General features: G+C 32.8%; 3 protein-coding genes across 14 annotated transcripts; 2 read left to right on the forward strand and 1 right to left on the reverse strand.

Annotated features, from left to right (window-relative positions):
• Nucleotides 1–7,950: 7,950 nt before the first annotated feature.
• Nucleotides 7,951–11,824, forward strand: LOC129312497 (DEAD-box ATP-dependent RNA helicase 47, mitochondrial). Of its 2 annotated transcripts, none has more exons than XM_054955141.1 (2): nt 7,951–8,060; nt 9,747–11,824. In XM_054955141.1, exon 2 carries the CDS (start codon nt 9,840–9,842, stop codon nt 11,526–11,528), a length of 1,689 nt encoding a protein of 562 aa, XP_054811116.1. In that variant the 5' UTR covers nt 7,951–8,060; nt 9,747–9,839; the 3' UTR covers nt 11,529–11,824. The 2 variants fall into 2 exon arrangements, with proteins under 2 accessions (XP_054811116.1, XP_054811118.1); XM_054955143.1 differs by having other exon boundaries at nt 7,959–8,060; nt 9,744–11,824.
• An 897-nt stretch (nt 11,825–12,721) lies between these two features.
• Nucleotides 12,722–18,218, reverse strand: LOC129312360 (uncharacterized). Of its 11 annotated transcripts, XM_054954922.1 has the most exons (5): nt 17,953–18,218; nt 15,641–15,769; nt 14,928–15,028; nt 14,462–14,788; nt 12,722–13,503 (listed from the first exon to the last, which is right to left on the reverse strand). In XM_054954922.1, the coding sequence occupies exons 4-5, from the start codon at nt 14,737–14,739 to the stop codon at nt 12,915–12,917; spliced, it is 867 nt and encodes a 288-aa protein (XP_054810897.1). In that variant the 5' UTR covers nt 14,740–14,788; nt 14,928–15,028; nt 15,641–15,769; nt 17,953–18,218; the 3' UTR covers nt 12,722–12,914. The 11 variants fall into 11 exon arrangements, with proteins under 11 accessions (XP_054810897.1, XP_054810900.1, XP_054810904.1 ...); XM_054954925.1 differs by lacking the exon at nt 15,641–15,769 and having other exon boundaries at nt 14,928–15,010; XM_054954929.1 differs by lacking the exon at nt 17,953–18,218 and having other exon boundaries at nt 14,928–14,966; nt 15,641–15,891.
• An 11,680-nt stretch (nt 18,219–29,898) lies between these two features.
• On the forward strand, nt 29,899–32,756 carry LOC129314660 (pentatricopeptide repeat-containing protein At2g37230). Its single transcript, XM_054958152.1, has one exon. The coding sequence runs from the start codon at nt 30,128–30,130 to the stop codon at nt 32,417–32,419; it is 2,292 nt and encodes a 763-aa protein (XP_054814127.1). The 5' UTR covers nt 29,899–30,127; the 3' UTR covers nt 32,420–32,756.
• Nucleotides 32,757–72,089: the final 39,333 nt, after the last annotated feature.

The following is a 72,089-nucleotide window of genomic DNA, read 5'->3' on the forward strand; positions in this document are numbered from 1 at the left end:
ATAGGCCCGAAAAAATTTAAGCCAAGCCCGAACAAGGGTTTAGGTTTGGCCCAAATACCCAAATAAAAAAATAAATCTTTTTAAAATATATAAAATATAATAAATATTAATTAATTTTTTAAGTTTTATGTCATTTTATATTAGAATACCATATATTTGAGTGTATTACTATAGTTATTTTTTTAAAAAATTAAATATATTTATATTTTCATATTTTTTATTATTTTTAATCAATAAAATATCTCAAAATAATATGTAAAATATATTTTAATATTAATTTTTATATTTTAAGACCCAATTTTTTTTAAAAAAAGTTGAATCCCATACATCATTTGTGTATCCAAAAAATATATTTTATAATTTTTATAAAATATGATAATTAATTCTAAAGTAAAAATAATTTTTAAAATAAAATTTAGGCATGTACGAATTTTTAATTCTACTATTAGATAAACATAACAGATAGAATAATATTCTTAGATAATTATTTAGTTATTGTCCACACCAGATTTAGTTAAAAATTAAGAATAAATTAGAATAAATACCTCATGTATGTAGGGGTTAAACAATAAAAAGTTTAAAAAAATAATTCTAAAAAATAGTATTTTACTCATAATTAAATAATTTTATTTTATATAATATAATAATGCTATTTTTCTCATATTATAATGGCTATTTTTCTCATATTCTTAAAAAAAGTACAATTTATCAAAAATTTATTAAAAACTTTAAACTAATTAGGGCAATAATTTTAAATTAATGGTTTAACTATGATTGAATTGAGATTAACATAATCATAATTAAAATAAATTAATTTAATTAAAATATATAAAATATTTATATATGACCATGATACGAGCAATATTTAAACAATTAAGATATTCATTTACAAACAATGAAAACATTTATGAATAAATTATACATAATACAATAAAATAATAACAGAGCTACTTAAGTACAAAGTTGATAAGTTACTAATTTTTATTTCATTCTTTTAAAGTTAAAAATATATTTTATACTTAACAGAATTATTTTAAAAATAAAATTAGTTCAAAAAATAAAATATATTTTTCAAAAGTTTCGGGTATTCGGGCCAGCCCGAATAAGCCTGAAGGTGTTAGGGTTGAGCTTGGTTATATGAACTTTTTAGAAGGGTTAGGATTGTTTAAGCTTGATCTGAATAAGCCCAGCTTGCCCGAATTACCGACTCTACCTTTAGCTCTAATACCAAGATAAATTTAAACAAAGAAGGCAATATCAAAAAAGAGGCACACAAAGCCTTAGAAATATTATTTCTCATATAGAGAGAATAGAAAACCCTAATCTCTCGAGTGTGTGACAATTGTACAAAAAAATTAATAAATTAGAAAATAATACACAGATGAAACAATAAAGCTATTTGGGCTTAGGGCTCTATAAATTTAAATGACTCTTTATAATGAGCTTTATATTATTGGGCCTAATGGATTGAGATGTTTTTACATGATCTTCTTGATATGGTACGACATTTCTGGAACTCTTGAGTTCTTGCTTAGAAGCATGAACAAAACTCACATCATCCTTATTCCCAAGGGATTAAATGTTCAAATTGTGAGTGACCTGAGACCCATTAGTCTCTGCAATGTTTCTTATAAAATAATCTCTAAATTAATCAGCCTTAGGATCAAAGATGCCATGTCTAATCTCATCTCTACTTTTCAAAGTGCTTTCTTGCCTAACTGCCATATACCCGACAACATTTTGCTTGTGGCGGAACTAATACACCAAATTCATACCTCTAATGTGAATAGAAAAAACATTACAGCTTTGAAAGTTGACTTCTCGAAAGCCTTGGACAGGCTATCCTGGAATTCTATTGAAGCGGTATTGATCAAGATGAATTTTCCAAGAAAGTAGATTATTCTCATCGTGCAATGCATCGCCACTGTTCAATATTATCTGAGGTTTAATGGCAATGTCTCTGCTCCAATTCTTCCTTGCTGTGGATTGAGACAGGGAGATCTGCTTTCTCCTCATTTATACATTTTGACAGCTAATGTTTTGTCTACTCTAATCTTCCATTATGAAGAATCTGGACTGTTGAAAGGAATTAAAATCTGCACTAATGCTTCCCCTGTATCACATTTATCATTTGCAGATGATTCCCTGTTTTCTTTGAAGTTAACTATTATTTGGGCCTTAAAGATGTACTTGACACATATTGCAGATGGTCTGGACAAGTGGTCAATACTAGGAAATCATCTGTCATTTGTAGTCCTAATGTGAAGTCTGATTTTGTCTCTGCTATGTCTGCTGATTTGGGTGTTGCTTCATCAAATGAACTTGGAAAATATCTTGGTACCTGGGTTGACATTAAGAGGAATAAATCTGTCATCTACTCCTATATTCTTAACTCTATCAGGAGTAAGATCAATTCTTGGAGATGTCGATTGTTGTCCCAAGCTTCACGGTCACTTTAATTAAATCAGTCTTGTCTGCCTCATGCATTTACATTCTCTCTTGCATTAAACTGCCAAAATACATTTGTAATGAAATTGACTCCATGTGTACTAATTTTTTTCTGGGGGGAATCGATTCAATCTAGGAGAATGCACTTAAAAAAATAAGAAAGTTCTTTTTCCTCCAATTGATCAAGGGGGCATAGTTCTTAGATCCACTACAAAAGTTAATAAATCTCTCTTGGCCAAGCAACTGTGGAGAATAATTTTTGCTGATGATTGCTCTTTACTTGGATCTGCTTTGAAAGCTAAACTTGTTGATTCTAACTCTCTGGTCATCATTAAGAAGCCATATAATGCTTCATGGATGTGACAAGGGATTTATGCTTCTGTAGATCTTATTATTCCTAAGTTATCTTGGCAAAAAGGCTCTGGTGCCTCAGTCTCTCCACATCATCATTTACGGTACAAGCCCAACTCCATGATTATGTTGTGGTATTTGTGTTTGTGTATCAAAAGAAGTCCCACATTGCCTAAATAAAGAGTGCTCCTAACGTATAAATACTAAGGAATGAAATGAGTTAGTAAAATGGGTTTGAAAGAGAAGTGAGCTTGTGCACATAAAATAAGTCAACTCAGGTTAATTGTAGTTGAAAACAATCAATTCACCCTTTATGTGTGAGTTCAAGAGGCATTAGAATTTATTTATTTTTATGAGCTTGCCGAAAAACCTCAAATTTTCGCTGCTTGAAGTTTGAATTTAAGCCTTGGCTGTTTTTGGGTGTTAAACCATTTTTCAAAACGGATTTTGTGTGTGTGACTGAGGCTTTAATCCAGTGATTATGAGCCCAACGTTCTTATCTTTGCCTTCGGCCTATATATAGCCATGGATGTAGATAGAATAGTGTACTTGCCTCTTGAGCTTTCGAGACTTTCTTTCCTCCTCTGCTATGTTCTTCTTCTTTTTCTAAGTTTGCTAGTGTTTACTGTTCCGTGCCCTTGCGTTTTGCAAGACGTGCTTGTTTAATTTTAGGAAACTGTTGGTCTGCCGTACCAGTGTACCAGAATAGTTTTTAAGGACAGTATCCTTTGGCATGACTCAAACAACTTCTGATTGCCTCCATACTACCAACGGATTATAAAGGAAAACTCAACCTCTCCAGATACATTATCATCTCTGAAGGCTAGTGATCTCATTGCTACTAGTTCTAATGGTTGGCTAAAGAAAAATTGGGATTCACATCGTGTTCACTCTCTATATGATCCTGAAAATTCCTCTATAATTCCTCCAATCTTGTGACAAGCTTGCATGGTCAGCTTGTAATAACTGTTCTGGTGAGTATTCGGTTAAGCAAGGATATGTAATCCTATCATCCAGACATGCTATTTATTCTCATATAGCAAATTTTCCTTTCTGGAAGTGTTTCTGGAAATTGAATTTGCCAGTGAACCACTTACTCCTACTGTGGAAACTTCTAAATAAAGTTCTCCCAACTGCTGATATCTTAAGAGAGCATCATCTTTTGGCTAATAATCTTTGTCCTTTCGAATTTGAGGAGGAGGAAACACTCGATCATGTTTTCTCTGGCTGTGACTTTTCTCGGGCTCTTTGGTTTGGATGTTTAAATATCCATACTTCTAGATTTGCAGGATCCTCTGTTGATAATTGGTTGTTGAACTTTTTTGTCATCTCTTTTTCGTGAACATTGTATAGAGGAATTAAGGAAAATCTGCATTCTGCTGAATATTCTTTGGAGCCAGCGTAACTCTTCCATTCATCATGGTTTTTAGCATAATGCTGCGCGGTTAATCTTTTAGCACATGTGTTAATGGCAAGAGTAGACAACATCATCAGTCATTCCCAGAATCTCTTCGGCCAACACTATCTTGGCTCAATGGTCAATCTTAATGCATAAGATCAAAGCAAAGAAACAAATTTTTTGCAAGGTCGCTGTGCTAAAAGATTCATCTGTTCTGAATGGTTTAACTTTTAAGAAGTCTTCTGAAGATACAAATATCTTTTCGAGTTTATGCCTGCGAGCTGGGCTTTGGTGGATCATTAATTATTGCTCAACCCATGATGCCACCAAGGAGAAGATTAACATCTACTGCGTCAAGAAAGACTTTGTTGGCTATGCATCAATCAAAAGGCAAACTCCTGATCCTATCATCCTATCACTAAAGATATTTATGGGGCTGCTCATGCAATTCCAACAATATAGTTTCAACATTATTGATGCAGACCTATTTTTTTATATTTGTAGTTTTTCACCATGGCTTTTTAACTCAGTTAAAAGGATATGACATTTGCTTGTAAATATTTAGACTTTGCTACTTTTCAATATATATTAGTTTGATTTTCCTCCAAAAAAAAATAAATAAATAAAAGTCTCTGGCTTGAGAATTTTTTTTGGGAGTATAAACAGGATAAACTAAATTAATCAGAAAATTAGAAACATAAATACTGGCATACAACACACGAGCTAACAATTTAGGATACACCATATCACTCATGCAACGTAGAAGTCAGCATTCTATTCTTTCTAATTTATATTATAATTACACGTGAAAAACCAAAACAACCAAAGAGCTAGTGTGTGCTTACTTTCCTCAATTCGCCCATGCAATACTGCAATTGATAGTACATGATCAATTTAAAAACCCAAAAGCTATGCCCATGCAATACTGCAATTGATAGTACATGATCAATTTCAAAACCCTAATCTGGTTTATAGAAGTTCCAGATTTGAATCTGGTGAGGAGAAAATATGCTACTTGAAGAGAGAACAATTCAATGGAAACACAAACTGATGGCAAGCGTACAATTGCCGAGACAAAAGCCACTTAAACTGCTTGTCATAAATTACAATGACCAAAAATGCTCCTATCAGCATAAAGAGGATCATTGAAAACATATTTGTTTTGTGAGTTCGAGTCTCTTTTAGTATACTCAAATTGAATATTCCAGCATATTATGGGATATTCAATTAGAGTCAATCTATTCCAAAACGATGCTTAATATAATGTAAAGATTATTTAATATTTTGGTTGGGGATTACAAATTAATTAATGCTAATTTACAAATATTCCAACAATGACTCATTATTGCGCTCCTTTATGCCAATTCTAAAAGCTGATTCAATGCATACTAGTTAAAATAAAGTTGACCTACAAAGGCAAGTGTCCAAAAATATTCTTCAAAGGAATATTGTTAAGATTGAGAAATGCCAAAATTCATGTTAAGATGTTGTAAAAACATTGCAGCAAAGCTTCCATATCTTTTCTCATCACTCCTGACCCTCTATTTCAATCCAAATTGATCCCTATTGTTTATTTAAATTAATTTTTAAATATTTTTAATATTATATTTATTAATATAAAAATATACAAAATTATAAAGTTTTTAAAAAAATCTATTTGTTACCAATCTAGCCAGTACAGATTTAATCTAGCAGTCTAATTTAATAATAAAAAATTTTACAACTTTATAGTTTGACTATCCAAATAGACTGTAAACAATTCAGATATAATCTAAATGATCTAATTTAGTATTAAAAAATTTATAAATTTTACAAATTAACTATTTACATGTACTCTAAATAGTCAAGATTTAATATTAATTTTTTATATTTTTTATTTTAACAAATATAATATTAAAAATATCTAAAAATTAATTTAAATGAACAAGAAGGATCAATTTGGATTAAAATAGAGGGCCAGGATTGCTCTTGGTCCTAATGAGCATTCGGTGCACAACACAATGATAAGCACCGAATGTGGATGCATATCTTTGAAACTCAATGCCTGAACCCAATTTGTTTCCAGACGTATTCTTACACATCTATCTATAATTTAGAAGATAAATCTTTAATTGTTGAAAAAGAGGTACCAGTGGTGGAGCCAAAACCTTGTATCATGGGGTGTTAATTAATTTTTTTTAAAAAAAGATTCATATATTTCATAATTGTCCCTCACTTATTGTCAAAATGTTATTAAAAATATTTCTTTCCATATAAGTCACTAAATTATGATATTACTTATATATAAAAAATTATAAATATATATAATAATTCAACATAAACTTAAAAAAAAAATACATGAGTATATTCTTTTATAAATATCATATCACAATTTCGGATTTAGTGGACTTAAAATAGGGCTTAAGATAAAATATTCACTGAAAAATAAAAGGATCTAGATCTTTAGGGGTACAAAATTTTGTGACTAGTGAGGATAAAATAACAAAATCTATATTACTTATTTGTAGTTTATTTCACCCAAGCATACGTGGCTCCATCATTGGGAAATACAAGCTCACCGTTTCCATTTCCATGACCTAACAACATTTGAGAAGGAAACTACGTCATGGACAAATGATAACAATTATGACTGATGAATTAACTTAAGACTTGTTTGATATAATTTTGAATTTTTATTTTTAAAAGCTAACTTATAAATAAATTATTAAAAATTATTTTTAAAAAAAATAAAGTAAAAATTTGATTGATATATTAATTTTAAAACTTTTAGACTTTAACAAATTAATTTAAAACCTCTTTTTAAAACATGTACTTTCCATTGATCATCACTGATCATTGTTGCCTTCCATTGCCCCATTATCATTGCCATCGACCACTATTAATCACTAAGCACCTATAGCTACCAATGCTTACCAACCACCACCATCAGCAATGATTGATGATAATTAGTGGTGATAGCAATGGCCAATTGTAACAAGTCAATAATAGTTAGAGACGGTTACCGAAAGTAGCTTGTAGTGATGGGATGGTAGTCAATAGTGATAATTAATCTCAATGATCAATGAGAATGGATGATGATCACTAATGGCAACTAGCGATGGAGGTTGGTGGTAGCAAGTGATAATAGACAATGACAACATGCATTTGGATATGATAATTTCTAATGGAAGAATATAATATATTTTTAAAATGAAAAATGAATCCCTTAACAATTTACATTTGATTTGTGGTGAATTGGAGCGAGGGTAGAGGAAATGCTCCATCTCATTTTGAATCCCTAATTGAGACATCTCAAAGTGGTGCTAAATTATTATTATTTTTTCCTGATTGAGATATCTTGAAGTGGAGCTAAATCTTTTTTTTTTTTGGGACTAATTTGCACTTATTGGTAATAATGGCATCTGTAGTCTGGCACATGAACACAATAAAAAGCAACTTGATTACATTAAACACTAAACAATGAGAGTAATATTAAGATAATATTAGTGTAAAAGTGAAAACTATAATTTTACTCCTTGTTATGTTGTTAAAAAATAATTAATTTTTTTATGTCAAATGTCATTTGTATGAGTGTATCTCATTAACATGACATGACAAATTTTCTTAATAAAATAACAAAATTATTAACTATAAGGGTCTTAAAAACAATAAAAAGTTAGAAATGTTAATTTAAAATGTTTGAAAGTAAGGGTTTTTTATGCAATTGCTTTAACGTTTAGGGTAATTTTGTATATTTGAGCTAAATAGATAAAACACCATTGGCTTCACTCTTTATCCATCCAGACTCTCCCTCGGTGTGCCCTCGCCGTGCGTCGTTTAGCCGTCCCCATCCTGCCATTGTGTTTCCGTCAAGCGTTCTCCGGTAAGTTTCCCCATGTTCCTCTCGCTGTCGTCATCGCTGAACCCTTGTTTTCTGTCAAGTGTCACCTGTTATTTTATTCACTGACCCATTTCTGTTCTTACTCGTTTTCCGCCAAGCTTGGTTATTTTCTTTATTTCTCAAGTGGATGCATATTTGTCTGATGTTAAGTATTGAATGGTGTCTATGGATATGATTATTTCTCAAGCTTGGCTATTTTCTTTTTTCTTTTTTCTTCCCCCCCCCCCCCCTGGTTAGAGGTTTCCTTTCCTGGCATGTTATTTATCTACCCTTTCCATTAGAAGTGCGCTGCTTTTGGTGTATCTGATTCTGAGGTAATATTATTAGCTTTCAGAATAGCAGGCATAGGCTAATCATCACTATGTTCTTGAATCCCTTCATTTGAATATTCCTTCTCTTTCCACTTCTCATTATCTAAGTGATTAAAGGTGTTTTTGTTTCAACAAATAAAACATCTGTTCTTGCTGGGGTATTCGCTGCTGTCTTGCTTGGTAAGATTAAAAATATAATAACAGGAAATAAAAGTATGAGTCAATACACCACAACAAATATTGCTTTTGGAAGGGTGCTTCATTTGAATAGGATATTTAAAAGCTCAGAGAATGGTCAACCCTGTTAAACATTTATCCGAGAAAGAAAGTCCCTTTGCTTGTGACATGATGGTACCGCATTTTGAAACCCCGATTTTGACATGCAGTATTGGATACACGATATTTATTCCTACTCTCAGAGCCACATTATGCACTTTGCAGGAATTCTAACAGAAATGTAACCAATTCTAGCCAACAGTCTAATTTACTATCAATTAATTGGCACTTAGTAGAATTCAGCATTAAAAAAATTCTAATTTGTGATTACTGTGTTCCTGCTATGCGTGTATATGTGCATATTTTTTTTTCTTTGTTTTATTGCACAAGTATATGTGCAGGTTTTTTGTATGGCATTGTGTTTATACTATGCGTGAATCTGTGATTAATTTGGCTCATTTATTGATATGCTTTATGCTTGTTCACTGGCTTTGTTAGATGGCCTTGGAAAATGAATATGTTTTAGCAGTGCATACGGTAAGAAACCAGTGCATGTTTCTTGTTGTTATTGTTGTTTTTTAACATTTTAGGATAAGGAATTTTTGTTCTTCAAGTTAAAATTGTCATGTGTTTATACTCTCTGACATGTATATATAGTTGCCAATGATTATATTAAATGATTAAACCACAATCTCTTAATTAATGAGTTTGATAAAAAAAAATCTTGAAAATAATCAACTAATGCAAGATATTGGGACATCAATAGTAATGATTAGTTTGAAGAAAACAATAACTAAGATATTCTTCTGATAGGAACTAGGGACTTGACATTATACTAGAGGATTAAGGTCCTACTATATATACCATTTGGGGAAGTTTGCCTTGTCTAAGGAAGATGTGACTTGGATTGTTGATTTACAATTTTTCCATTGTTGTTGGCTTGCAAAGGATTGATATTTTTAAATATATGGATACCAAAGTTCTTTGAGCTACTGATTTTCTTGAATTTTGATGATATATTACTTTTGTTTGTATAACTAGTGCCAATCAAAGGCATGGTTTGTCAATTTATGTCTTAGTCAGGAGTATTTTCTAAATGCAATGTCTGATTCTATCTTTTCATGCTCTCTTGATGTAGCAGCTTGACATGGGATTTTTCTTTTCAAGGCTTTTGGAAGTCATATTTTTGTTCTCCTATTAAAAGAAGAAAGAAGATATAATTTATGTAAAAGTGATGCCAGCGTTGTTCTCTGCACGGTTGGTTCTGCTAGTTGGAGAGACACTGCCCTTGCAAAGGTTCTTCTTGCCTGCTTCTAGGACAGCTTGTTTGCATAGTGGTGTCCGTCCTCTAAGTCAGATAGAGCCCCAACATGCTCTGCTTACTCCATTAAGCATCGGTTTGAATAATGAAAATGACACTAGGAAGAATAACAAAGCCAATAAACTGAAGCAATCGGGTTCCTCCTCTATATCCTCAAAGAGCAGAGCAAAGACCATTCGTATCAATGACATTAAAGCAGTTGGAGCCACAAAGAAGCAGCAGATAGAGTCTGCTCCGTTTGCGGCTAAGTCTTTTTCTGAACTTGGCCTCCCTCATTTGTTGCTTGAGAGATTAGAAAATGAAGGCTTCACGGTTCCAACTGAAGTGCAGTCTGCAGCAATTCCTACAATTTTGAATAATCATGATGTCATAATTCAATCTTACACAGGATCAGGGAAAACATTGGCTTATCTTCTCCCCATACTATCTAATGTTGGCCCATTGAGGAACAAGACTTCTGAAAGCAACAGTGATGGTGAGCCTGGAAGGAAAATGGGAATAGAAGCTGTAGTTGTTGCTCCTTCTAGGGAGCTGGGTATGCAAATAGTGAGGGAGTTTGAGAAGATACTTGGACTTGCTAACAAAAAGGCGGTTCAACAGCTTGTGGGAGGTGCAAATAGATCCAGGCAGGAAGAAGCTCTCAAGAAAAATAAACCTGCCATTGTTGTTGGCACACCTGGTAGAATAGCAGAGCTCAGTGCAGCCGGGAAACTTCACACTCATGGCTGTCGTTACCTGGTCCTAGATGAAGTTGATGAACTCTTGTCATTTAACTTTCGGGAGGATTTGCACCGGATACTAGAACATGTTGGGAGAAGATCAGGTGCTGACCCACGCGCACAAAATAGTACAGTTCCTAGACGATCAGAGCGTCAAACAATTATGGTGTCTGCAACGGTTCCATTTTCTGTTGTCAGGGCAGCCCGGAGCTGGGGGCATGAACCCCTTCTTGTCCAAGCCAATAAAGTTGGCCTGCTTGAAACCATTTCTCCTTCCAAACCTGTCAATTTATCAGGATCTGCGCCTAGCTCTAATTCTAACTCTACGACCCTTACGCAGGCAGCAGAGAGTCTACCTCCTGCATTAAAACACTATTATTGTGTCACAAAGTTACAGCATAAAGTTGATACCTTGAGAAGGTGTATTCATGCGCTAGATGCCAAATTTGTTATAGCTTTCATGAACCAAATCAAGCAACTTAAGGATGTTGTCTTCAAGCTAGAGGCACGTGGGATGAAAGCTGCAGAGTTACATGGGGATCTTGGGAAACTTGCTCGGTCAACAACTCTGAAAAAGTTCAAGAATGGTGAGGTGAGAGTGCTTGTGACCAATGAATTATCAGCACGGGGATTGGATGTGGCAGAGTGTGATCTCGTGGTTAATCTGGACTTACCCACAGACTCGATTCACTATGCACACCGAGCTGGCAGGACAGGGCGGCTCGGGAGGTCTGGTACAGTGCTTTCAATCTGTGAAGAGCCAGAAGTGTTTGTTGTGAAGAAACTGCAAAAGCAGCTTGGGATGCCAATAGCGTGCTGTGATTTTGTGGAGGGAAAGCTACTTGTTAAAGAAGAAGAAAAAATGTTAAATGCTATGAGATGAGGCTTTTTTTTTTTTTTTTAAATGTTTGTGACTTTGGTTGACAATATAATATAGTTCCAATGGCCGCCTCATTTTGTACCATCAGGTTTCTTTCTTTTGATAGCAATCTGGTGTCTATCTTTCTTTCTTTTTTGTTTTTTATGTCAGAGCTTCTGACATGGTGTGTTAACCTTGGACTGCTAGATGAGTACCCATTAGCGAAGCATCTTGTAGTTTGCAATTGTAAAGCGATATTAAGAAGTATGTGTAGACAGGCTAGCTCATGTCAATTGAAGATCCCTACAACTTGGATTCAATTAGCTAAAATGTTAGTGGATATTTCAATTCAAATTTAGGCCTGTAAGCTCTTTAGCTCTAGTGGCTGATATTGATAACTAGTTGCTACATGTAAAATGAAACGGAGGCAATAATTGGCATGAATTACCCTGTTTCCAGGACTGTCACTTTGCCTTTAGGACGTGTCATGGGAAATAATGTAATTTTTTGTGGGAGGCATTAGTTTTTCCACCCTTAAAAAAAGCTTGGAAGTTTCAAGAATATTTTTTTTTGGTTTTTTTTTAACAGGGTTATTTGTTGGTGTTTTTTCCCCCCACATAACCAGTGCATGAATGTTTACACCCACTAATGGTCTTTCTCTTCTACATTCAACAAGGAACAAATCTAAGCTGTTGGTCTAGGGTTAGCATAACCAGCCCAAAAAAAAATAAAATCATGCTTTATTCGTATGCATATTTGATACAGGTAAATATTTAAGTGCCTCCATCAATCTCAATCTCATACAGTCCTTGTGTCTAGTCTGTAAGAATATATTTTTCTTTTATTAAATTTAATTAAGCTAAGATATATTGCTTTATTTTTTATATAGATTAAACTATTAATATTACAATATAATATAATTTAAATTTCTATTATTAATCAATATATATGTTAAATAATTATATAAATATGAAATTGATCATTATTCTACATAATTTATTTGTTAGATAGTATTCAACTAATTGAATAATATTATACACACTTCAACTGTACTTGCATTATAAAAAACAACATCTTTTAAAATAATTTGCACATGTTAAATTAATTTTGATTAAAATCATCCCGACATCTTCAATTTTATTAAAATTAATTTCAGAAAATAATAGAAAAAGAAATTCACCTCATAACACAATTAATTATAATCAAAATCAATCATATTAAGTAACTTTTTTTTCAAAATCAATTTTATCCAACAGAAATCCACACAGTCCCTTGAACCTCTCTCTTCACGTTTAGAAGAAAGACATTGGAAAGACGTTCCGGCATAATCCATAGAAACGTCAAGAAAAAAAAAAAAAAGAAACAAATTTCAAATTGCTACCTGTTCCAATATAAGAAGCATTTTCCCATTTAAAAGATGAATGGAATAGATAAGTTAGCAATGCTGCTATTATGCTCACTGCTCTGAGCAATTTCTTTCAAACTAGTCCAAGATTTTCTTCTTCTTTTGCTTGATGTGTTTGTTGCTTTTCCGGCATCTTTTTGTGCAGACATGCTTGCAAGTTCAGACGCTTTATTAGACCCCAACCCATTTCTCTTTCTTTTACTTCCCTCCAATGCCGTAGTAAGACTTGGAACTGGTGGCGTTGCTGGACCATGTATTGTGGCAACATCTATGGCTGCAACTCGTGAAGCAGAGTGATTTGTGTCATTGGCTTCATCTTTGTTCATTATTTCTTCCTCTGATTTGCCAGATTCGTGTGACAGGGCTTGTCGAGGTTTTGATTGCTTCGGTGATTTCTCTTTTGGCGGGCATATCACCTTCATATGTCCTTTAAAGGTCCCTTTCTTCAGATTCTGATGTGAACAGTAATGGCACTTGTATGCCACACTATTTTGACTGTCATTACCAAACTTCTTACGTCCATGTTTGCCCTTGGTTCTTCTCTTCTCAATCCGTATGGTACAGTTAAAGCCTGGATGTAGAACAATTTCACATCTGTAAAAGCAGTCAAATGATGATCATGATGGCTATACACACTTTAAAGTGGCTATTATAAAATTCACAATTACCATTACAATTAGTGAGTGGACTTAACATAGCTTAAGTGGTAAGCACAATTAGATATTCCAACTAATTTAAAAATCATCCAAACTAGATTTTTGTCTAATATAGTTAGCAACGTAAACAATAACTGAAAGTTATTGTTAGCCTGCTGACACTTAAAAAGTGTACAGACTTCAAGATTATCTCAAGTTCCTTGGTTTGATAGGTATTAAATTACAGGGAAAACACAATAATCAATCCTTATAGTTTCATCAGATTTTATTCTTAGTTCTCGTAATTTTTTCAGTGTTTTCAATCCTTATAGTTTCAACAAAATTAGGTGTTATTTATTACTCAGATTTCTATAATTTCAGCATTTTTAGTCCCTATAAGGATTGAAAACACCAAAAAAAAAAAAATATAGGAACTAAAAACAAAATCCAATGAAACTATAAAAAACCATAATTGTGTCTTTCCTAAATTATATCTTTAACAAGAAAACAAAAAAACAAAAGCTTCCAGAATGCATCACATGGATGCCAAGCATCAATGTTTGATAAGAACAGAATGCAAAGGGAATAAATCATGGTTAAAGTTGAAATAACAGCTTTTTGCCAATACCACGTTTATTTTTATCAAATTATATCCAGGTACACACAGGGGACAGGAGAAATCTTAGTACAGTGACAACACTTTGCTTGACAAGATTACATAATTAACTTGAAAATTCAGACTTACAACAATACAACATATAATACATGGATCACATGTTGACATGTACTCATGTTACAATTTCCATTGATGTTTTCCGAAGCAAATAAAAGCATAAGAAACACAGTGATAATAAGGATCAGAGAGAAACAATTATGCAAGTAGAAAGAATATGGGAAAAACAAAGGGAAAAGCATACCTTTCACAAGTTACTAAAGAAGGATCAAGTGGTGGTACGCCCATGGCCTCCTCAGCACTAGCTAAACATTGCCCATAGAAGGCACCCAAAGATGGTATAGAAACCTCACGACTAGCCCATACGGCCAGGTTTTTCAAATGATCAAGCTTCAACATTGACTTGACATTTGAGCCTGTCTTCTTATGCAACTTCCCAGTGGCTTCTTCCCTCAATGATATCGGAGTATGAGGCCCAGATGTTGAATTCGGCAATCTTTTTGCTCCTCCCTTCTTTCCCATGTTTAGCTTAAGCTCTCACTTCGTTCTAATTAGGTATTTCACCAAGCACCTACCATGCGATCAAGAACCAATTTTAAAAAACAATTTTGGAGAGAAATGTTTAGGTCATATTAATACGACAGCTATTAAGCTAACGCTGCTAATAATAGAATCATCTCCATCAACTACGACAAGAAACAACAACTCACCTGGGATTGCCCACAATTTATGAAGACCTGAACCCCTCGCTACAATGAGAAGAGATGAAGAGTGAAGACCAGAGTAACAGTGGCTGAGGCAGACCAAGAGACTTGCAAATAAGATGCTTATACTAATTAACTTCTTGCTGCAATTCACTATTGAGATAACTATAGAGAAATACCTCAATCAAAATGAATATCCTAGTCTAATATTTTCAAGTAACGTGCTAATTCCTTTCTTTTCTCACAACCATCAGTAACCACAAAGGAAAAAAATAATTTGGGAATACCTCACACTAAACAAACAAGGAGGAAGTAAAAGAGAGTTGTTGAATCAAGAATCCCTCTCACAACAACGTCGAAGGGAGGAGGTTCAGTCCTCCATTCTTGCGGCAGAAGCGAGTGGACTTGGAAGGATCGAAGCTCTATTCACACACAGTGCGGCGTTGACAGAACAAGGAGGGAGAAGAGGAAATCGAGGCGAACAACAACCTCCAGCAGCGACGACCGGAAAACTCGCTCATCCACTCACATAACGGCGACGAAAGGGAAGGATGGCGGCGAGGAAGAAGTACTCGAAGTTCGAAATGAAGCACCGATGCGGGTACAAGCATCGGATACGGTACCGCATGATCGGTGGATACGGCAATTTTAAAAAATTATAGGATAAGGGTACCGCTATATAAATTTTAGGACACGCAGACGAGGGAGGAGAATATTACCTCGCTCGACGGAGGAGAGACAGAGCGACTGAAGACACGGCCGGGACTGATTATGGACGAGCGACAGTGACTGGGTCAGAGACAGCGATAGGCCGGAGCGGATGGAACGACGGCAGCAATGGAGTGTCACTGGCCCAGAGACAGAACGACGTGAGTCAAGCGAGGGATTTGGAAAAAGAATAAAAAATAAAAAAAATAATTAAAAAAGGCCAAAAACTCTCTCCCCCAGCAGCTGCAGAATACGGGAACGGGTGAGAGCTAAAAGCTGAAACTCACATGCTAACCTGTTTAACTGTCAATGTTAACCAGTTGGATTGAAAAAATTTGTCCGTTATTAAAACAAATTGAGTGTGCTCAATCTATAAAATTATTTTTCAATTATAATATATTTTCATATAAATTTATAATAATAATAATAATATTTTTAAATTTATTATAATTTTTAAATATGTTCATTACATTAAAAAAATATAAATTTTTCTTATAATTTATAAATAAAATTTTTATTATAATTTATAAATTGATAATTTATTAATTTCTATAAAAATATTTTAAATATATATTATTTATTAATTTCATAATATTTATTGATTGAAATCACAAATAATAATTCATTAAAAAAATAATATAAACTTATATTCAAATTTTCTTTCTCGATAAAACAGATAATACACCTAAATGAAAAGATAATTAATAATAAAAATTTAATAATTTTTTTAAATATTTTGCCTTCATTTTTCTATTTTATTCTAAATCCATAAAAAGTAAATATAAATAATATTAAAATTACATTTAAATTTTTTGTTATACCAAAAATATTTTTAATTCTAATTCTTTTTCTTTTATCAATTTTATAACCATTTCTATTAATCAAATTTACTTTTAGTGAAACATCTAAGTCAAAAAAAAAAAGTTTGGATTTTAAATTTTTTTGAAGTACCGTGACTTTCCTACAATGCACAAGAGGCCTTTTAGATGTAGATAAATGTTGGGAAAAATATTGTGTGAGATTTATCTAATTAGATTTAGATAGGGGTGATTTAATTTGTGTGTGTTATTTATTATAAATTTTAAATCATTTTTTTAAAAAATAATGTTGCATTTTACAGGCTGGGATTGGTTTTTTCAACCCATTTATCTTGATAAATTGGCCAACCCAATCCATTAAAATTCTAACCATTTGCACAAAGCTAAATATGATGTTTTATTTCTGAACAAGGGCATTATGGTAACTTTATAATGTGCAAAACAAAAATTACAAGAGTAATTTAAAATTAAAAAAAATGACAACAAAATCTTTCGATTAAACAAATGATAATGTAATTTCTCAAAATATTATAATTTCATTAAAATTCTCAAAAACTTTTGTATTAATAAATTTTACAATAAAAAGATTATTTTATTAAGGTTCTAAAAATCAAATCAGCCGAAATAATAGTTCACAGTTCCGAAGATCAAACCAATCAATAATAAATTAATATATTTTAAATAATATATGTTTAAAAATTATTAATTAAATTCTTATATAAGCATAAACATATTATTTAAAATGAAAAAAAAATTCACGAATATTAACATTAGCATTGTGAGCAAAGAAGCTATTTGAAATGGGCATGAGGGTCGGCGTAGGTGTAGGTGTGTCATTATTTTCAGAGCCACCATCCATCATCTTAAATTAAAAATTTAAATTTAAACAAATAAAAATTGAAATGATAAAATCACTATACATAACTAAGCAGACTCATAATAAGCAGGGAAATTAAATTGTAAATTATAGTTATATATGGGTAGATGGAGCAGTATGAAGAAACATATATAAATAAATTATAACTATATATAAATAAATTAAATTTTAACTAAAAATTGATGTTGAAAACTTTCACCAGGTAAAAGCTTGGAGCGATCAAGGAGTACTCATGGTAGATAAAAATACAAATATAAAAGTTGAAACAAAAACTGAACAGTGTAAAGAGATCAATTAAACACTGACAGATAATATACATGGCATAAGTGTATATTTTCAACTTACAGTAACAGAGATGCGAATCTATGCAATTTGAAGGTCTATAAATGAAAAGGAAAACAGGAAAACAACGTCAACAAGACAAGAAAGGAGTCCAACTCTAGGAAAATGAAAGCAGAGGGACGGGGGCACTGACAAATTGAAAGAGCAATTTTTTTTTTTTGGATTTTTAATTTTATCTCGAAGAAATATCAGAAAACAAGCAAAATAGAGGGCAGAAGTGAAGAAATACAAGCAACACAAAGGAGAATGCAAAAACGATGTTGAGAAATTAAGAAAGAGCGGATACCGCTTCTCGCCGTCGTAGTTAGACGGAGGTGCCTAGCCAAGCAGCCGACTTCAACAGTTCAATCTGAACTCTTGGAGAATGGAGAGCGCTCGCGAGCGCGGATGACGAGAGGGTGAGCTCGGGCCTCAGAGATGCGTTCGGTCGACTACAGAAGAAAGAAGAGAATCTGAGCGAGAGGGGTTTGGCAGGGGAGAGGGAGAGGGACGAGTGAATGAGTGATGGAGTAGAGGCTTTCGACAGGGGAGAGGTAGAGCGTTCACGTTCGATTGCTAGTGCTAGGGCAACTGGCAACATTTAGAATTTTAGGATTATAAATTTTTTTAAAAAAAATTAATTTTTTAATCCTCTAACTTTAAAGTTACTTATAACTCAATCTCTTAATTATGACTCATTATGATTTAATTCTTAATTATAACTTGCTTATGACTTAGTTTCTCAATTTTTGAATCACTTACAAATTAGTCCCTTAACTTTTATTAATTTTTTTCATGTTAGTTTATATCTCACGTCAATGAGTAAGAAGAGAGTATTTTAAAATAATATATAAACATTTTTTTATTCCTCTTATTTGATAAAAAAATTTAAAAAAAATTAAAAAATAAGGATCGAATTATAGGTGAATCAAAAGTAGAGGAATTGAGTCGCAGTGAATTATAGTTGAGAGATTGAGTCGCAGCGAGTCATAATTGAGGAATTGAGTTATATGTGAGTTAAAAGTTGAAAGATTAAAAAAATTAATTTTTCTATTTTTTAAAAAAATTTCTTTCGTGTAGTTATATAATAATAAGTAACTTATATTATAAGCCATAAATAAAGTAGTTTTTTATATATTGAATTAAAAATTTAAAATATTTAATATATTTCTTAAAATTAAGACCTTAACTTAATAAAATTTTAGTAAAAAATTAAGGTGTTACGAAAAATAGTTCACCACTGAACTACTAAAGCCACCTAAAAACATATTATGAAATATAATATATATATATATATATATATATGTTACAGTTTTTGTTTTCGAACATTAATATGAATTGCTGTTAATCATGAACATGTTAAGAGTTAATATGAGTTAAGGGTCTAACATGCCCTTCAAGTAAGTGAAGAGGATCACAATCATCCCTATAATTAAGAAAGGATCATTTATATCCTTCAATTACTAAGATTTCTGATTCCATCGCCCTACCGTCTATTCCATCAATCATCATTAGTGGGACCTATATTTAAATTAGTGGGTCCCACCATTGTTTATGGGTTAAGGGTCAAAAATGTTTCTCAAGTAAATGAAAGGGTTCAGGATCGTCCTTAAAGTCAAGAAAGAATAATTTAGTGTTTTTAATGGGTTCCACCATTTTTTATGGGTTAAGGGTCAAAAATGCTCCTTAAGTAAATAAAAAGAGTCAGGATCGTCTTTAAAGTCAAGAAAGGATAATCTATATTTTTCAACTACTAAGATTTTCAATTTCATCACTCTGTCATCTATTCTATTAAATTTCACCTTTAGTAGAGCTCTCATTTTAAATTTTTTAATATTTTTAGTTAGTCCCACCATTTTTTATATTTTTAGCAGGTCTCCTCAAGCTTGTAAAAATTTACTTTAAGCCATAGCTCCAAGCCCTGATTTTTCTATTGTAATTCCTAACCTTGCCCTCAAATCTACCATTGCTAAATGGTGCTAAAACTCTACCAACCATCACAGGACACATGTTTCAAGTACACTCTTCAGCTTGGCCATTCATAATGATAATAAGATTGTAATTAACGTGTTGGGTGCTCTACTACCACCATTCCACTTACTTAAATCCAAAAATGAGTGAATAAGAGATGGAATGAATGGGAGAGGGAGAGAAGAGAGAGAGAAGAGATAGGGGTATTTTTTAAAATTATAAAAAATATTAAAAAAATGATGGGAGTCACTAAAAATATTTAAAAATTTAAATGTGGGTCCCACTAATGATAAAATTTGACAAAATAGATAGCAAGATAATGGAATTGAAATTTTAACAGTTGAGGGATATAAATGATCCTTTATTGACTTTAGAAATAACTGACCCTTTTTCACTTAGTTGAGGGGCATTTTAGATCCTGAACTTTAAAAAATAAAGTGGGTCATACTATTATATTTTACAATTAAAAAATATTTAACCTAAAGTTAAGGGATAACTAACGCTACAATTAAATATAAAGTGGGTCACAACGGATAATTAATGCCAGGGGTACAGAGGGAGCAAAATTTTGAGATTGAGGGATGAAATTGACCCTAAATTGATTTTAAGATCATTTGTGAACTTTTGTATACAGTTTAAAGATAAAAATAATCCTTAACCCTACAAAATATAATATATACATGTGTGTGTGTTATAGTGTTTGTTTTAATTATGGACATGTTGTTCATATCCAAACAATCACTTATAAATAAGTGAACATGACTTTTTCATATATAAAAAAACTCAACTTGTTTAATTTTTTTAACAACTTATTTCTTTAATATTGACAGGTTATCAATATTATACTAAATAATATATGTATATGTTATAAATTTATTTGTCATCATATTCTTGGGCTGCTATCCTGCCATCTTCGTTTGTCTTTTCTTTATTGTGCTTGCTGTAGATCTTAAGGGGAATTAACTGTCGATGATGGCTGGTTCAGTTGAAGAGGATGCTTCTTTGTGGTATGTTTTCGTTTAGATCTTATTCTTCATTCTTGCTTCCTCTATTTGTGTTTCCATTAGTTATTAATTCCTTTCTCTTTATGTTTTATGGTGCTTGTCTTTAGCTTCCTTACGAACTTGTTTTCACAGGTGGGGACTTGTCTTTTGATGTTGTTGTAATCTCCCTATTGATAACACCATTAATCCTAGAACCAAGATAATCAAGGGTCTAAATCAAATGAGGATTATCAAGTTTGTCAAATTTGCACAATTGGGATAAACAAGTTGTAACATTTACAAATGGGAGAAACAATTCCAAACTTGCAAATGGAATCACAAGATTCCAACAATTAAAACATTCCCATATACTTTCAATATATTCAAAATCAAAGTTAAAAACATTGCGGAAGCCTGGGAATTGAGAAAAAAAATCAAAACAAGTGCATAACATATCAAAACAATGAAATTGTGCAGAAATAGCACATGCGTCACGGCATGTTGCCTCTGTACCATTCGTCGTGGTGTGTTGCGTGATTTTGACAACATTTTGTTGTCAATTTGATAGCACAGGGGACGAACTTCTGACGCATCCAAAATCTCCACCAACGTACGATTGAGGTGATTTTGACATCTACAAAAAGCTTTCTCCTAACTTTAGTTAATGACACAGGTTTCACAACCAAATTCCTTTTCTATCAAAAGTTGGACACCCAACCCATTTTCACTTCTTTTTCACAAAAAACTCACAACTAGATGTTCAAACTCACACACATGTGCCAAAAGCCTACTTCAACCATTAGACAATACTTAATGAATCATTTAAGACTCATGCAATACACCACTACCAATCAAATACACATATAACATAAATTCATCACTCAACCTCTAAATTCACAAAAGCACAAGGGAGAGAAAAATTTGCACAAATCATCAATATTCATCCTAAAACAATCCAAAATATACATTTCCTTACTTACATAAGTATTTCAGCCCTATACAAGATTTACAACCACAATTCACTTAGAGCACAAAATATATAAGATTTCGATAACAATAATGCAAGTAGCTAAAAAATTAATGAAATGAATCCTAATTGGCAAATTAACAATATTAAATACACATAAACAAAATAAAGAGGCCTACAAATAGGATTTACATCAAAATTCTAAGCCTCAACATGTTTTCCCAAATCTAGATCCAATGAGTTAGGCTCTGAAAATATTGAAGAATGAAGGGTGAATATAATCACTCAATAACCAAAGTTCACCTAATCTATACAGTTGCATATCAATTAAAAAGGGATATAAATGACAATAAACTCAATAATCATGCATATATGACACACATATAGCCATGGCCACAACAATAACAACTATGTGACCAAGCATACAACACATGCCATCATATACATATATCAATTATGCGCATCATGGGGTCACAAAACTAATAACCATGCGCCCCTAACACACATCGGACCATAAAAATAACAACTATATGACCGGAACTAAATGTATGATCAATGCCAACCTTATACCCTCCTGGTACCTCCGACATGAAACTGATGACTATTAAGTGGCTATGTCCATAACTCGAACTAACCCAGCCTTCCACTTGTGAAGAGCTACCGGCCTAAGGTTAACTCACTCATTTGTATATCGCGATTTCTCCCAATACTAACAACTATAGGGTGTCATACCCCTAATCTAGCCTCCTTATGAACTGGTGGAGACTAGTTAGGTTCGAGTCTCTAGAAGAACAAGTGAGATAATCCTGAATCAACTATTGGACAAAGGCTACCTCCTGATTCTAATGGTAAACTATCAGTACCACATGAATTTACCATTCTACTCCTCTCCCTAGGTGAACTTCCACCAATGATCATGCTAGACACGTATTACACATATTTATGCAATTCAACCATCAAGCACATCATATCTCATATTGTTTTCTCACCTTATTATACTCCACATATTATATATATATATATATCACATATTGCACATATTTGCAAATCATCATCATGAATGATAATGAATATGCATTAATATTCTAGATAGTTCAACACATCATCGCACATAATCATCACATTGCCTAGGTTTGTGTCAAGAAGTTTTCAAACATTCAACAAGTTCTAAACTAACACATTTCACAAATAGTTAATTAACATATAACTAGCTAAACTAGATTTTTTTCAATTACCTTAAACCTTTGAGATGTCAAAAGTTTACCTCTCAATATAATGACTTCCAAAACTTTCAATTTAGCTTGAATGGTGCCAAATGAATTAATCTATAACAAATCATAAGGACATTCATTATTACCCCTCTTTGAGTTAATTTCCCAACATTTAACTCCACAATCTCAATCCATTAACATTATAAATTCATTACCCATCTTACCAATAGGTTTACTAAGTTCCATTGACCCACATCAACATAAATGAGTTATTAAACCACCATTAATGATCATCAAACATTCTCAACAACCTCATTTATTGCTAATTTTGGATATTAGTGGTCCCTATTAACTAACCACTCAAAAAATCATTAATGTAGAGTTTAAATACTCTAAACAACTCTCATTTTATCTACCTTAGCTAATGGATTCAAACCCATAATTCCTATGGATCAAAAATCACTCTTGTAACTCAAACCTTAACTTAACTCCTCATAAAATGGAAGAAAAGGGAAGAGAGAAACACAATGTACTTACCTTAGATGTTAGGAAGCTCTAAAATATCACTAATGGTCTCCAATGTCGTGTCTTAGCAAAGCAATTCTCATGCATTTCGTTTTCTCCCATTCTCCTCTTTTGGTCATGTAGACACGAGCTGACTTATGCAGGATTTTGGTCGTGTGCTATGGCACACACAGCCTCTCACCGTGGCGTATGGTACAAAGAGACTCTTCCCTCATTAACTGCCTCTATGTGCCGGGATGGACAATTCTCACACTGTGGCATGTAGCACAGAGAACATTTCTTTACTTTTTCTTTCATTTTTTATGCTCGAATAGTTTGACTTACTTTAGACTTGCATTTAGAGCTAAAATCTCAATTAAACACATTCATTAAACCTTTTTGGCCATACACTACATTAATTCAACAATTATCCTCATTAATCCTAATCAATTAGGTTTAAAAATATTGGATGTTACAGCTGTGTTACGTGAAGTTAGTGTGAGCGCTTGGGTGGTGAAGCAGCATCCCAGGGCTTGTAGTAACATTTGTGAGGACAGGTCAGGTAACTTGCTTTGTTTCGTCGCTAAGCTGTGTTTGGGTGGTTCTTCCTTAGAGGTTGTCGACCATAAAAGGTGTGGTAGTTTGCTCGGTCATGGTGGCTTTTAGTATAGGTGATGTGGCACTATGGGCTTTTAGCTATTGCGTGTTTCCACCCTTACGATTCTGACGAGGTTTTGTGGTCGTGAGGGTGAAGTTAGCGCTAGTAGTTGTGATGGTGCTTTGTCTTCCACACCTATGGTTGTGGGTTTGAGATTTTCCCCAAAGAGGCATGATGACTTTTTTTCATAAGATTATGGAAGTGATTGGGGTAGTGGTATTAGCGTGTAAGAGATGCCTATGGATTTGTTGACTGGTCCATGTGTGGTTGTTGCCAAGAGAACACTACTCGAGGATGTTTTGAATGTGGAGCTGCCGCTTGTAAGGTGCGTTTGGCTTATTCATCATAGTGTATATCATAGGAGTGATTGGGTATACTGACATTGTAAATATTTAGCTACAAGAGGAGGCGTGGTTGCGTGGACTTCATGATGGTGGGTTAGGATCGCATCCATGACTGGGCCAGAGTTAAGGACATTGTATCATGAGGTTTACTAGGATGTGCCTAAAAAGTTTTACTTAAAAGTTTATAGATGCATAATATGAACAGCTTTAGTGGGAGTTTAGTTTTCTTGCTAAAAGTTCATTTAGTAAAAATAAGTTTAATTAAAGTCAGTTGTTCAAATAAAATTTGTATTTGAATATATTTTTTCATAAGTCAGTTTGGTAAATTAAAAATTATTTGGATTAATTATAATTTATATTTTTGAATATGCAATGACCCAATAGGACATTGATTTATAATAATTGATAATTTTTGTTATACAAATATAACATATTAAAAATATTTAAAAATGTGAAAAAAATTTAAAATAACATAAAATTTAATATGTTAAATAATAAATATATAGTTTAATATTAGAAAAAAATTAAAACATAACAAGAGTATCACGTTCATTTATAAAAACAGGTATAACCTAACTCCCATTTGTAATTTCAAATCCACCAAAAAGTTAAGTTGTCAAATCCACATTTCAGCCCATTTTTAAAAATTATTTTGTTCATATAAAAAAATGTTAAAAAGTGGATTTAAAATGCTAAACGTTGGAAACTCAAACGCACCCTTACTATGTGATTGAGTTTTGGGGGGGCTGTTAGAAGAGAATATATTGTGGACCAGGGGTTAGTGTGAGGAAAGCACATAGTTGGCTTAGTGGAGAGTCTCTGATCTATCAAATACTAGAGGAATTACTTGGTCTTTCTTCTTGCTATTTCCGTTTTCTTTGCTTGCTGTAGATGCTGCTTCTTCTATCATCTAATTGTTCATTTTCTTCCATGGGCAAGGGTATTACAGCTTTGTTTCATAAGTAACACACGATTTGATTTGGGTTCCAACCTAAACACAGTCAAGCATCTGTAAGATATCAGAGTCTTGGCTATGATTAGGTAATTGAATTTGAAAGAAATGAGACATGTCTGCTGCTAAAAACTGCCTTAGTCTTGCATTAAGCAAGGTTAATGCTGAAATTAGATTCCCAATACTTGACCGGTAATGAAGATGTTCACACAATGCAGAGACTGGGAACATTTTATTTTTTAGATGTCTATATTGGTTGAATAACAACCATGAGCCTTACCCTAACTGATCTGATTTATGTAGTGGAATTCTGCCATGAATTTGTTTGTATCTTGTGGAGTACTGAATTGGCTTTAGAGAATATATGTTGAAGAGAAGAAATTTATTGTCATGACTGAAGAATTAATCAAGATTTTAAACAGACATACTGCAGATATAACAAAGGCCATAACTTTTCCATCGTGAGTGTCAGTTTTGCCATGGTTCAGGCTCAAATTTTGAATTGATTGACGTTATGATATATATTAGTTGTTTCTTCAGGGTCTTAACAAGAATATTGTTTGTCAATTTTCAACGCTTAAAAGAAAATGTCACAAGGTAAGGGATTAAATTGTAATTTTTATCATTAAACATCTCTTACATTTTTTAATTTATCTTAATTTCCTTGGTAATTGTTAAAATTTTCAGCACTTTAAAGAGTGCTTGTGTGTGGACCAATTATTTCTATTTCTTTCATAATTCATGTGTAACTGTGATTTTGACAAATCCAGTCCTTCACAGGTGCTGAGAATCAAGCAGAAGTTGTTGAGGAAAGCATTCAACACGCGAAAGAAGCTATGACTTTGGATGTCAAGGATGGTTATTCTTGGTGTAAGATTCTTTATATACTGCTAAGTGCTAACATGTATTCAAAGAATAATCCTAGCTTTGATATCAAACAACAGTGTATATATTGACATAATCACACTAGATATTTAAAGTTCATATCATCTTGTCTTTGTTTTAATACCATTATAAAAGTTTTCTTCTTTATGGTATGTGGTGAGCGCACACATTACCATGTATGATGTGGGAAATTTGGCTATACGTATGCCCATCAAAAGACATAACAAAATATAGCACTAAAGTTATTTAAATGTTTTTATTTCTTCCCCTAAAATGAGCATTGAGGATTGTAACAAGATGTTATTTGAATGCCTAATAATGTGGATTGTGGTCGCTGACCGAATGAGGGGAGAGGACAGTGAAGGGAAGGTTTCATTGCCATCTTTCAGTTGTGGTGGATTTTCCCTTTCTGTCTCTATCTATGGAAGAGGGTAATTGAGGTAAAATTAACAGTCCAAAATCCTTAACTCCCATCTTTTTTTACTTTTATTCATCTGGGAGAATGTAAATATATGATATTAGACATCTAAACAAAGAAAAGGAAATTCCTAATTTAACTTCTCATCCTCTTTCCTTTATTCTTTTTCTTCAAGGGAAAATCACGGTGAAGAACCTCTGGAGAATTTTATTTACAAACAAAGATGAAATGATTTTGAAATCATGTTACAGGACCAATTGAGCAAAACGTAATTAATTTTTAGTGTGAAAAAGATAAAATTGCTCCTCATTTTTTTTAAAAAAATCTCCTTAGTCATCGGCCACCAGTGGCTGAACTGCCCCGTCGAATAGGCAAAATAACAAGTTCATATAAGCTTTTAATTGTTAATTAGTAAACTAACAAATTCATATAAGCTTTTAATGGTTACTTATTAAATTATCAATGGGAAATTATTAAAGAAATTTTATATGGAGTGATTTTTATAAATGTTTACTTGTTTTTATTATTAAAATTTTACATGTCAAAAGCTTATATGGACTTGTCATTTTGTTAAAATTTTCTTGTTAAATTATCAAAAAAAATTTTCAAAGCTAGTAATGGAACTTATAATTTCACAAATGGTTACTTGTTAAATTATCAATGAGGACTTGTTAAAAAAAAATAATAAGGAGTGATTTTTTTAAATGTTTACTTATTTTTCTTATCAAAAGCTTACATGTCAAAAGCTCATATGAACTTGTTATTTTACCAAAATTTGCTTATCAAATTAACAAAAGAAATTTTCAAAACTACTAACAGGACTTATCATCTCACAAATAATTACTTGTTAAATTACTAATGAGAACTTGTTATTCTTGGTAATAAAAACAAGTACTTCCTCCATTCAAAAATGTAAGACATTTTTAACTAAATTTCACCCATCAATAAAGTAGTTACCTACTTTTTAATTAACCTTATCTTTTCATATTTATCCCTATTAAATACCCTACAATAAATATAAAGTCATTATCAATAGGGAAACTTTTGAAAAAAAATAATGATTATACCTCGAAAGACTAAAAATGCCTTACATTATTTAACATCAAACTTCTCAAAAAATGTCTTACATTTTTGAACGGAGAGAGTAAGCACTTATAAAAATCAGTGCATATTAAATTTTTTAACAAGTTTCATTAATAATTTAATAAATAGACATTTGTAAAATGGCAACTAACCATTGAGCTTTTGGTAAATATTAACATAGAAAGTAAAAACAAAGTTATATATATATATATATATATATATTTACATTATATAATTGAAGGGAATTGTTAACCTAGTGATTAACTATCTTTTTAATAGCCTAGAAGATGCGGGTTCAAACTTCACCTTGACCACCTTATCAAATTAATTTGTCTCCTTTGCCAATTCAATGATTAGTGTCGAAGCTCTAGCCGACGGTCCAATCACTACCGTCGAAGCTTTAGTGGCTTGTTTGGTGGGGTGATTTGGCCACCAGCACCAAAGTTCTGGTAGCTAGTGACAGAGGAGATTTCTCTAAAAAATGAGGGGTAATTTTGTCTTTTTATACTAAAAACTAATTATATTTTGATCTTTTGATCCTACATTATGATTTTAGAATCATTTGGCCTTGTCGGTAAATAAAATCCTTTATAAGTCCTTCATTTTGATTTTCCCTTTCTTCTAACTCCAACAAGTCCTGAGAACTTGTTTTTCCTTAAGAAACTAATATGTTTTTCTAGATTCATTGTATATCCTTCAAATTCACTCCTCTCTCCTTTTTGAATGAACAACACACACAGGAGAAATCAAAGTGGTCCTTTTTCCTTGCTCCTTCTATTCCCTATAAAAATATTTGGTTGTTCTGAAAATAATGCACAAAATTTATATCTTTTAACATTATCTGATTTTTTTCTTAGATAATCATGTCTGTTGAAGTTTTAAACATTCAAAAAGTATGCAAAAAGCCCTAAACTTGTTTGAGAATTCCTTCTCAATGCTGCCACTGTTATATTTAAAAAATAGACATATTTAGCTTTCACATAGTATTGTGCATGATATTTCATCTCCTTGCTTCCTTTCCATACATCTTTATACATTAGCTATATATATGTATATATATTATTAATTAATATCCATTGAAATATTTGATGACTGATTCCTTAGCTATTAATTGTACATATTTAATCATTATTTTTTGTGCTTGATAGTTGGGAGGATTTAATCTAAGAGCTTTGGAAAATTAATTAAGCCCCTCACCTTTAATTTACACTTGATGACTTATATTTGACTATATTTTGTGCAGCAAGATATCTTTTGTTATGCAGCAAGGTAATGACCCCTATGTTGCATCTACTATATAGCACCTCTCTCAAATTGCTATTTGAAAAAGGCATCTCTATATATATAAAGTGCTGGGATTGTCCTACTCATCTTTGGCAAGTATAGGCGTTACACTGTCAATTCACCTACTCACATATTTTACTCACACCATGCAGTTGAGTGAAGCTTTTATTAATTACACTAGAGGCACGCAACTCCAATGCCACCGTCTTAGATAGTGTATTGGGTGGTAAGTGCGTGAAGAAGGCTTATGCCTTTAAATTTAAATATTAGCAAACCTTTTGTGTTTAAAAATAATGATACCAGTTGAAGAAGTTTTAATTAATAATATTGATATGCAATCAAGAGAAGAAGTATGGTGCTGTTTTTGTTTTTGTTTTTGGTTGGAAGAAGTAGGATATAAGTATTAATTTTACAGAGCTCTAGAATTTTACATGCTATGAAATCCTTGGCTGTGCCTATTATTTTTGCTTAGGGAATTGCCAAATTCTTCTACGGGGATTGTTTGGAACTTCTACAGGATCCTCCGTATCAGTTAAGATTAGTAATAATGCTGGATTTGCGACTTGTCCACTCATCTTCCAATCACATGTAGGTCTAATTCATGTGATTATGATACTATTTGCATGTACATTTTATCATGCACAGCTATGGATTGATTTTTTCCCTTCATATACATCCTATCCAGTAGGTTTCTACTTTAATATATTAACTACACATTAATTATTAATTATAAACAATATTCACCTGTTATTATTGTCCTTCTATAAACTTTGTTTTATGCAAAGTAAATGCAATTCATTATTAAAAAACTTTCCTGAACATCGCAAGGGAGAGTAATCTAATAAAATTAAGGTGAGTATTAGGGAATTTTGTTTTTTCGTTTTAACCAGCATGGGGATTAGCCATTAGGGGCTCTTCTTGTCACTTGATATTTAAAGAATTTTTTTATATATTTAAAATTACACGTATATTAGAAAACCCCTCCGTCCCTCCGTCCCTCCGTCGTACCCGTTTAGGTTTCTTCAGTTCATGGGCGCCGTTCAATATTACGTTCGAGGCATCAAAAGCTCTTCACCAACACTTGCGCGTTCAACGACGACAACCACGGCGTAGCAACCAAGGCGTTTTGTTGGCTCCATCCCTTCCTCTCTCTCGCTTCTGCCTTCACTCACTTCACTATTCTTTCCATTCGTCTTGGCCGCTTCAGACAACACTTTTTCTCATGGCTTTCGTCCCCAACTACAAGCTTCTGCGATGCAGATCCAATGTTCAATCCGTTATCCCCAAATTCTCGATCTCTCACACCCTTGATCTCCTTCGCTTTTTCAGCTCCACTGAGGATTCGTCCTTTGATGGAAGCGCAGTCCCAGATGATGAACCGGTTGCGTCCAATCCAAAGCCCGAACCACGATTCCAGAAGGCTGCAGATCAAGAACGGAATGTGAATCAGGGACGCCCAAGAGGTAAGCATCATGACCCAGAAAAATTAGAGGATGTTATCTGCAGAATGATGGCGAACAGGGCTTGGACGACCCGGTTGCAGAATTCGATTCGAAACTTAGTTCCAGAATTCGACCATTCCCTTGTTTATAATGTGCTGCACGGCGCTAAGAAAACGGAGCATGCGTTACAGTTTTACAGGTGGGTTGAGCGTGCAGGTCTATTTAACCATGACCGAGATACCACTTTGAAAATGATTCAGATTTTAGGTCGGTCTTCGAAGCTGAACCATGCTCGGTGCATTCTGTTTGATATGCCCAAGAATGGTGTTGAGTGGGACGAGGATTTGTTTGTTGTGTTGATTGATAGTTATGGTAAAGCTGGGATAGTTCAGGAGGCTGTTAAAATCTTCCAGAAAATGAAAGAATTGGGTGTAGAAAGAACTGTTAAGTGTTATGATGCTTTGTTTAAAGTGATTCTAAGGAGGGGACGGTATATGATGGCTAAAAGGTATTTTAATGCAATGTTGAGGGAGGGAATAGAGCCCACTCGTCATACATATAATATCATGCTCTGGGGTATGTTCCTGTCTTTGAAGCTGGAGACCGCTCTTCGTTTCTTTGAAGACATGAAAAGTAGAGGCATTTCACCAGATGTGGTAACATATAACACTATGATCAATGGGTATCATCGATTTAAGAAGCTGGAGGAGGCAGATAAATTTTTTACAGAGATGAAGGCAAGGAACATAGTGCCTAATGTGATAACTTATACTACCATGTTAAAAGGGTATGTTGCAACAGGGCAAATTGACAATGCACTTGCAATCTTCGAAGAGATGAAGTCATCTGGTGTTAAGCCTAATGCTGTCACGTTCACTACCTTGCTTCCTGGGCTTTGTGATGCAGAAAAATTTGCAGAAGCTCAAAATGCTTTGAAGGAGATGGTGAATAGATATATTGCTCCTAAGGATAATTCCATCTTCCAGAAACTGCTGACTTGCCAGTGTAAGTCTGGCGACTTGGATGCAGCTACAGATGTACTAAAAGCAATGATTCGATTGAGCATTCCCACAGAAGCTGGTCATTATGGCATTTTAATTGAGAATTTTTGCAAGGCCAATGCATATGAGAGGGCAGTAAAAATATTAGATAAGTTAGTTGAGAAGGACATCATCTTGAGGCCACAAAGTTCTTTAGAAATGGAACCTAGTGCTTATAACCCAATGATCGAGTATCTTTGCAATAATGGGCAGACTTGTAAAGCAGAAACATTTTTCCGGCAGCTAATGAAAAAGGGTGTCCAGGATTCAGTTGCTTTTAATAATTTGATCTGTGGCCACTCAAAAGAAGGAAATCCTGAATCAGCTTTTGAAATTATCAAGATCATGGAAAGGAGAGGGGTTTCTAGAGAAGCAGAGTCTTACCAGCTGCTTATTGAGAGCTGCTTGAGGAAAGGTGAACCAGCTGATGCTAAAACAGCCTTGGATAGCATGCTTGAAAGTGGGCACCTGCCTGATTCATCCCTTTACAGGTCAGTCATGCAGAGTTTGTTTGATGATGGTAGGGTTCAAACTGCCAGCAGAGTAATGAAAAGTATGGTAGAGAAAGGGGTGATGGAGAACATGGACTTGGTTTGTAAGATCTTGGAAGCCCTTCTAATGAGAGGTCATGTCGAGGAATCCTTGGGCCGAATGGATTTGCTCATGCTTAATGGGTATACGCCTGACTTTGATAGCCTTTTATCTATTCTTTGTGAGAAAGGAAAGACAACTGCTGCTTTGAAGCTGTTAGATTATGGTCTAGAGAGAGACTGTATCTTAGACTTCTCAAGTTATGAACAAGTTTTGAATTCTCTCTTAGCAGCAGGAAAGACCCTTAATGCATATTACATTTTATGTAAAATTCTGGAAAAACGAAGTTCAACGGATTGGAGTAGCTGTGAGGAATTGATCAATAGCCTTAATCAGGAGGGTTACACAAAGCAAGCAGATGTTTTATCTAGAATGATCAAGGGAACTGAGAAAAGTCCACTGAAGAAAAAAGGCAAGAAACAAGCTACCGTGGCTACCTAACATATTCTTTCCTCATTTTGTTTTAGAGGTGAGAAGTATGATGAGGTATAATTTCGGCACAATAATGTTTCAAGTGGATCCAAAGTTGTAATTCCCTTTGACTGATTGTGATGTTCTTCATGCTGGATCCCGGATTATCTAGCTTACAATTGCTTATTTATGAAGTTTACCTTCCCTGGCATGTTATTTTTTATCTACCCTTTCCATTAGAAGTTCGAAGCTTCCGTGTAACTGATTCTGAGGTAATATCACCAGTTTTCAGATTTGCAGGCATAGGCTAATCTTCAACACTATGTTCTTGAATCCTTTCATTTGAATATTCCTTCTCTTTCCACTTCTCAATATCTAAGTGATTAAAGGTGTTTTTGTTTCAACAAAATAAAACATCTGCTCTTGCTGGGGTGTTCTCTGTTTGTCTTGCTCATTAAGATTAAGAATATAATAACCGGAAATGAAAGTATAAGTCGACATACCACAACAAATATCGCTTTTGGAAGGGTGCTCCATTTGAATAGGACGTTAAAAAGCTCAGTGAATGGGCAACTCGGTTAAACACTTATCTGAGAAAGAAAGCCCCTTTACTTGTGATATGATGGTACCGCATTTTGAAATCCCAATTTGACATGCAGTCCTGAATACAAGATATCTATTCCTACTCCCAAAGCCACATTATGCACTTTGCAAGAATTTTAACTGAAATGTAATCAATTCTGGCCAACAGGCTAATTTATAAATTAATTAGCAGTGAATAAATTTCAGATTATTAACAATTCTAATTTATGATTACCGTGTTCCTGCTATGCGTGTATATGTGCAGATTTGTTATGTTTGTTTTACTGGACAAGGATATTAATTGTAAACTTGAGTTATGGATGAGTACATTAGAGTTAAAAAGTTTTCGTTTGAGTAGAAGTAAGATGGAATATTTATATTGTAAATTTGGTAAGAGACTAGTTGACAGTAATTTGGAAGTGAAATTGGGAAATCAAATTATCTCTAAGTGGAAAAGTTTAGATATTTGGGAGCTATTATTTAAAATGATGGCGAAATCAGTGGGGATATTTTACATAGGAATTATGCTGGGTGGTTTAATTGGAGAAAAGTTAAAGGAGTTATTTGCCACAGTAAAGTGCCTAATAAACTTAAAGGAAAGTTTTATCATACTGCTATCAAACCTGTTATATTATATGATAGTGAATGCTGGGCTCTAATGGGACAATAAAAGCATAAAGTTGGAATAGTAGAGATGAGAATGTTATGATGGATGTGCGTACATACACGTAAAGATAAAATTTGAAATGAGCACGTACGTGAAAAAGTAAGGGTAATACCTATTGAAAAAAAAATAGTAAAAAATCATTTAAGATGATTTGGACATGTACAAAGAAGACCGCGGGAGGCACCAGTGAGAAAAAATAGAAGATATAACTTTGAGCCTTGTTAAGACGGATAAAGAAAGGCTTAAGAGAGTATTTTTAAAAGTTGTTGAACGCCATCTCTTAATTAATAATATTTTCAAAAGTTTGATAAATGATAGAGTACAATAGCATTTTGTAATCCATATAGTTTATCCCACCTAATGAAATAAAGACTTGTTACTATTGTTGTTGTGTTGTATTCATACTATGTGTGCGTTTGTGATTATTGTGGCTCATTTATTGATATGCTTTATGCTTGTTCACTTTGTTAGATGGACTTGGACACTGAATACCTTCTAGTGGTGCATACAAGAAGAAACTAGTACCTGTTTCTTCTGCGGCTGCTTCTTTTTTTTTTTTTTTTAACATTCTAGGGGAAACTCCGCCTATGTTTATAGCCGGTCCCAAGCCCGGGTAAAGGAGGAGGGTTGTGTTAGGCCATCAACAGCCAATGTAAAAATTTGTTGAATCTATCATGAACATGGACAATAGACGTTATAATGTTAATGCTAGGTCGTTGCCCGTAAGTAACGCGCTGCATGGCTCGAGTACAGTGATAAGTGAGTTAGAGCCGCTGCATCGGCGCCCGGATGTAGTGTTAAATGAGCAAGGGCTACCGCGTCATTCTGGACGCACGCGGCTAAAGAAGTTAGTCCATAAGAGCAAAATTAGATTTGGTACTTGGAATGTTGGGACATTAAATTGTAAATCTGTAGAGGTTGTAGGGGTTATGATTCAAAGGAAAATCAATATCATTTGCTTGCAAGAAACAAAATGGCGTGGAGAAGAAGCTAAGGATATTCAAGGTTTCAAACTTTGGTATACAGGAAAAGTAAGTGCACGCAATGGAGTAGGCATCATTATAGATAAGGAGTGGAAGAAGAACGTTGTAGCAGTTAGCAGAATTGGAGATAGAATTATTTCTTTAAAAATGATAATTGGACGTGAGACTGTTAATATTATTAGCGCTTATGCGCCGCAAGTCGGGACAGAAGCCAGTCTTAAGGAATTATTTTGGGAGGATCTAGAGGGGTTGATTCGACACATACCACAGAGTGAAAAGATTTTTATTGGAGGAGACTTTAATGGGCATGTCGGGAGGGAAGCTGGTCAGTATGCGAGGGTGCATGGTGGTTTTGGTTTTGGAGAGCTAAACAATGAAGGACAAACTCTTCTTGATTTCTCATTGGCGTATGATTTTAAGATTGCCAACACTTGTTTCAAGAAGAGAGATGAGCATCTCATCACTTACAAAAGTGGAGCCTCAAGGTCGCAGATTGATTTTCTTTTGGTTAGGAACACAGATAGAAAACTTTGTAAAAATTGTAAGGTGATACCCGGAGATGCTGTAACGACACAACATAGGGTCCTAGTCCTTGATGTGTGTATTATGAGTAAAATCCAAAAACGTCGACAAGTAGTAACACCAAGGATTAGATGGTGGCAATTAAAAGGTGAGAAGCAAGATATTTTCAAGCGAAATCTTTTGGATAAAGGAATTTGGGATTCTCAGGGAAGTGCTAACATTATATGGGAGGATATGGCTAAAAAGATACGGGAGGTTGCAAAAGTAGTTTTGGGAGAATCGAAAGGTTCTGGTCCGAGAGATAAGGAGTCTTGGTGGTGGAATAATAGTGTACAGGACAAAATCAAGTATAAGAAGAACTGTTTTAAAGCCATACATTTGTGTAACAATGAGGAAAATTGGGAGAGGTACCGTATGGCTAAGAAGGAAACTAAGAGAGCTGTGGGTGAAGCTCGTTCTAAAGCTTTTGAAGAATTTTATAAGAACCTTGAGACGAAGGAAGGAGAGCAAAATATTTATAAGATTGCCAAGAGTAGGGAAAGAAAATCAAGAGATCTAGAACAGGTAAGGTGTATTAAGGATGAAGAGGGAAGAATTTTAGTTACAGATGATGAAATTAAAAATAGATGGGAGACTTATTTTTCTAAACTTTTCAATGATGGAGAGGATTCATCTAGTAACTTGGAGGATTTAGTAACTGGTGAAGGAGAACAAAATTTGTCATTCTATCGAAAAATACGTGATAAGGAGGTAAAGGAAGCTCTTAAGAAAATGGCAAATGGTAGAGCCAACGGACCTGATTGTATATCTATCGAAGCGTGGAAATGTTTAGGTGAAGAAGGGGTGAGATGGTTAACTAAGTTATTTAATGTGATTTTACGGTCCAAGAAAATGCCTGATGAGTGGAGGAGAAGTACATTAATTCCTATTTATAAAAATAAAGGAGATATTCAGAATTGTACTAACTATAGAGGGATTAAACTCATGAGCCACACAATGAAATTGTGGGAGAAAGTAATTGAGCACAGGTTGAGATTGGAGACAAGTATTTCTGAGAATCAATTTGGTTTTATGCCAGGTAGATCAACTACAGAGGCGATTTATCTACTAAGGGGATTAATGGAAAAGTATCGTTGTAAAGATAAAGATCTACACATGGTTTTTATTGATTTGGAAAAAGCTTATGACCGTATACCAAGAGAAGTGCTTTGGAAAGCGTTGGAAAAAAAGGGAGTACGGATTGCTTATATTAAAGCCATACAAGATATGTATGAGGGGGTAAAAACTAGTATAAGAACGCCTAGTGGTCAAACAAAGGATTTTCCTATAAAGATTGGACTACATCAGGGATCATCTCTGAGTCCTTATTTGTTCAACTTGATTTTAAATGTTTTGACGGAACATATTCAAGAGGAAATCCCGAAATGTATGCTCTTCGCGGATGATATAGTTCTTATAGCAGAGACAAGAGAAGAGGTTAATTGCAAACTTGAGTTATGGAGGAGGACATTGGAGTCGAAAGGTTTTCGTCTGAGTAGAAGTAAGACGGAATATTTATATTGTAAATTTGGTAAAGGACTATTCGAAAATAATTTGGAAGTGAAATTGGGAGATCAAATTATACCTCAAGTGGAAAAGTTTAGATATTTGGGAGCCATTATTCAAAATGATGGCGAAATCAGTGGAGATATTTCACATAGAATTCAAGCTGGGTGGTTTAATTGGAGAAAAGCTAAAGGAGTTATTTGTGACCGTAAGGTGCCTAATAAACTTAAAGGAAAGTTTTATCGTACTGCTATCAGACCGGCAATGTTATATAGTAGTGAATGCTGGGCTCTAACGGGACAGCAAGAGCATAAAGTTGGAGTAGCAGAGATGAGAATGTTACGATGGATGTGCGGACATACACGTAAAGATAAAATTCGAAATGAGCACATACGCGAAAAAGTGAGGGTGGCACCTATTGAGGAAAAAATGGTAGAAAATCGGTTGAGATGGTTTGGGCATGTACAAAGAAGACCAAGGGAGGCACCAGTGAGAAGAGTGGAACATATAACTTTGAGTCCGATTAAGAGAGGTAGAGGAAGGCCTAAGAGAACACTCTTGGAAGTTGTTGAACGTGATCTCTTAATTAATAATATTTCTAAAAGCTTAATAAATGATAGAGCACAATGGCGTCTTGCAATCCATGTAGCCGACCCCACCTAGTGGGATAAAGGCTTGTTGTTGTTGTTGTTGTTGTTGTAACATTCTAGGGGAAGGAATTTTTTTTCCCACAAGTTAAAATTGTCATGTGTTTATACGCTCACGCATGCATGTATAGTTGAGGTGAGGTGAGAGTGCTCGTGACCAATGAATTATCAGCACGGGGATTGGATGTGGCAGAGTGTGATCTTGTGGTTAATCTGGACTTGCTCACAGACTCAATTCACTATGGGCACCGAGCTGGCAGGACGGGCTGCTTGGGAGGTCTGGTACAGTGCTTTCAACATGTGAAGAGCCTGAAGTGTTTGTTGTGAAGAAACTGCAAAAGCAGCAGCTTGGGATACCAATAGCGTGCTGTGATTTTGTGGAGGGAAAGCTTACTTGTTAAAGAAGAAAAAAAATACTAAATACTGTGAGATGAAGCATTTTTTATGTTTGTGACTTTGGTCGACAATATAATATAGTTTCAATGGCCGCTTTATTTTGTATCGTCAGGTTTCTTTCTTTTGATAGCAAATTGGTGTCATCTTTCTTGTTTTTTTTTTTTTTTTTAATGTTAGTACTTCTGACATGGTTTGTTAACCTTGGACTGCTAGTTGAGTACACATTAGTGAAGCAACTCGTAGTTTACAATTATAAATCGATATCAAGTATATAAAGACAAGTTTGCTTATATCAATTGAAGATCTCTACAACTTAGATTCAATTAGCTAAAATGTTTGTAGATATTTGAATTGAAACTTACACCTATAAGCTCTTAAGCTGTAGTGGCTGATAACTAGTTGCTACATGTAGAATAAAACAGAGGCATGTGCGATGCTTTGATTGGCATAAATGACCCTGTTCCAATATTGTTACCGTGCCTTTTGGACATGTCATGGGAAAGAACGTGATTTTCTTTTTTTCCCAGCATGTATAAAAATTAGGTTCCATTGACAGTAGAAAATATCCTCCGAGAACAATATGTAGACCTCCTTCAACTAACTAAATTGTCACGTGCACAAAGGTTGGGAAGCTTTTATTATTCCATATTTTCTAGGGCATTATCCATTTTGTCTTTATTTAAAGGGAAAATCACACCTTGATCCCACAGAATAAATTTAATTATCAAAAAATCTCATGAAATGTATAAAAAACTTTTAAATTTCAAATCCTACACATTTATAATTTGACAAAAAGCATTTACAATTGAACAAAGGACATTCATAACTTCCTATTAAACTCATACTCGAGTTGTGATTTTTCTTTACCACCTTTTGCCAAATTATAAATATACAAGACTTGAAACTTAAGAATATCTTATGCATTTTATAAGACCTCTTGATAACTAAATATGTTCCGTGAGATTTAGGTGTAATTTTTTTCTTCTTTTTACCATGTAACCAGCCAAAAAGAAAAATCGTATTATAGTTGTTATATATTTAATATAGATAGATATTTAACTTTATAAAAATTAATTTCAGAAAATAACATCAAAATATAACGTAATGAATTATTATCAAAGGCAATCATATTAATTAATTTTTTTCAATTAACATGCAAACACAACATAAGTCAATTTTATCTAGGAAAAATTACAGTGAGGTCTCATAGAAGAGACTTAAATACAGTTAGGTCCCACGAAAAAGAAAAATTATTCTGAAGTCCTATGGTCCTTAAAGGTAAATAATTTTAAAAATAAAATGTCCAATTTGCCCTTGACTGATTTAAAGGGGAAAAACAAAGAAAAAATGAAAGAGGACCCATTTTTGCGTGCGAGAGGACCCATTTTGAAACTTTCCCCTTCGCCAGTTATCGAACTCCATCTCATCTTTGCAATACTGCCTCTTTGATTTTCCCCTTAAAGATCAGGAAGCATCCTCTTCTCCTTCATTTTCCTCTTTCAATTGCACCTGGAGATTGTGAGTGAGAGAAACTCAGACCGAAACCTTCCACGTCCAATCTTTCTTCGTAATTTAGACTATCACTGCCAAAAACCTGGTTGTGTTTTGCCATTACTTTGCCATTTATCCCCTTAACCGAGATCCATTCATCCCCCTACTCCTTATTCGCTGTGAGCTCTGCGAGAAGAGAATCCTAAATTTGCAAAAGATGGCGTTAAGGATATCAAAAACGAAGCCATTTATCGTGAGGGAGAGTTTGATGGTGCCAAATCGCTGCTTAAACCAGAAAACAACGCCGTGCGTGAACTCGCTTGGGTTGCTGTTGCCATTGTTAGGTAATTACTATAAGGATTACTATGGTGTACGTGTTTGATTATTGTTAGTATTCTATGTTCATTTGATCTTTCTTGTTGTATTGTTATCTGAAACTAAAATTTTTTTCCCATTTGATTTTGGATGTATTTAAACTTTATGAAGCTTAATGGAGTTAGTATTATGTTTCTGGGTTGAAGTGCTTTTAAACTTTCCTAAAGTTTCTTAGAATGGAATCACATATATGAATCAAGATGGAAAGTGAATGAAGAAAATGACTTGTGTAGGTCTGTCTTTTTCAGTTTTTGCTTGTCACAAATAACATGCGCGCACGCACTCTCTTATACTAAATATATATATTTAAGTAAACATGTATTTGTTGGTGACTGGTGACAAGTATGTTGTAAGTGAATAACATGTTCACTTAGGAAATTGACAAGTATTGTACAAGATATTAAGTACTAAATGCCTATTTTCTGGTAACAAGTAGGGTTAGGACATTAACAAGTTCACTTAAGAAATTGACAAGCATGCATATATAGTTGTACATGTAGGTGGTTAATATGTGTCATACATGTTGTGATTCTAATTTTCCCTAATATTAAACTTTGTGAATTTTCAATCAATTGAAAATGAAGGGAAAAAGGAAGGAATATATTTCTAGTTATGCAATATTTGTTGAAAAATTATATAAGAAGAACAAGGGCAAGTATAAATCAATTGGGGAAGGACAAGGAAATTTGACAAAAGCGTGAGAGTTGTCAGCAACAAAGAAGGAATATTCAGAGAAAGCAAAAGGAGGAGATAGGAGAGACATATGTAAATATATTTTTCCCTTCCATACTCGTTGCTTTCCCAGTCAGTTTTTAAAAGTTGTAAAGTATGTTAAGGGAAAGGATAAATTAAAAAAAAGTACGAGAAGATAGAGTTTGACAAATTTCTCAGTATAGGATGTAAAAAAATAAACAGATATTTGTGGAGAGTTGATTTGAGCACTTGACCCCCCAACCCAAGAAATATGCATTAAAGGGAGAGTGAGAAAAATAAATGCAAAGGATATGCAAAATTTGATGGGCATAAGGAATGATAGCAAGGAAGTAACCAGCGAATTATATATTAATCACAAATCATTCAAAAAATTGAAGGAAACTTACTTTATAATGCCTTACAAGAAGATTTTTAAAAATGATAACATCTAAAAAAGAGGATGCTCAGTTTGAGTTGTTGTTTCTAATGTATACTTTGAGAACTTTGTTATGTTTAATAGCAAGTATAAGGGTCAGTGATCGTGTTTTAAGGGTTGTATATGAAACATATAAAGCAATTGGTAAATATGATTGGGCAACATATGTGTTTAATGAACTATGCAATGAAGTGGATATGTGGAAATAACAACTCATTAAAGGGAAGACAACTGGAAAGAAGAATGTTGGAGGATGCATCTATTTCCTCATAGTAAGTATGTGGTTGTTATTTATTAATTGATAGAATGCAAATCATTATATCTTGAAACTAATGTGTCAAATTTTATGTAGATTTATTGCTTCCAATATTTCCTCTTGGCCAAGAAGTACCTAAGCTCGATAATTGCCTCGCATATTGGGATGAGGAGAAGGTTGTTGAAAGGGTATGGGTAGAGAAGAAAAGCATCCAGGGCATATTGCATGATCCCATGAATGCAGATGGTAGTTCTTTTACTAAGTTTTATCCAACATATGCTTTCAGTCACCTGGTATGTATAGAAAGTGGTCCTATACTCATGTACCAATTTTCACATACTCAGACATAATTTGTTTTGTAGGAAATAAGAAAAATGTATGCAAGAGTAGTGTCTACAATTGGTGAGAAGTTGATAAACCTACAATTGAAGCTTCACAGGGGATTCAAAAAATGTTGAAAATAAAAAAGAAGGTGATAAAATTGAAGAAGAAGCACATGAGGATTCTAAAGAGAAGGATGAAGAAAAAGATGAGGAAGTTAATGAGGAAGAAGATGGTGAAGAAAAAGATGAAAAAGTTGATATAAAAAGTTTAGAGTAGGTGAAGAAGAAGATGAACAAGCAAATGACAAAAAATTTAAAGGGATAGGGATGAAGGAGAAGAGAAAGAAGCAAAAGGTGAGGAGAGGAGACAAATTTTACACATGAGAGCATGGATAAAGAAGAGAAAGAAGCGAAAGGGTAAGTAGGAGAGGTAAATATACATGAAGATGAAGTAGAAGAAAAAGAAGCAATAAAAGAGAATAGAGAACTACAAATTGCAGAAGTAAAGGAACTTAGGAGATCACGAAGGTATAAAAGACCTATCGTGAAGTCTCCCTGAGAAAGACCTAGTCAGAAGAGAAAACTAGTTGAGAAGGAGTGTCTATTTGAGATGTACACAGCATCATGTGATGAAGACGAGAGAGGGAGGAAAGTCCTCATACTTGATGAAAAAACACACTAATTGAATGATGTTTCTAATAAAAGGCTATGTGTTTTCTTCAACAAGACCTTTGTGCAGATGTATGAATATTTGTTAACTTGTGTTGACTTTTAAATGTCTTAGTAAAATTAGATGGATCAGTGATAGGGTATGAAAATTACAGTTAATAATTTTTTGTCATTGTATGGATATTAACTTAATGCTCTTGTGACATTATTTCACAATTACAGTTTATGACAATGGTCACTAGAACATTAGTCGGAGACCAAAAAGAGAATGAAGGGAGAGTTAGTAGGCACATTTTTTGTTTAGAGTTCATGGTTAAAATGGTAAACAACCCTTGGGCGTAGATCGTTCAAAACAATAGAGAAATATTGCCTGAGTATTTGGAATATAATATTGGAGATTGTGACTTTATATTTGGTCCTTCCCTATTCGTTGGTCATTAATGGTGCTATGTGTTCGAGATTAAGACGAAGAACTTCTATATCTTGAATTCATTAGTTAGTATTTTTGAGTATGAAAGGAGAAAAAAAAGAGGATGATAGTATTAAAAAAGGCAAGAAGCCAGTTGAGAAAAAGAGGGAAAAATAAGACAAGTGAATGTAAAGGAAAATCTAGGACATATTTGTGTATGTCTGCACTTGTTATTTACTTCATATTTACTTGTCATTTCATTATGCATAGTTGTTAATGGACATTGTTAACTTTTCTACAGAGGGACTGCTTTCACTAAATGCTCCTTACTGTCAAACCAGATTTATTTAATAGTGACACGAAGCCAGATATAATGTGGCCTAAAGTTTAAGTGCAAAAAGATACATGAATATTATTGATTCAGTACTTATGTTTGATTTCCTCGTGGTTGTAATTGAGTTAACTGATTTAGTTATGTCATAAATTTTGATTGTAGTTATTCTTATAGTGTTCATGTCATCGCATGATTACAATCATGGGATAACACTTACTTGGATATAAGGTGGTTATGTCATACCAGCATACTCAAATGTATGAATGTTTTGTCAACTACTTGAGTATAACTTGCGAACCATAGATTAGTGATATTTATGATATGACTGCTTTGTTCTTGCAGGATGACCTTTAATAGAAGAAGGTTGAACTATTGTGATGGTTTGTCAATCATCACAACAATAAGAAGGAACCCATTATGATATCTATATTATTAAGATCTCACAAAGACAAAAAGAGAAGATAGAAAGGTTACTCAAGCTGTGCATATCATTTTAGGGGGGTAGAACTAACTGTGAAATTGCACTTTGTAAATGTTCTTAGTTTGTAAATGTAACATCCTGGATTTTAACTTTGAGAATTTTCAATGTTTATAAGAGTATTTTAGTCAAATTAAGTAAACTTTTAATTGATAATATTTTTAAGAGACTAATATAGCTAATAGGTCATTGAACAACTTTAAAAGAGAGCTAGATCAAAGTTTGAGTAGGCTGTGGCATGAAAAGAGATTCAAAACGTGTGTGGAGCTCTCTATGTCATACGCCACGGCAAACATGCCAATATGCTACAATGCATGCACAAGTTTTGCGTTTATCAGTTATGAAATCAAATCAAAAACGAGAAGTAGGAAAGAAGAGCACAAGCAGACGATGAGCAACAATTGGTGAGTGCTAGGGCTTGACCTTGGGACCACTTTGAAAGCATTTGGAGCAAGATTTAGCTTTAGGTAAGTTTCTTACACCTCTCCCTCCCTCTATATTCAAATTTTTTGAGGTTTGGGGTGTTTCGGGGCTTTGATTTCATGTTTTCTTAACTAATAGCTAAGCCCATTACCTTAATTAAGGTCTTAGGGAGTTAAATTAAGCATTTAAACCTATATTTATGGATTATATAATGATTTGGAGTTTTGGTTAAGAGTTTGGACGAATCCTAAATAAAAATTTGATGATTAAGAGCAATGTGGGTAATATAATAGTGTTATCTATGTGTTGGGATGTTAAATTAGATTAATAGGGTGTGTTGGAAGAATCGTTAGGGCTGAATAGAGGTTTTAGGTATAGTGGGCACCTAAATTTGTGTTATAAATAAGGTGATTAGTGTGTGGATTGACAATTAAGAGTTTAACCTTATAGATTAGCCTTTAATCGAGCATTGTGTTGCTAGTAGACGCGTGTGGAGCCATTATTGACCACGGTAACCTTTTTAGTAACAAAAGGCTTGAGGTAATCGGATTGTCTAATCTCCCTTTTTGTTTGTTTGAATGGTAGTGTGTTAGATTTTAAAGTTAATGCTTTGGTTTGGTTCTAGTATGGAAATATATGAGTTATAACTTTGAAGTTATGTGGAGTGAAATGAAAAGTTGTTTTAATGTTTTAGTGTTTAGAAAGCTAAATGCCATTTTTATGTATAATTACTTGCAAAATTCTGTGATTTAAGTAGAAACAAGAATCTGTGATAATTTATATGTTATGACTGTGTTAAAGTATTGAGCATGTTTGGCATGATCATTATGAGAGAGTGGAAGTTCACCCTAGTGTGTTGTTGTGACATTATTGTTTGAATTATGACACCATGAATGCCTCGATGCTCAGTATTATATTGTTTGAATGTCCCAGTATTATGTGAAATAGATTGGGGATCAACACCTTTAGTATTCGTAGATAGGGGGAATTTATGGTCCATAGTGGGTGAATGCACTCTTAGCCAAGGTTGCCTCCTATTATTGGTGAGCTTAAACTAATCCAATCACGTGGGCTTAGTCCTATCAAGTTGTTAGCCTACAGATTCAATCGAAAGACATAAGGAGGGTATAAGATAGTGTGTTGATCATGCATATTATACTAGAAGCATGTGTGTATGTGCATGACTTGATAAATGTTTGGTAATGCCACTTCATATATGCACAAACTGTTCTCACACACGAGTAGTTGATTAGATTATTTGGTTATTAAGTCCTCGACTCACCCTGTGATTACATTTTACAGGTGAAGGTCCAATAGGGGTAAGGAAAAGGAAGGTGTAACTAAGTATCGAGGGGACTAGCTAGTGATTGTATAATCCTTTCATTTATTTTAGTTTGTAAATAATGTTGTATGCATATGCCAACATAAGACATATATATTATTTTGTGACATATTTGCATGATTCCTGTTGTGAATTGTAGGTATCTCGGCCTGAGATGTTGTATTTATGTTATAATGGCTATGAAAAGTTAAGATACTAGTGCAAGTATTAGTTTTGTATTCATTCACGTGTTAGATTGGCAATTAGATGTCATAACAAGCACATTGTCCATCACGTTACAACACGAGGCACAAAGAGTGATGTTTCCCTCTATGCAGTCCGCCACGGCAGATGACATACTACGCCACAGCATATTATGCTCTATTACTGTAAAATTGTTCTATTCGTTTCATTATTTTCATGGGATGACTTCGCCTGCTTCCATTATCTAATTTATTTAGTTTAAAACTATAATTTGAGTTCAAACGACTAATAAAAGAGGGTTTTCTTGAGATTTCATTTTTCTTAAATACTTTCATTCTCAAGTTATGATAACTATTTATGAGATTAATGTAATCTCAGTTATCATAATGTCGTTCCATGTTTGGTGTTCTGAATGCTCGATAATATCGGGGATGACGTTACAGAAAATATACTAAAGCTGTACTTACTTTATTACACAGTGTCATCACCTTTTTAGACTTTAATTTTGAATATTGCATTTTCTAAATGCTTAATATCAATGATGATTACTATTTTAATGCTTGTTAACAACTGGGCAAATGGGGATGACAACTGGAAAACTGGGATTGACAAGTTAAGTAAGGGGAATGACAACTAGGTGAGGGATATTCACAACTTACCATGTTTTATGTGTGATAAGGATATGAGCAAATGCACAATTCTCATTAACAACTGGGCAAGTGATAACTCACATTGATTACACACTTCCTTATTATTATCAACCGAAAAATCATGTTATATTTACCTAAATTGCACACTTATTGCATTAATTGTGAGAAATTACCTAAGTATAGGATTCTATGCATTAGAGGCATTTTGGTCATAAAATTAAACTTTTGAGAAAATTAGTCAAGATGAATTTTTAATCCAAAAGAATAATAGTCTAATTAGATTTCTCAAACTCTTTTTAGATTGAGAGTAATTAATTTCACAAGTTGACAATTTTAAAAAATCAAAGTTTCGAGTTAACTTGTTTTCTTACACTTAAGCTAGGTTATTTTTGTACATATGTCGGCTTACAATTTTAGGCTTTTTGGCATGCCCCAAAGGCTCTTTTATCATGTGATAATTAGCTTTTATTATTTAATTGCATTATGCCACATATTTGGAGATTGATTTTAATTGAAAATGCAATTATTATTTATATGCTTTGAACTTTAATCTTATGTGTCACATTTATTTATGTAGGGTTACACACCTTGGATTTGGCATATGAGAACCAATGGATTGGAATAATAGATGAGTCAAGAGGCAAAACACTTGAGTTTTAAGGTGAAAGTATAAGTCTTGCATGATCTTGCACACATTGTACCACACTTTGAATCCATTCACTTTTTCTCTTAATTTTTCATTACCTTTAGGTTTATTTAATTCAATTTTCAGACCATTTTCATCTGAGTTTTCGTCTATTTTATCATGGTAAATAACAAAGTTACCCTAACTCATTTTTCACCCATTTTCTTAACACTAAAGTTGGGCTCATTCACCCTAGACTTGAATCAAACTACTCTAATTTTATTTTCAACATTCATTCTTCTATCCACTATCATTTTTTAGCCTCCACCATTCTCCATTCTCTCTCCATTGTTCTTCATTTCCATCTCATTTTCTCTCCTCCATATCTCATAATCCAACCATCAAAATTCTAATCCGACTTCACCATTCTTCTTCTTCCACCTCACTCTTCAAACACTAAGCTTCATTTTTTTAGTTTAGCTTCAAAATCATCAAGGTGTTCATGAGTATGGTTTAGCCATGGTGGAAGGATTGTGCTCAAATAGGTTCCAAAATGACTAGAGGCTAAATCTACAAGGACTGTTAAGAGAAAAGGATGCTAGAGGAGTCTTGAAGTGTCTCAAGAAAAGTTAAGGGTTATAGCCACTTTTCATTAAATCTAAATTGATGTAATCTTGTTCTTCAAATTAAGAGCATTATTGTATCTTGTTTTTATTGACCAAAATTGGTATTTAACTTTTTGGTTTAGTGTTTTTTTCACTTGATTTCCCTTTGTGTAGTTGCTGAAAATTTTTTTCAATACATTATAATTCATATAAATATGTGTTTTATGTATGTTGAATATGTTTTATATTGACTATACATAAATATGTTTGGTTGGTATTTGATAAAATGTTTTGTGTGTAAAATTATGCATTAGATTTACCATAAGCTGAGCTACACATAAAAGGAACCTAAGGAGAATTTTGATCACTTTGTACTTAACTAAGGAATTGATTAGGGATTTGTACAAAATTGAGCAAAGACTTGGTTAATTGATTTGGTTAGAAAGGCACATTTATACAAAATTGTGTAAGGGATTTAATTTGATCAAGAAAGTGAAAATTAACTTAAGCCTAATTAAAAAGTATAGACAAGGAATCTAGCATCCTACAACTCTTTAAGACTCCACTTTAGAAAATGTTAAAATACTCTCATTTCCATTTCACTAATTAATTAAGTTTTTAATTAAATCTATTCACTTAGTTTAATTAGCTAAAATCAATCAACTCTTAGTTTAACTCACTAGTTTAGCTTTAATTAATCTTAGTTAGCCTCTTTAGTGAATAAAGACTTAGGTTGCCACTAATACTATATTAGTGTTAACTCAGCTATTTTAGAATATAAGCAACATAGGCTCTCAACAAGGGGGAATGACAACTGGGAAACTAGGATTAACAAGTTGGGTAGGAAGACTGACAACTAGGTGAGGAACATTAACAACTTACCATGTTTTAGGTGTGATAAGGATCTAAGCAAATGCACAATTCTCGTTTACAAGTAGGCAAGGGGGAATGACAACTAGGAAAGGGGGATTGACATATTAGATAAGGGGAATGACAAATGGGTGAGGAACATTCACAACTTACTATGTTTTAGGTGTGACAAATATTTGAGCAAATGCACAATTCTCATTTACAAGTAAGCAAGGGGGAATGACAACTAGGAAAGAGGGACGGGTAAGGAGAATGACAACTGAGTAAGGGACATTCGCAATTTACATGTTTTAAGTGTGATAAGGATTTAAGCAAATGCATAATTCTCGTTTACAAGTGTGCAAGGGAGAATGACAATGAGGAAAGGAGAATTGACAAGTTGGGTAAGAAGAATGACAACTGGGTAAGGGACATTCACAACTTACCATGTTTTAGGCGTGACTTATGTTTGAACAAATGCACAATTATCATTAACAAATGAACAAGTAAGAATAACAACTAGGAAAGGAAGATTGACAAGTCGTCAAGAGGGAATGACAACTTCCTATTTATTTATTGTTAGCAGGGTTTACATCAGTATTTACAAGTTTAACATATAGAGCGGCCATAGAAGCATCATCCATACATTTACATAATATTGACAATCCATTCCAAAAATAACTATATGGGCTACATGGATATATTGTACCTTCAAATACATTTACAAAAAAATACTATATGCATTTACAAAAAAATATTATATGCAGTTACTAAAAAATATCATTTGCATAAATAAAAAAAAAAGCATCTCCCTAACATTAATCAACATGGTTGCAAGTTCTGAAAATATGACCAACCTCATCACATCTTCCACAATGATAAAGCTTCTTCTTTTAAAATTGAGATTCACGTTTTTTCATCTTAAGCCTTCCCAAAGACCTTATAGTCTTTGAAGGCTCCAAGAATATTTTTTCATCTATCAATGCACCTAGACGTGGAATATCATGTGTAGACACAGGCCTCATGCTGAGAGCATAAATTTTCTATTGTGATATCAACTTATAACATTCATCCACAAATGTGTACACATTTTTATAAACTAGCTTTATTGTTACATGCGTATGCACAAGGTATTCATTTATCATGCCAAACAAGTACATTCATATTTTGCAAAAAATTCAATTTTCAATATAAAATTATGCATGCAAAAAGCTTGCTTCATCAATTTTGCCTCTACATGAGGTCTTATCCCCATCTTTTCAATTAATCATAGCCATTTTGGATGCCAAATCTTATCTGCTAATTTCTCTCGATGCCCATATATTAAAACATCAACATTGTACTTTCTCTCCTTCACAATCCAAGCGTCAAATGATTTAGTATGATTTGTTGTAGTATTATCTCATCATTTATAAGAAACTTACATTGTACCTATCGATCTACATCCCTTTAAACTTTAATCCATTATGCTAATTGTGGACTGAACAATCTAAGGTTCCCCACAACAATATTAAATTCTTTCTCATGCCTAGCATAGGCAACAACATTAAGTAATTTAAGTGCAGCCTCTTTGCTATTCCCCGACATCCTCCTCTTACCTCTAATGATTTTCACATATTCTGCACTAAAATTTTTCTTCACATGACAGTAGCAATATGCATGTCTCTCACCAACAAATATAGCTTGCACAGCCCCAACAATGGGACTATGCCCATTAGAAACTAATATTATCTCAACTAATCTTATGATATCTTTGACATTTTCAAGAAATCAAAACCAATTTTCAAATGTTTTCCCATTCACAATAACATATGCTAGTGAAAATAGATCATTGTTCGCATCATAAGCAAATGCTGCCAACAATGTTCTCTTGTATGAATTGTTTAAAAAGTATCCATTTATATAAAGTCTGTGTCGACAACCTTCAAGAAAACCCGAAATACAGCATCCATATGCAATGAATATCCTCTCAAATCTATTGCTATTAGAGACATCCTATTTCACAACTATGGTTGAATCAGTTTCCTTTAATCTATTACAAATTCAAGTTATTATCATATAAGAATTTTGTTGAGGATCATATATATCTCGCAATGCTTTTCCTCTTCTCCTATATGCTTGATTATAGGTCAATCACACACCATACCCTCTATACAAGTCTCTTTTAATTTCATTCGTATTTTTATTTATAGTAGGCCTTAAAGCATCAGCAATGATTAATGATGTTAAATTTGATATTTGGTGTGAAGCAATAAGCTTGTCTTATGCATTATGTATGTACTCACTATTGAATCTTATTACCCTTAAAAACTCACTATGTTTCCCTATTGAATATGCTGTAATATTTCATGGATAGCCTTCAATCTTGTAGTTAACAATAACTTTTTCATATTATTCTTCTTAAACTTATATAAAAACTTGTGCCCAATGCTATATTTGTATAAAATTTGTCTAAAGGTCACTGTATTAGTAAACATTTGGCCCTTACTTATAAACAAGTCCTTCTTTCGTTGACTTCATTTTAAGTAGTAGTGTAAGCATCATTTGTATAATACATTCTAATGGTGAGTCTTTAATCTCATGACACAAACTAAGTAGAGATAAATAGTCTCCCTCTGAACCTCCCAATAAATTATCTATCCTATAAAAAATTATAATCCAAACACATTACTAATGCTGTATTTTAAAATTATCTATATTAACAAAAATAATTAATACAACTTTCACATGTTGGTACTCAGTTAGGTCATCCATTGATACTTATACAGTGTCATTTTCATTTACAACTATATATACATGTCCACTTTCTTTATTGTACTTAATTGAATGTTCTACTTCATCATCAAGAAGATCTATAAGAGTACTTCTGTCAATATGGAGTGTGAACTTCATCTCACTTTCATTGTTTTCACACCCCATAATTGATGATAATATTCTTCTCAACCTTTATAAGCTGTCCCTTCATTTATACTTCTTATTCTTATACTCCCACTCACATATTGCATACTACCTTGACCATCATATGTAATTTTCACTCAGGTCCCACGAATAAGAGGAAAGAGGGTCGATTAAAAAGGGAAAAATGAAGGAAAGAGGAAAGAAGACCTACTTTCATATGTGAAAAAAGACAATAGTAGCTGAGGTGCATCTTGTGATCATTTTTCAAATGAGGCATAAAAGAATCATCTTATAGCTAGAAGATGAACCCATTCTTGCGATCATCTTCAGTTTAAGGTAAGTAGGAGTTTGTGAAGGAAGAGGGGTGATGTTCGAACCTTCTTACACCCAGCTTCAAGCTTCAAAGAATTTGATAGTGTGACCTTATGAAATTAAGTAAATGAGATGAGATTGGTTTGCATGTACTCCTTGTTAATCATTTAATCTAGTATTTTATTGTTTGTTGGTAGAATAAGGTTGTCTCTTTCTCTCTTTATGGGTATATTAGTCATAGGTAGTCTCTCTCTCTCTTCATCGATATATCTGTCATGGGTGGTTATTGGACTTACATTAGTAACAGTGTATTCAAAAATCTAGTGCTACTTAGTTGAGTTGATAAGTCTGTCATGAGATAGTAAGATGTGTTGTTAATAGTTGAACTGTAAGTTGTCAGTATATTATAGGTAATTGTCAATATGTTGTGTGTCATGCAGGTTAAGAATATCTTATGTGCGATGTTAATAGATGAAGTTTAAATTGTCAATATGCTACAAGTAGTTGTCAATATGTTGTGTGTAGAACAGGTTAACAATATCTTTTGTATTGTTAATTGCTGAAGTTTAAGTTGTCAATATGCTGTGGGTAGTTGTTAATATGTTGCGTATGATGCAAGTTAACATGAAAGATAGCTAGTAATTTTGAAAAACATCTATTATGTTTTTGTCATATAAGAAAGAAAATTGCATATAATGGCTAAGATAGTGTGCAATATATGGGTAGGAGTGTAAGAGCAAGAAGTATGAAGGAAGAGACAACTTATGAAGAGTTAAAAAAAATGTTATCATCAATTATGAGGTGCAAAAATAGTGAAAGTGAGATGATGCTCACACTTAGTATTAACAAAAACGCACTTATAAATTTTCTGATGATGATGATGGAGTAAAGCATTTAATTAATTATAATGAAGAAAGTGGACATGTATATATAGTTGCAAATGAAAATGACATTGCACAAGTATGAATGGATGACCCAACTGAGTACCAATATATGTAAGTTGTGTTAATTGTTTTTGTTAATATAGATAATATTAAAATGTAGTATTACTAATGTGTTCAGATTGTAATTTTTAAAAGATAGATAATTTATTGGGAGGTTCAAAGGGAAGTTCTTTATCTCCACTTAATTTATGTCATGAGATTGAAGACTCATCATTTGAATGTGTCGTACAAATGGTGCTTACACCAATACCTAAAATGAATTCAGCGAAATAGAAGGACTTATTTGTAAGTAAGGGCTAAATGTTTACTGATACAATAATCTTTAGACAAATTTTATATAAGTATAGCATTGTGCACAAGTTTTCATACAAATTTAAGAAGAATAATATGAAAAAAAAGGTTATTGCTAAGTGCAAGGTTAAGGGCTGTCTATGAAATATTACAGCATATTCAATAGGGAAACATAATGAGTTTTTAAGGGTAACAAAATTTAATAGCGAGCACATCCACAATGCACAAGACAAGCTTATTATTTCACACCAAGTAAGGTCAAATTTAACATTCTCGATCATTGCTAATATTTTAAGGTATACTATAGATAAAAGTATGAATGAAATTAGAAAAGACTTGTATAGAGGGTATGGTATACGATTGCCTACAGTCAAGCATATAGGGATAGAGGAAAAGTGTTGGATATATATATATATATATGATCTTCTACAAGATTCTCATATGATAATCTATTGAATTTGTGATAGATTAAGGAAAACTAATCTTATGACAGTTGCGAAATAGGATGCCGCTGATAGCAACAGATTTGAGAGATTTATTGCATATGGATGATGTATTTTGAATTTTCTAGAAGGATGTTGATGCATACTTTACATAGATAGACGCTTTCTAAATGGTTCATACAAAGAAACACTATTGATAGCTTTTGCTTATGATGTGGACAATGACTTATTTTTACTAACATATACTATTGTGATTAGGGAAATATTTGAAGATTGATTTTGATTTCTCAAACAACAGGCATGCTATGTCTAGTCCCTCCATGCTTGTTTACAATTATATATGAAATTCCACTCTTTCAATTCATAAAAATTCTTCCAGCAAAACAAACAAGTAAATAAAAAAAAATTACAAAACATTTATAAACCATTTTTTTCAAACTTCCTCGCATGCAGGCAGGCAGGCGTGGGCATGCGTGCATGTGTTACAAGAGATTATTGAAAGAAATCAAGTTAAGATTTCAAGTAACAAGCTTTGGATAGCAAACTTTGATACAACATGCTCTAGAAGAAAAAGAGGTATGAACAAAGGACATGACACATACTTTAAAGAGCATCCACCATTAATTGCCAAAAAAAAAAAAGCAGCTTTTCAAATATGACATGGACATTTTGAAGAAGAGTTGTGTGCCCATGTCTCACATATATTGAATACTCATATTAGCCTCAACACAACTTTGAAACACAATCTTTTTGTTTCGACCAACAACTTTAAAACACAATCAAATACTTCAAATTTTGCCATGTTAATATGCCCACGTCAGTGTTGTGTGCTATGTCCATATTAATACCTGTGTTTCCAAACTTTTTAAACATGTCATAATAAGAACTTCAAAAGCTAGTCCATTTGATTGAAAAATTTTAAGACATAAGGAACATTTCCAAACAAATTTACATTTTTTTAAGACAGGAATTTACATTTTCATCAGCTCAAAAACTAGGAAACACTAATAACTACTAATGTGCAGCATCTAAACATGCTCTGCATCAAACTAATATTTTGCCATATGTGTGTGTCCTCTGTAATAAGCATTTTAACAAAAATATGACACGCATTAACAAACATTGTTATGTAGAAAGGAAGAATAGAAGAGAGAAGAGAGGAATTAAGGGCAAAGGAGAGAGTTTTCTGAATAATATTAAGCATAAGAGGGTTAGGTACAAGGATATCCCTTATATAGGAAATAAATAAGACTAACAAAACTAACTGACCAGCGGTAGTCTAATTTAATTCTAATTATCCTATTTATGCATCAAACATAAACACAAGACAAGCTTCAAAATACAGTCTTTTTCTCAAGCAATTACCAAACACTACCTTGTTAAAGATTTCAACCATGTTATGAGCAAATGCCCATTGGCCCACATCACTTAATTGTCTCAACGCATCACACTATCAAGGTCATTTCAACTTTTCATAGCTTAGATTTTGAAGCAACGTAACCTATTGAAACTCTTCTATGAACTGTTTTCTTTTTCTTTTTCACTCCCTTACCATAAAGAGAGGCAGAGCCAAAAAAATTTATTAAAAGGGATCGAGATGATAAAATATATATCATAATTAAAAGAAAGTTATATGTATATATATTACCGACACAATATAAATATTTTAACATATGTATTTATATTTAATTTTACACATATATAACAAAATATATAAATATATATATATATATATATATTAAATTTTGCCCATTGATTTTTCATGAAATAAAAATCATTAGTTATTATGTTTACAATAAATGTCTTGACAATTTCCTTCCTAATATAAATTATCATTAAATTGGTAAAAATTTTATTATCCCTATGAACATTACATGATTTAAATATATCATTAGAATTTAAATTTTTGTTCAATGTAATAAACTTTATTACTTGCTCATCGAATTTATTATTTAATTCTTTCAATTGATAATTATAATAAATAAATATATTAACACATCAATAATGCTCAATTCTCATAAAATCTTTATGTCAATGAAATCAAATTATATCAGAGTAAAAATCATTTATATAATAAATTTCAATAACTTGATTATTTTAAAAAAGTAATTTTTTTAGAAAAACATCTTCACCATAACTTTTTGATAAGTAATTTTATGATAGATATCAAGCACATAACATTCAATATATCTTGAAACTTTTGTTGCAATACTTAACAAAGTTTGTTGCTAATAATTCTTATAATTTCTTTCATTAAATATAAAATGAAAGTAATATAAAATAACACAAATACTTTAAAAGTATGTATAATATTATTTTGTTGAAAATAAGTAAATTTTATGATAACTATATGTTCAAGCTATTGAAATAATTGTTTTATATATATGCAAAAAAACTACATATAAAATTAAAATAAAAATTTTATCTAATATTTTATAATTTCTATAATATTATAACTTATGAAAATTAAAAATATATACCTCTTATATTTTATTAAAAAAATTAAAAAATTAGAACAGGCGTGACCTCTACCGATCCCCCAATCCCTGGCTGTAAACCAATTCTTATTCGCGCGCGCGCGCGAATGAATCTCTCTCTCTCTCTCTCTCTCTCTCTCAAATCACCATACATCCCATTCAAGCTTCACACACATGAATGAATAATGACATTCGAAATATTTCCAAATAGTTTCAGTTAATAACATTATTAATTTCTACCAAGAAAGGTAAAGGGAATCAGAAAATGGACCCTCACCTTGCTGCAGCAGAAGAAAATTGAGAGTAGAAAGGATGGAGCTTGATAGCGGCAGACCCACAGATCAAAACGAAGCGACAGCAAGCTAAGAACGGCAATAAGCAACTCTTGAGACCATTCTTGAGGACGAATCAGCGCACCTAGGGTTCCTCATTCCCCTACCCCCACGAGCACGGCCGCGACACAACGGGAAAGAAGGTCCGGCGTCGCCAAACACGAAGAGGGAGAGGACGAGAATCTAGCGAAGAAAAGGGGATGTGGAAGCAGATCGCGCGAACTAAAACTCTGACTGCAGCGACGAACGCTTCACTGTCACCGACAAAGACGGGGGAAAAAAAAGCTGATGGCGTTTTGGTCTGGGAATTTCACTCAGGCTCTCTCGATCTCGACCGAAAAACATGGAAAGCATGGGAAAGGACGTTTCCCGAATGCGGGTTAACCAGCGTCTTTTTTTTTTTTTTTTTTTTAACATCCACATAGAGGGGCAAAAAGATAATATCACTGAAATAAAAATAAAGCTCCTCTTGGAGCAGGAGAATTCGAACCAGGAACCGCCAACATGTCATGAATAATCTATACCAAACTAATTGAAATACAATCAAATTATCTGATTATACATTTTAATTTAACTTTAATTTTTGATTCATTATATTCTATCCATTTTATAAATTCAGTCCCCCGAATTTGAAGGTGTAATAGCCTCAAAATTCTTACAAGTAAGAATCTTTGGTATACATTTAGTTTTTTTTTTTTCCCATTTAGTTTCCTTCCATCACATTTTTTGTTTACCTACAAGCATTGTTATTTGGTTGCGTTATTATACACACTCAGACATTTTCTTTTTAGATTAAAATTCTTTTCGGAGGAAATACTAAAACCAGAAGCTCCTATAAGACGATCAACTTCCACAGTTTACAATCACAGAATGAATCCTTAAGAAAGACCAAGAAGCATGATTATGTCCAATGTCAATGATTTAGAATGTAAATATCAAAAAGAAAAGGTAATCCATATAATGGTTTAATGTAATATGAGATAAAAAGACAACATTAGATACCCATGAATTAAAATTCATGAAGAGGCCAAAAATCCAGTCATTATCATATGCGATAATGATTCTCTAAATAGAATAAAAAAATTATGAAATTATGATTTTTAAGCAAGTAGATCACATTCCAAAAGTAAATCTCAAAGAATCATATCCTTCTTTATACCCTAAAATTTCCATGGCAGAGGACTTCCGATAACCTTCGAACAACCTATGCTACTTCCTCCAGTTTACAGCTAAACTGTCAAAGGAAACTATTGGATTAAAAAGCTGGAAAAAAAATGCTGTACAATAATATTATGAAAAGATCGATGGTTCAAAGCTTTTAGAATGTATATTCAAAAGATCACAATCCTTATTTCATGTTATAGTAATTTTAACTTCTCTCCCTCTCTTGCTCTTCTCTTCATTTTTTTTTCAAGTTAAACACTGATGAAATTGAGAAAGTCCTTATCACAAAGTAAACTGATGGTCATTGTCAGAAAATTTAATTTAGTTTAGCGCTTGTTCCCAATTAAAGCCGTTAATTTTCACTTTTCAAGAGTCCTTTTCAACTTTTCAAATGCTAAATATTTTTTGAATGATTATAATAAATGTAAATTAACATTGTAAAAGGACTTTGGTAACTGATTTAGAAGGAAATTGTGGAACGTGCAATTTGAAAACTTTTTAAAAGTCTTTTTCAATTTATTTATAAGGCTTTGGTCTTATTTGTAAGATAAAAAATATTTATTTTAATTCTATTTATATGACATTTTAACAATTATTATATCCATCATTACCTTTTTATCTTATTAAATATTGAGAAAGTTATTAAAGTTAAAATATTTTATTTTTTAATTATGTATATTAAATAGGAATAAAGTTAAAAACTTGTTAAATACATTTCATTTTATCACAATTTTATAAACATTTCTAATATATTACATTTGTATAACAAAAATGATAAATTATTATAAATTAATATTTTTTTGTAATTGTACATTCAAAAGTATATTTTACTATCATAATTCAAATAATTTTTAGTGTATCAAAATAACTTTTAAAAAAATATATCCAAGTATAAATTACAATAACTGATTTTCACTAAACTGGTTTGTGTTAAATAAACTTTTACCAAATAAATTTTTAATAAATTGAAAATCAAACACACATTAAATCGTTTACCTTACTTATTCCCTCTACCCATCATATGAATTTTTTTTTAACACATTGCCATCAACATGACATTTAACTTGCATATATGTTTACTCAAATTCCCTCATTCAGGGTGAAAATTCTCACTTCTAGAAGATGGAATTAAAATTTGTGAGAAACAAGGAAAATATTTGTAGTATAGTTTAGAACTCTAAAAACACTAATAGTCTCAACAAATGTGATATTTCACTTCCCTTTAGTTGTAAACATTGTAGAACACTAAGAACCATTCTTTATAAGCAAAGCTGTTACTCAAGTTCAAATCCCAAAAGTAATTAGCAAGATCATGAGATTAATATCGTTAATGAATAAGTTAACATGAGCAAATGGAGCCCGATACATTAGAGAGGAAGAACAAAACAAATTGTAATGTCAACTCGTTATTAGGTTCTAAAATACTGATACCAAGGAAAAAAGAAATAGTCCATGAGATGCAAAAACAAATTACTATGGCTAAAATCAACAATTTTCCACTGTGATAGAAAAATTATGATCCCTAGTCATATACAGTTTACTTTAATAGCCATGCACCAAAAGGGCCAATTCACAAAGATTACAAATAATACAAGAATCATAACACTATAGATTCTCAGAATCACAGTTAATATTGACTCATATTTTCAATAAATAAAATTACTCAATTGAGCAGAATATATAATATATACAAACATTTGAGACAAAAGTTTTGTTTTGATATTCCAAAGGGAAAAATTGCTTTGCTTTTAGATGCCTACAAAAATGGGTGTATGTACATCAAGATAACAGGAAAATAATTGGCTATGATCAAGTGATATCAAGGGCTTAAATCTCGAATGTATTTTAGAGGCTGTTTGAAACTGTTTTTATTTTATTGTTCTGAGAACTGATATTTTGTAAAATATGTTGTGAAAACAAAAAAATAATAAAAATATGAGTTTTTCTCATTCTCCCTTATTCTCCAGAATAATAATCCTAACACTTGAAAGTTGTTTTTATTTTTTATTCTCTAGAATAATATTTTGGTTTTTCATTCTTGAAAACATTTTTTTAAAAAACATTACTAAATAAATTTTTTTGTTTTTTTTTGTTTTGGAGAACAAAAAATTATTCTTAGAATAGGTTGCCAAACAAGCCCTTAATCTCTCTGTCTTTTTTCTTTGTTTTTTTTTAGCACACACATGGAGGGGCAAAAAGGTAATATCACCAAAGGCTGAAAAAAAAACCCCTCTTCTCTTGCACCAAGAGAATTTGAACCAAGAACTTGAAAGTAGACACCAAGAAGGAATTTCGTTAAGCTACTAGCACATCATGAAAAATCTAACCCAATCTAGTTAAAAAAAAAACACTCTGATTATCTCATTATAAATTTTAATTTCACTTTAATTTTTGAATTATTACAGGCAGCGAGGAAGAAGAAGCACTGGTTTCATATCAGTGAATAAATCAAAACGAAAGAAGAAAGAGACATTTCTCACCTGGCACCTAGAGTGAGATTGAAATGATCTCAAAAGTAGCTCTCACCTCTTCTTTAAATGCTGTTTTGTGTTTTCCAACTAGAGCTAGAGCTCAACCCGCCAACTTGCAAAACAATGTGGGTTGAGTTAAAAAAAATGGGTTCATTTTTATGCAGGATGATTTTGGCCTACTCTGCAAATAGCTTGAACCCACAACGGGCTAAGCTGTAGGTTGGCAGGTTGGTTTGCTTATTTAAAAAAAAAATAGACAAAAATTGCAAGATCGTTCTCTCAATTCTCAAACCTTTGCTTTAATTCAAATTATTAGAATAATTCAAATTATGTACTTATTATCTACCACGATTATTACTTGTCACATTTAATAAGCTGAGATAGCTATAAATTCATGACAAGTTAAGTGCATTAGTATAGCATGCACCCAATTAAAAATTTTTTCACAATGTAATTTAAGCAAAATATTTTCAAGTAGGTAGGAGTAATATAGCCATCGATTTTCTTTAAAGGTTACATGGGATTCAAACTCTTTATCATTATGCTGCCATTTGAAGTAGTGCCATCTCGAGTGGTATACAAGTCATTTTAGAGTCATTTAAAATAACCCATATATCAACCTGTTAATCTTCTTTAATAGTTTTTGAATTATGGCTGTCGAGCTGTGGACAAATCCCAACTTTATTTTTCCTTGTATTGTCTTTATTATTATATTTTATTTTAATGAACTCAAAATTTCTCATCTAGCCAAAAAAAAATGTTAGCCCTCTAACCTTTACTCAAATTAATGTCAAATTTAATTTTACTTTCTAGACTTCTACATGTTAATTATATTTTCATATTTAATTATGTGATGCTAATAATTAATGATAGATAAAGCTTCTAACATTATAATGAATTTTTAATTTTTAAAATTGAAAAAAATGCATATAAAAATATTTTTTTTAGCGGTGGGTTAGACCCGCTGCAAGTTGACATGGTGGTAAAAATACGACCCACACAAGATATGGGTTATATCAACACACCCCATTTGCGAGCTAGTTCACAGGGTGACCCATATTATCATCTATATTTCCAACAATGTAAAGTAAACATAAGGGACATAACTCAAATGGGAGAGAGGGACTTTAAGATCACCAACTCTATTTGTTTAAGATTAAAAAATAAGTAACTTTTAAGTAGTTTATTGATTTTATAAAAAGACATTTATTTTGTAAAGATTTTATAAAAAGCAAATATATTTTATATTTGGCTTATGTAATAAAAAATAATTATTAGTTAGTTATTTTTAAATTTTGTAATATATTATTTCATTTTTATTTTATAAAAATAATTTATTATTATATTATTTTAAAATTTTATGATATTTTTCCATATCTAACATCTTTAAATCACTCTCTCTCTCATCTAATGATTATTTTCATAAGTTACTCAAATTAGTAGTTTCTTAAAATAATTAGAAATTTGTTTGTTTTTTCAAATTCTAATTATTTTTAAAAGTTTAAACAAATATAATAAAAACTCACAAAATAATTTTTAAGAAAATTAATCTTTTAATTCTTTAACTTTTAACTCATTTGTAACTCAGTTCCTTAACTATAACTTGCTGCGACTCAGTCCCTCAACTTTTGATTCACCTATAACTTGATCCTTATTTTTTAAATTTTTTTAAAAAATTTCTTATCAAATAAGAAGGATAAAAAATGCTCATATATTATTTTAAAATGCCCTCCTCTTGCTCATTGATGTAAGATATAAACTAACATGAAAAAAATTAACAAAAGTTAAGGGACTCATTTGTAAGTGATTTAAAAGTTGATGGACTGAATCACAGCAAGTCATAGTTGAGGAATTGAGTTACAAGTGACTTAAAAGTTGGAGGACTAAAATATTAATTTTTTCATAATTTTTTTAAGAACATAATTGATTTTTTTTTATAAAATAAGCTAATACAAAAGGCACATTATCAAATTCCAACAAGAGATAGCCAAGACCAAAAATTTTCAAATAAGAATAATGAAAAACAAATTACTTAAGTAAAATCAGATCAACCGAACAATTCCTGCTTGGAGTTATACTTGGTATACTTGTAATAGAATAGCAAAGCAGAAGAAACCAAAAAGAATGAAGAAAGACAAATTAAACCTACACAGAGAGAATAAGCATCATAGAGATTGTGACTTACTAGTTATCTCAAACTGAGACTAAGAAAGATAGAGAAGGAGAGACATAGAGTCAAACACAAACTTAGGAGAGATGCAGACACTTTGCTTGTCATGCAAACATAGTAGAACACAAAGCACAGCCAAGCACTCATTAACTTTTATCACTTTGCTCTTTCATTATAATTGAACACACAGCACAACACACGCTCTCTTTATCAAGCTCAGTCGAACATATGTCATAGCACACAAGAGAGAAGGGGAAGATTAAAGCTCAATTGAGAGATAGGAGCAAGGGAAGGGGACGATCCAAGTCGCATTGATGATGAGAGCCTAAGATGCAGACGAGAGAGGGGAGACTAAAGGAGAGAGTGATTGATAGCAAGAGTTGAAAGGGAAATGAATTGAAATTTGGAATGGCTGAATGGGAATAGAAGAAAACCTAACCCTTTTCCTTACTCCCTTACTCAATCAATCACTTAAGAAAAATAGAAAAAAACTAACATGTAAAAAAAAAATACTCGAGCAGGGCTAAACAAGAAAGGAAAAGGGTTAGGTTAATTGTTGCCTAAACTAATCTACACTAAGGGTGTTTAATTTTATACTCATTTCTATTGGTTTGATTTCATCCCAATCATATTAGGACAAGTCTTTTGCAACTCAAAAAAAATCAAAATAAGACTCTGTGAGATGGGCCGAGATGAGATATGAGATTGCCCTCGGGATGTCCCACCTTATCCTGAATATTATATATATTTATATATTATTTTTTATTTTAAAAGTATACATTAAATATGTTAATTATATTAATATAATTTATACTTATATTAATTATAATTTCAAACAATTCCCATTTGAAACTAAAAGTTTTTTATATTAATACTTTTAATGACACAGAGTAAACAGTACATGGCAATCTTTTACTTTACAATATACTCCTTCAATTCTTTTTATAAGTCATTTCTACTAATATCATCAATACCAATGCAAAAAAGTAAAAGAAATAAAAGTGTGTAAAATTTTAAATATGCCCCTATACAACAAATATAAAAAGTGATATTATATTATTTTTTCTTTCTTGTGAAGTATAATTTTGAAAATCCTTTTAAAATATTACCGAAAAAGCTACATCATGACTTATAAATGAGATTAAATGAATCTTCGAGAAATGGAGGGAGTATTAATTGTATTAATACAATTTATTTTTATATTTACCTGTTTAATAATTTTTGTTTATAATGTTTTTCTTGTTTTATTTTCAGAAGAGTCACTAGCTTAACATATCTCAACTAAAAAAGAAAAACAATGACTTGATATTATACCTAACTTATTTATTGTTGTTACTCTTATAACCTAAAGATCACTTATAATTGCTATCAATATGTTATGTCTCATGTATACTTAATTTTAAGTTATACACTTATAGCTATAATTGATGTAATTCAATAATTGACTTTAAATTATTATAATTTATGTACTCATGTTGTTTTGGGTTTAATCTTTATAGGCTAGGTGATTTAAAATTTTAATAAATGTTGTTATTCAAGCCTTTCTCCCATTTTGTTCGTCTTATTAGGATAGCAGGTTGGCCTAGTCCCATCTCAATTCCTAATAGGATGAGACAACTTTTGAGATAGAACAAGACATAGGACAAAAATTTAGTCCCGATCATTTTTTAAATAGTACATGACAAGGGTGTCCTGGTCTTATCTTGTCTCGTGAACACTCCTAATATGCACATTAACTTAGTCTGAACATGTCCAAAATATATTGGGCTACTTTTTTCAAGTTGGGCTAGGCAAAACCTTATCGAACTTGGGTTATAAGAGCAACAACAAAAAATTACTCAAAATTTTCAGCGACGGAGGTATTGCCAATTTCTAGATGCATTAGTTCAAGTTCTATAGAGAAGTTTGGGAAACTTTATTTCATATATCCTCCGACTTCATAAGTCAATGATCCATGATAACCTCAAGTCAAAAAACATCTTTTTAGATAGAAATTACTTGCCATATATCTTGGATTTTAGTCTTCACTTTCTCTTGAATCCTATTGCTGGCTATTAAATGTTCAAAGCCTTAAATCAACTCTTACTTTTAAAAAAAATAGGGCCCAATGTGTAATTTTTCTCAAATTCTACTATCCCTCTCTCTCTCCTTCCTCCTTTGGGAAAAAGTGCACAATGGCCCCCTTTTTTAAAAAAAAATTAGCAGATGTTCGGATTTATAATGTATCAAACATGAATTTTGGGTTTACATTGCCTCTTAATCTATAGTTTAGGATTCAAATTATATATTAACTTTTTAATTATTTTTCTTTTTATGATTATTCCATACTAGATTAGAAAAAAATAAATGTATAAATGCATATCTCTGTATCTCAAATTTTAATTCAAGATATTTCTTTTCATTTCATTTTTTGGTTTCAAGTGTGAATAAAATTATAATCTTACCTTTTTATGCTATTGTTTAGTATCATGAGAACCTTAGGATCTCAAGATAAACTAATTCAACACCTCAACCAGTTGAATCAAGTGACACCTCTCGATATTATGATCTTATCTTTAATACTTGTATAAATCAAATAAACCATAATTTTTTTGCACAACTATTTAAATATGTTAAATTCTAGCATTGTTGGATTCAATTAATGTAACTCTTTTAAAAACATTTTCTTTTGCATTCACTCCAAAAAAAAACACTTTCTACACTCCATGCAATACTTTAAATATATTTTGGAAAAAAAAATTTGCACACTTTATACTAACTTAAAGAGCATTATGTTGCCTACTAGTGAGTAAAAAGAATTAGAAATTCAATTTCAATATTACTTAGACAAGATAATATCATGAATAACACTCAAAAGATGATATCACATTTTAAATCCTCTGCTCTTACACGTACTTCATACATACTTGTTGCTCAAAGGATGGGGAGACTTCAGAGCTCATTACTTTCATCTATGGCCCTTAAGTGGAAGCTGACAGGCGAGCTATTTGGAATCTAATCTTTGGTTTTGGTAACAATATAAAAATCCCCTAGTTGTGTGTAGGGGATTTCAATGACTCCTTTCTATCTCTGAGAAAAGTGGTGGGAATTTAGGAATAATGAGAAGGATTCTTAATTTTCAAAACTTTTGTGAAGAATGTGACTTGTTAGATATTAAATCAAAAGGACCATGTGTCATAAGGTGCAATCAGAGTCTGGATGGGAAATGTATAATAGAAGGAATTGACAGGGCAATGGATAATGGGGTTTTTAGAGATGTTTTTCCTAAAGACATCTCCCTCGTATTTAAAGCTGTTGCATTTAATCACCACTTTCTGCTTGTTTACTTTTCCTTTAATGATCGCAAAATGCCCTTTTCTTTTAAATATAAGGTAAATTAGGCCTCCTATCCTGAGTTCAAGGAAGTAGTTAGAAGATCTTAGTGTTTGGAGGATCCTCTTGTTAATATAATTGTCCCATAATTCTTCTCTTGTACAAAGAGATGTGGTACAGCCCTATTAAACTAGAGCAAGAAGGCCTTTCCTTATAATAGGGTGGTCATAAATGATCTAATGAAGCACATCTCCTCCTTAAAAAGCTCTAGGCTTACTGCTGAAACAAAACAACAACTGAAGACCCTTTCCAAGGAGTTGGAAGAATTTTGGAAAAGGAAAGAGGTCTACTGGTAGTAAAGATCTTGTGTACAAAGGGTAACAACAGGGGATCAGAACTCTAAGTTTTTTCATTTGTCTACTTAAATCTGCAGGCAAAAAAATCAAATTATTAAGCTTAAGTCCCAAAGTAGGTCATGGATGGACTCTGAGGCAGAAGTTACTCAAGTAGTCTCAGATTTCTAGGCTAAACTTTTCTTCGCAAGTGAGTTGAAAGACCTGGATATTGCATTGAGTTATGTAAGGAATTGTATTACTAATGAACAAAATGAGTGGCTCACTACTTGAGTCACTAAAGAGGAATTAAAACAAGTCATGTTTTAGCTAGGAGCAACTAAAGCACCAGGCCCTAATAGCTTTAATGGACAATTTTATCAATCCACATGGGAGGAGGTGAAAGCTGTTAATAATCCAGGTGTCTATCTTGGGTTACCTATCTTGTGGGGAAGATCAAAAGTAACAGTATTGGCATATGTGAGAGATAAAGTGGGTAAAAAAGTTCATGGCTAGAAATGTAAAAATGCTCTCTTTTGCTAATAGAGAGGTATTAAAAGTGGTGTACTTCCCTTCAAAATCATTCTTTGAGGCTTCCAGAGGATCTAAAGCCTTATGGGCATAGAATAGCATCTTAGTGGGATGTGATTTACTACAAAAAGTCTCATGCTGGAAAATTAAGGGTGGTAAAAATATAAAAGTGTGGATAGATCCATGGATTCCAGGTATGCCAAATTTTAAACTTGAGATAATGGATGAGGTAACATTTGATTATAACCTAAATGTCAGATTTAATTTCAAATAGCAAGTGGGATCTCTCTCAAGTTGATGGTTTTATGACAGCAAACTTACTTGTTAAAATTCAAAAAATCCTACTCCCCGTTAGTAGTATCTTAGACTTGATGGCTTGGTCAGGGGCCAAGATGGCATATGTATAGCTAAACTTGGCTACAGAATTAATTTCTCAAGAGTCAATCCTCCTGTGATGGACAGCCTTGGTTCATCTCTCCCATTGCTTGCAAATTTTTGGTTAGATATTTAGAAGATAAAGATCCATCGCAAGATCAAACATTTTATGTGGAGGGCCATCAATAAAGCTTTGGCCACAAAAGAGGCTCTATTTGCTAGGAAATTCTCATTGACTCCACTTTGTCTTATCTGTAAGAACTTTACTGAATCAATTGAACACTTAATCTTTGAATGTTCCTGGACTCAACGTGTATGGTTTGGGAGCGCTTTATCTTTTAGGATGGATTCATCAAATGTCTAATCCTTAGAACTATGGTGCTCACATTTTTTGTGTAAACCAAGCCTTTTAGATGATTATGGAAAAGCTTATGTGGCTTGTTTATGCTGGAATATATGGAAGGAGCGATGTGCATATGTTTTTTCAAAGGTGGAACTTAATTTTTTTGAAGTCATTATCTGTGTTGAAGCAACAGTTCAAGAATACTGGACACACAACTATAAGGATCATGATCTCGCCAGTATTGACCCAATAATTTACCCTAAATGGAAACCAACAGATGTCAATGGCATAAAAATTAACTATGACAGTGCTTTTTCCCTATCTCTAACTGGGCTGGGATTGGATTAGTCTGTAGGGATCATAATGGACTTTTTTGAAAGGGTGGCTAGAACAAATGACAGTAGATTCTTGTTTCGTGATTAAGATGATAACTTGCGATAAAGCAATTACAATTGTGCATGAATTCTCACCTCATTCTGTGACTATTGAAATTAACTGCAAAAAGCTTTTTAATATCTTTTGATAACAAATGCTGACGATAGGACCATGGAATTATCACAATGTGCCTTTTGACATGCTGTCCAAAGCTAAGCAAATCCCTTCTCTTGGGTTCTCTTGGACTAAGAGAGAAGGCAACCATGTTGCTGACTCTTTAGCAGCCTACTCTCTAAAAGGGGTGGTCACTAAAGGATGGCTCTGTTACCCTCCACCCCTTCTTATCACTATTCTTGCTGATGATTTAAGATCCTGCAAAACTGTAACAGATGATCCAGTGACCAATAGGGATAGAGAAGGCAGCGGTTAATTTTCAATTTTTTTTTACTGTAATTTAGTTTATGTCTTTGCCTTTGGGCTTATGACTTGTTGTTTTGTCTTTTTATTTCTTGTGAACCTTCTCGTTAGTAATGGAATCCAGCTTTCCTTATTGGTCAAAAACACTCAATAGTCAAACCTTATACTTTAATATTGGGTATGGCCTTGTGTAGCCCAAACTCACTTATATACTTATTTTTCTTTTTTGAAAAAAAAATTAGACCCACCTAGACTTGAGAGCTCATCATCCATTCCAAATTAGGAGGTAGGAGACAACTTGCGACCCATGTTTATTTTCAACGGATAAGATGGGTTAAGGGTTACCCACTGACAGTCCTGTCCTGTTTAAAATAATGTATATAGGTAGACCACACTGCATTTTAGACTTTAGCTCCATTCCCGAACCAAAAGCCCTCAATCCCTCATATATTTAGTGCATATTTGGATTAGCTATCAACCTTAGTTAAAATCAACCCAACTGAGGTTAGAACAAAAAAAGCCCATTTTGTTTTGTTTGGATTAAGAAAAAATCTCAATCTCAGTTAGCCACAAACAAGCATTGTTTTGAAAGCCCACTCTCCTGGCTTTTGCATCAGCGTTCACGTTGCAAACCGTTGGATTCATTAATTATGTTTTAAAATTTGCATGCTTTCTATCTCCTCGTAGCTTTCAACTTGCCAGGCATGAGGTATCTGGTTTTTTTTATATTGCTTTCTTCCTCTCGTGACCTCCTGTGCAGTACCTCCAGATCTGCTTTGCTTCACCTCTTGAGCTCCAAACATCCAGCACCAGACGTAGTTACAATCGTGTTCAGATCTACTTCTCTTCTACCTTAGTTGAAGCTCCAACATCTCCACATTGAAGCACCAAGGTTTGAGATGAAAGTGCAGTTTCTTGAGCAGAGGTTTCTCCACATTACAGTCCCGTCTCGATCTCCACCATCTCCACCAGATCTGAGGTTGCCGTCGCCGGATCTACTCCCCATCTACTGTCCTTTCATCTCATTCGTTGTCTTCGTTGCTGCTATGCTGAGTTTTTTTTCTTCCTCTTCATCGTCTGATTTTGCTCTACTTACGTCATCTCATTCCTTGTCGTGCCATCCTTACTCTGGTTCCTTTTTCTTTTTTTAATGAACTGTGAGCAGCTTTCATTTTTTACGTTAGTTTCTAAAGTCTAAACTATTTGCTCTGCTTTCATTTTTTCAATCACCTTTCATTTTTCGTCTTATGCTCTGCTTCTTATCTGTGTTGATTCTGGTATGGGTTGCATGAGAGACCAGTTGGTCAGGTCTTGTACTCGAGGATGAGATTGAAAAAGAGAGAGAGGAGTTTCGAGTAAGGGCCTGTGGAAAAATGCAAAGGAATATCGATGAGCACTCATGCTCATTGTGACGCGATGCAGCACCGGAACCTTTTTTGAAGATCTGGAGCCCACCGGTTTGGTGATTTGGGTTTGAGTTTGGTTAGGATTCAGTATCATGCTTGTTACTTTCTTTACTATGTTCTTCAACTACTTTTGTATTTCTTTCATTTTTTCACTACACTAATAATATGTATTTTACATTTTTACAAACTTTACTTTTTTTATAATATTTGTTATATCTCATTTTGGAAATTGATACATATATGTATAGATATTTATTGATTTTGTATGTTTGTGATGGCCGGCTAGTCTATAGAATAATGCATAGTGACAAAGGAAAAGCCGTATGGAATTCAACCTTGATAGAGATTTTCATTAAGGAATGATTGGAGCAAGTCTATAGGAAACAAAGGAAAGGAATTGCTTTCAACAAAAATGGGTGGCAAGTAATAATTGAGAGGTTTAAGGCAAAAACAGGAAAAAGGTATGAGCAGAAGCAACTAAAAAATGAATTGGACAACATGAAGAAAGAGTAGAACATATGGTATAAATTATTTTCTAGTGAAACTAGCTTAAGATGGGACAGTGTCAAGAATACTATTGACGCTCTGGATGAGTGGTGGGAGAGAAAAATCTTGGTATGGATAAGTTTATTAAGTGTTTTTTAGATTAAAATTGAATTTGAGAATTTTAATTGTTGGTTACTTGAATGCTTGCAGGAAAATCCCCTTTATGAAAAATTTAGACATAAAGGGTTGAGGTTTGCAAAGGAATTAACCTAGATATTCAGAGATGTCTTGGCAACTAGGGAGACACTATTTGTACCGTCTGCTACCTAGACCCAAATAGAGGAGGATGATGATAATGAGGATGTGTACCACCCTAACATTGACCTTTAAGAAGGATCCAGTGATAGTGAAGAGGAGCTAAATTTATTAGACACTGCAGCACTTGCGGGGGTCACTGATGAGTTGTTGGGACTAAATGTCACCACAAATACTGGTAGAACTAGTGGTGATGGAAGTCAAGGCAAGAGAAAGAGGGTTGTGGGAGTTGGTGGGAGGAAAAAGCAAAAAGTCCCTGCCTTAATGAAAATAGCAGATGCGATGAGTGAAATAGCTAAGGATAATAGAGCTAGAACAAAGACAGTAAACAAGATTTTGGCAAATGATATATAAGTTTATGAGGTGGTGGCTCACCTAAATGGACTTCCAAAAGTTTTTGGTGATAAAGATTTGCATTGGAGATGTGTCAATCTTGTTCTGTACAAGCCTATGCGAGATGCTTATTAGCAACTTAAAGATCATCCTAATCACTTGGTCAATTGGTTGAAGCATCAAGTCTACCATTTACCAGATTTTATTTCAAAAAATACATCTGGATGAATTTAAATTATAGACTTATGATGACTTGACTTGTCTTTGACTTGTTGTAGTTGCTTTATTTTGACTTGTAGTTTGTTATGCTTATGATGACTTGGTTTGTAGTGAATATTTAACTATCATCTAATGCTTATCTTATGCTTTTTTTATGTTGTTGAATGATATTTATATACTATGAATTTTATATTATATACAAGTGATATTTACATATTATTTTACCTCAGGTTGACAAATCATGGAAGATTCCAATTAATATATGTTAGGTTGGAATGAAGGTTGGGATGTAGATGTGGCTCATCAACTACTTCTCTTATTACAACAAGATATAACTGAGCAAGAAAAAATATGTCAATTAATTGGTGAATATATGATGCTATATGTGTGTAAAGAGCCACGGAGAACTAGCAGACAAACAAGGAAATGTAGGTCAATGAGATTTTGTAAGGTCATCTTGATCGTTGTTATAAAATATTTCGAATGGAAAAACATTTATTTAGGCAATTATGCGCGACACTAGTTGATCTTGGTCTAAATAAATCTAAAAAATAGGAGTTGAAGAAATGGTTGGAATGTTTTTAAATACAGTTGGGTATGAAGTTGGTAATAGGATGATAGGAACAGTTTCAACATTTAGGGGAAACTGTCCATAGAAATTTTTATAAAGTATTAGCTGCTTGCCTTAATCTTTCCAAAAAAAAAACATAAAGCCACTTGATCCTTTATTTCAGTAATGTCATTCAAAAATTTAAAATGATCCACGGTATTAGCCATTCTTTAAGGATGCTATAGGAGCAATTGATGGCACTCATGTGTCATGCGTGGTTATTGTTACTGATCAAATCAAATTTATTGGAAGAAAAGGATATGCAATACAAAATGTCATGGCTGTATGTGATTAGGATATGTGTTTTACTTTTGTCATTGCAGGATGGGAAGGTACGGCTCATGATGCTCGAGTGTTTGATAATGCCCTATCAATTCCTTCAATGCATTTTCTGCATCCACCTTCAGGTATATTTTATTAAAGTTACTATAATTAATATTATATTAATTTAAAGTTGGTAAAGTTTACAACACTTCCTTTTATTTAATAGGTAAATATTATTTAGTTGATTCTGGTTATCCAACACTAAATGGGTATCTTGATCCATATCGTTGCGAACGTTATCACCTCCTAGACTTCAACCGAGTTGCAGGATTTGTAAATAATAATGAGGTCTTCAATTATTATCATTCAAGTTTGAGATACACTATAGAAAGAAATTTTGAAGTGTGGAAGAATAGGTTTGCAATTATACAAAACATGCCCAAATTTAAATATAAAATACAAGTTCAAATTGTTTGTGCAACAATGGCAATACGTAACTTTATCAGAAGAAATTCAATTACTAATAAGCAATTCATATAAGCTGAAGATAAAAGTGTAGATGTCTATGAGGAAGATACTGATATTGGCGAGGCATCCTCGTCAAATCTATCTGGATCATCAAGATAGATACAACGTATTTGTGATATAATTAGAGATCAACTTGTACTTCATATCAGTTGAATATTAATTTATTTTAGGTTTTTGTAATTGAATATTTAAGATATTTTACTTATTAATTGTGATTTGAAGTTTAATATTTTTACTTATTAATTAGTCAAAAAGTTTAAACATCCTATTTTATCAACTGGCTTTTGAATCAAATCATCTAAATAAATTTTAATTTATCTAACTAACTTTTGAAAAAAAAGTATCCAAATATAAATCACATTGCATTAACTAACTTTTTTTAACCTCAATTTGTTAACTTTAGTTGAATCCTAACCTCAGTTGTAAATTTTTTAATCCAAACGTACTCTTACTACGTAGTTTCAGGAGTTTAGTCTTCACTCACCTTGTCTTCAGCTCTTCGCCCGCTGCCGCTGCGCTGCTCAATCTCTTAAACATGCAAGTCGCTCTTCACAGTTCGCACGGTGCACGCTCGGCGTTCGCTCAGACAGGCTTACCGCTCACAATTCAACTCCTACTTATATGATCAGACCCAATCCCACATCGCAAACCCACTTCCACTCGATCTCGTTTGTCCTAACGTCACCCTTCTCTCTCCTTCATCGTGCTCTTGCATGTCTGCCTGCCAAGACCAGGCAAGTTAAGTATTAACTTTGTAATGATGATTCTCTGCCTTTGCTATAAACTGTGACTGTATGGGTATGATTGTAATTATTTTTGAATCTGATTACCTCATTACTCTACAGACATGCATACACCTGTATATATTC

The sequence above is a fragment of the Prosopis cineraria genome, unplaced genomic scaffold (assembly GCF_029017545.1).
Source record: "Prosopis cineraria cultivar Desert tree isolate PC_DT_omini unplaced genomic scaffold, ASM2901754v1 PC6, whole genome shotgun sequence".
Lineage (NCBI taxonomy): Eukaryota > Viridiplantae > Streptophyta > Magnoliopsida > Fabales > Fabaceae > Prosopis > Prosopis cineraria.

Coding starts and splice junctions, on each gene's coding strand:
- LOC129312497 (XM_054955141.1), top strand. CDS start 9,840: ATGCCAGCGTTGTTCTCTGCACGGTTGGTTCTGCTAGTTGGAGAGACA.
- LOC129312360 (XM_054954931.1), bottom strand. CDS start 14,739: ATGGGAAAGAAGGGAGGAGCAAAAAGATTGCCGAATTCAACATCTGGG. Junction 13,504..14,461: donor TCTTTAGTAACTTGTGAAAG/GTATGCTTTTCC, acceptor CTGCTTTTACAG/ATGTGAAATTGTTCTACATC.
- LOC129314660 (XM_054958152.1), top strand. CDS start 30,128: ATGGCTTTCGTCCCCAACTACAAGCTTCTGCGATGCAGATCCAATGTT.